The sequence below is a fragment of the Chlamydotis macqueenii genome, chromosome 4 (genome assembly GCF_036417535.1).
Source record: "Chlamydotis macqueenii isolate bChlMac1 chromosome 4, bChlMac1.mat, whole genome shotgun sequence".
In the NCBI taxonomy this organism is placed as follows: Eukaryota; Metazoa; Chordata; class Aves; order Otidiformes; family Otididae; genus Chlamydotis; species Chlamydotis macqueenii.
The window spans coordinates 6,534,302-6,606,390 of NC_141559.1; the positions used below are offsets into that span (position 1 = coordinate 6,534,302).

Below are 72,089 nucleotides of genomic sequence, written 5' to 3' on the forward strand. Positions count from 1 at the left end.
CTCCCTTAGCTTTACGGGAGCATTTACAAACTGTGGGCTCAACTGAAGTCCTGTAAAGCAGACTGAATCCTTTGAGAAATGTTCATCAGGAAGCCCTTCTCCTTCCCCTGTCATATAGGGCACAGGGGAGGGCCAAATCTGAGAAGACTAATGGGTGCTATTGGCAGCTATTTCACATTTCAGATTCAGGCTTTCTGTATACAGGAGATACCACTGAAATTTGAACTGAACGCAGCAGTGTCATGTTTCCCTTTCCCATTACAGATTTGGCTTTAATGGGCGTTAATAACCTTTAACATGGGGTTGGTTGCCAATCTGACTAGAACACAGAACTCTCTAACCTGTCCAAATGGGGCAGAAAAGTGCTGGGACTTGCCTGGACTTACACGCAGCAAGAAATTCTCTCTCATAGCAAAGCTGGGATTCAGGTTCGGCTTCAGTGTGAAAGGCAATATGCAGAACGCATCTCTTCACAACTTCTAAGTAAGCTGTGTTCTGTGGCTGGATAAACTCTTCACATAAACAGCCTTGGTGAATCCCATTGTCAGCCTATTACAGCAATACTAAAGAACAGCTTTCTATGGCATCCATCATTATATTTGGCTTGTACTTTTTAATTCCTGTTAGGCAATTACTAAAGACTGCAGCTCACTTCAGACTAGACTGCCAAATTACTGCAAGTGATGTTACAGCAATTCCAAGCCAGTGAGAGCTAACAGCTTATGACTATCTGCCTTCCTCCTCCGCACATCATTTCTTCGTATTTCAGCTGGAGGTGGCAAAAAGGGCGGTTGCTCTGTGAAATGCATATTAAAACTGAATGAAAGTCATAGCCAAGAAAGCTATTCAATGTCAGTTTGATAAAGAGAAGTAGCTCATCCTCATCCAGTTACACAAATTTCCGTATCATAATATTTGAGTGTATCACTCAAAGTGTGAAAGAGGAAATATAAACAGACTGATAGAGATCCTCATGCAGTTGTGATCCTATATAAACCCATTGTATAGGTTTATCTGTACAGATCCTCTGCTATGTATGTTCTTCTATAGAGATAGCAAAGCTGTTTTTAAAATCTTATGCGTGTCATTAATTCTTTTCTGCCTAAAGTCTGTTTGCTTCTGTTTTTAAATAGCTGTAAGAAAAAAAAAAAAACCCAAAACCCAAGATGCCCAAGCCCAGAAAAATGGCATGCAGTAGGATTCCCTCCTGCCCTCTCTGCTGCCTGGGGGGGTACCTCCAGGCTGGGCCCGCACCCTCCCACTCCCTCTGCTCCAGCGCTGCCTGGCGCAGGCTCCACGCCACATCGCTGCACCCTCCCCACTCCCTTCAGCAGAATGAGATGCCCAGCACAGAACTGCACTCGAGTCAGATCTAACCCTTGCTCCCGTGGCCAGTACAGATCACAAACCATGCTTAATTATTACAAACTAATGAGCTGGTTTTTTTGCTACGTCCAAATATATCACAGGTGATATCTGAGAGAAAATAGAAGAAACAAGGGAGAGGGATGGGAGGGGAGAAAAAAAAAAAAAGCATGAATAACAAAGGTATGCCTAGAATCGTTCTTTTTTTAAAAAAAAAACAACACAAAACAAAACCAAAAAAAAATAAACTTTGGTGGGTTTTTGTTGTATTTTATTTTTAAATTTGCAAGCTAGTATGCCCACAGAGTTAAATTAAAAATGGGACTTGAATTAAAAATAGACTTATTTGCAATTCATCTACCCAGATGTTAATTTAAATAATAATTAAAATCAAAGTGCTCCCCCTCAAGGACAGAATATCCCAGGGTAGGTAGGATTACATGAACAGTTTTCTGCAGAACAAAACAAGTATAACATATTCAACAAAACGCTGTCGGAAGTGCAATGTGAGCTATGTTCACAGATACCTGGATCTTCCCACGAGACTCCTGGGTAGGGGTTAGAAAACAAAAGGAGAAGTTGGTATCATCCTAATGACTTCTCAAATCGTATTACTACAGCACTGGGGAAACATCCCAACTTACAGAACTGAAACAGAAGGGCTGTTTACAGTCTTGCACCAGGTACAGGCTTTATGGATGTGGTTACAACAAAAGGAAATATTACTGCTGTGAAATCGTATTTGAGAGGAAAATATTGGAATCCTAAGTAGATGGTAAGGTCTAGAACAGATGAACTAAACAGGGAATTTTTATAATATGTATTGTTGAGAGCACTAAGCGTGGGAGAAAGTCAACATGTAAAGTCAATAGAAGAGGAACACAAACCTGTATTTCCATTTCCAAACCTGTAAATCCAAAAATGAGTATCTGAGCTTACAAATTTTAATGACAGTCCTTGTTAGAGCTGTGTAAATAAGCTTCACGTACTGAGACACCCAGCAGTCTCTGTTAGCATGGTCTCAGGCTGCTGGCATCTACGTGCCATTCCAGGGCTGCTTCTCAGGTGCTATGGCAGGCTCAGAGGCTGTCACTACTCATAGCCTTCCTGCTACAAACTTTTCTAAAAAGGAAAAGGTGGAGCAATGAAAGAATGGCAAAGAAATTACTTTAACATGATGCACACACGCAGCTTGAACTTAGTTCCTATTCCCACCAGTACCACAATTTTTATGATCCCACTGCTGCCATGTGTGCTTTTGGTCTGATGTTCCCTTTCTACATGTTGGGTTTCAAAAGCCTACGGTCTGGAGAGCTCTTACTCTGCTCAGGGAAACAGGACGTTGTGCCTTCGAGTATCAGTGCTCTGAGCCCGTGACACAGCAGCAAGCTGTCTGAATGTAGTGTCAATACTAGTCTACAAAGTATTTCATTATTTCTTTTCACTAGAGAAAATGCCCTCATCTGAATTCAAAAAGCCTCCGAGGTCCTGAGGGACCCATATTTACCCAGTCTGAAAATCATAGGTATTTTCTTGAAAGAGCAGAATAGCTACAGAGAGTAAACTCAATTCTCCCTCCAGTCCCCTATGACAGCTGGGAGTCTGAAGGAATTGCTAAACACGATTAAATGCCTTCAGACTTACAAATACAGAAGAGAAATAATCAGCTTCCCTGCAACACAATAACAGTAGGGAAAATAAGCTTGTTTATATTTATACCTTTCTTCTATATGTTATGCTGTTTATTTGTTCTTGGGACACATAGATTGTTATGTATGGATACATCAGTCATTTATTGCAACCACTGAATTCAGAGATTATGAAAACAATCCTGGAAAAGAATTTATGAATCCAGCTAGTCTGTTCCCCAGCTTCAGAGCAGGACCAGCTAAAATTTCTTATTTCTGCTGTATTCTAACCTATTTTTTAAAAAAAACTCCAGTCATGTAGAGCCCATGATCTTCCTGTCAATCACATATGACAGCCTGTTCTCCATCACCCTACTACCAGTAGGACTTTGACAGCCTAACTAAAAGCAGAGCTGGCTTTCTGTTGAAAACTGAGTGAGGTTTGCAGCCTATGATATGTGATTCAAGGAAACAAAATGCATTACAGAAGAAGATTAATAGAAAGTATCTGTTCAGTTTGTTTAAGTCAGAGAATTATGCTCCTTTTAAAGATCGTCACCGAGAGAAAAAAAAAAAAAAGTTGCTCTTTGTCCATTCCTGGCTGATACCATGGAGTCTCCAGAAGGAACTGAGATTACACATCAGTTTTGACAGCATCTGGGCAAGCACTAAAGGGAAAAGGTTTTAAGGACCAGAGCAGTGTAGGCTGGGAAAGAGACTGGAATCCAGCCAGCAGCACAAGCGGAGCCTAGGAAACAGAAGAGCATGCACAGAATCAGGTGTCTTAAGAGACAAAGAGATTTTTAGGGAGCCAAAGGGGACTCTGTGGGGTTTGTCAGCAAACAGGGCTCAGAACAACTGCAGAAGCAGCCACTGTGTTAGGACATAGGGCAGATGGCATTGCAACCCCTGCTTTCTTCTGTTTTACCTGCCATTGAACTTTTTTTTCTTTTTTTTTTTCTTTTAAAATATTAATGGTTCTTGTTTATATGCAAATAAATGCTGACTTCTAAATCTAAACACTTCCTTTCAATTGCCCTCATTAAGGAAAAGATCTAGATAAATCTACCCCAAAGGCTCAGGATCTCATCACACAGGCAGAAGTGCAGACCTAGAGCATATCCCAGTGTGCCAGCACTGTACCCAGCACAGTCAGTAGAAGCAATTATCACAGCAGAGCAGGGCCCAGTAAGTGAGAAAGCTGGGTTTTCACGAGAGAAGCAGAGATCTCTCGGCTCCCTCTGCAGAACCTTTCCACCCAGATCCTAAGTGTGCTGCACTTTGCTTTCCGAAGGCTGGAGGAAAACTTGCTGCATTTTCCTGTTGTTGTCAAAACAGATTGCAGCTCAGGGTTCAAGAGCCAGAATGAAAAACAAAACAAAAAAAAAATGCTACAAGTAGTTACAAAGGATAACATCTTGCAGTCCAGGTTTTTGGTTGTTTTTTTTTTTTTGGTTTTTTTTTTTTAATCATATGCAGAGCTTTTCTGAAGCTGACGTATTACATTCTGAATACTGCTATGTAACCAGAGCATCAAAGGTCACCTAATCCCCAGCCACCACCTGCCCTGGTCTCTAAGCAGGCTGCTAGAGGAACAGCAAACCAGCAGATTAAAAGATTTGTAGATCATGACAAAGTAACTGACAAACAGCGCTTTGGCCCTAGCAGGTAATTCCAGAGCAGACAGCTGTTTTGGATGGCACAGCAACAAGTTACCAAGAACATATTTATGCAAAGCCAGTTTAAACCTTTACAGGCAGAGAAGAGAGAGTGATGCAGATCGTAAAGCCACAAAGGGATCTGCATCCATAATGTGGTTGCTACTGTGCATGGAAATCTGTAATGGAACATCTTGATTACCATTACTGCTTTGCAAGCTCAATTAAAATCAAAGATTGATTAATGTACCTGTCTTGCTTTGCAGGCATGCCTTAATATGATGTTACAGGGTATAGCTTTACTGTCACGTTTTCATTTCAAGTGGGAGAGAAATCTCACCTCTTACTAAGATACATAGGCGCTTAGACATGACATCAAATCCATAAATATATTTTGAGTGCCTGCACATCTTTCCAGATGTGGACCTTTATTTTTTTTAGTATTCCCAAAGAGTGTAATACAATATAAAAGACTCCCTTCATTTCACTGCGCGTTAGACAGAGACGTAGGAGGTTTGGATTATGAGTCCTTTGTCTTCAATCTTATCAAACACTGCGTGCAACCTACTCTGCAACAGAGCTCCGTTCTGAAATACCTGCAAGACTCAAGTCTCTAGGTGCAGCGAAGAAGTCCTACAAAGGCAGGATATTAGAGAAATGGGAAAACCACATTCCCAAAACATGTAATTCAGTAGGGAATGATTGCTTCTATGTCCTTTTGAAAAAAAAAAATAATATTTTATAAAAACATTAGCTTAGAACACTTAAGAGTACTTCCTTATGATACTGATTAAAGTGCATGTAATTAGCCCATCAATTTCCAATTCCAATAGCCAGGCTATTAAAAGCCAGCTTTGTGAACTTGTATTTGAGTTTTCTCAGTTCTATTCTGTTTGTCTTTAACTTCAGCAAATTCTTAGTAAACAACTTGAGAGCAACCAAATCTTTTCTTCTAGGCCAGTAATTCATACACTATATAGAGAGAAGTCATGCTACTTAAATCTTTTTGCAATTAGAAAAGTTAGGAATTGTTTTGGGGTTTTTGTTGTTGTTGTTGTTTTTTTCCATGTAAGCCAGTGCAAAATGGAAACACTGCTTCTCACCAAAGCAGTTTTGCTACATTACACATCACAGCGGGTAATTAGAGCCACAGGGTAAGGCAAAAATGTTGCTTACTGTGCAAAGTGTCTGCAGCTTAACTCACGCCCAGGGATGAGTGATTTGCACAATCATTAGGATTGTGAATGTTGCTCTGGAGAAAATAGTTTGAGAAATCCTGGAAAGATATTTAAGCAATAACGCTGATGCCTATTTTTTCCACCTTGTAATTGTTTCTTGAAGGCATAAGAATTTATATACATGAGCCTGAAGTTTGGGCTCTAATTCCATGCTTCACTGCCAGTGCCTTTAAAGAACAATGAACACTCAAAATATTCCCCTGTTCAGATTTTCCACTAGGCTGGTATCTGAAGAGCCCCATTTTCATCCTATTTTGCAAAGTTTTATCCTTGGAGTGTTTTCAAGCAAGCAGTCTCCTAAGTGATCTTGTGACTCTGTTCTCATTAGACCATGAATCTCCACCACATTGGTGTTATTGGGAAAGGGACCTCAGCCAGGTTATGATCCCCAAAACATGTAGAGTGACGACAGTTCTCCTTCACAAACATCTAAATCATTTATTGAATTACAGAATGAGTTCAGGAGTGCTTTGATGAAAACTCTAGGGGCTAATTTTAAAAATCAGAGCTGTTCTCCTTTCTTTCTGTAGTGCTGGCAAACCACTCGTCTTCAAATATTGGATCACAAATTTCTAAAGTCTCAGGAAATATCCTCATTTTAACAAACAAAAACCCAAACTCTATGCACACACACAATTAATCCAGCCGCTATATAATTTATTGCGGTCTTATTTTAAACCATATGAAGAACAGACATGCATAGATCTGAGAGTCTCTACTTTTCACATTAGAAAAGTACAGGATAGAGCAAGCATAGAATCATAGAATGGTTAGGGTTGGAAGGGACCTTCAAAGGTCATCTAGTCCAACCCCCCTGCAAGGAGCAGGGACATCCCTGACTAGATCAGGTTGCTCAGAGCTTCGTCCAACCTGGCCTTGAATGTTTCCAGAATCTAAAATAGCAGGAGGATGTTGAAGTCATAGTACTTTCACACCATGTGAGACATGTCTGTCATGCCAGACACTTTGATGCAAGGGTAAAAAGCAGCTTTTTCCCTTCTTACACTCAGATTATTTTCAGAATATACACTGTCATCACCATACTTCTCACCACTTTCCCCTACTGTGCCGTTATTAGAATATTACTCATGCTTTTATATGGCATCCATAAAATTCTGACAGCCAAGAAAGCCAGATTTAATTTATTCCAGTAAAAAGTATGAACTACTTTTTCTTCTTTTAAACAGTTGTAAGCTCATATATAAAATTCTGAATTAGATCCCTGCACAGCAGCAGGAGGATATTGGAGAAATGGGACTGATTGATTCATTTTTCTTTAGTGTTAAGTTTTCCCCTGTTTCAAAATTCAGAATTACCTAGTCTGATTCTTTTAAACTTTTGTCAGAATTCATTCCACTTCAGAAAGCCTGGAGTCAAAAATGCCTTAAAGACAACTCAAAGCTATAATTTCAAGTGACTTGTGTAAAGACTGGTGCATCATAACCCAACCCAAAGGGGCCAGGATGAGAGCAAGAGAGACAGAGTGCGCAAATGCGAGCACAAAATGATACCTTACAGACCTCATCCCAGTTTTACAGCCTCATTTCCTACTTCTATTGTATGGATTTCTTTTTCCTTAATCAAATATATCTGCTTCTCATTTTTTAACCAAAACTGTTTTATTGTTTTCACTAGAAACAAGCAATTTTCTCATAGCATTTGCTCACAGCCAATGAAATGTTTTTCCATTTTTATTTGTAATAGCATAATGAAGAATCCAAAGTTAGAGTTTGCTCTCCTGCTCTTCAACTGTTTCTGCAGGCTTTTGTAATATTTAGTGGCTTTATCTCCTCCTCTGTCTTCCTTTTCCACTCTGTGCTTTTTATAATCTTATTCCCATTCTTTCATCCTTTAACCATTTCCACTTTTTCTAACCACTTTATCTTCCCACCTTTTTCAACTCCTGCTCTTTCCTCTCCTCTCCAGCAGAATTTCTTCCCACTTTCCTAAGGGAAACATGCTGCATCCAGAAGGGAGACAAGAGGAGGGTTACAGCTCCCTTCTGCCACTGACTTGAGCGCGCTTCAGTATCTCCTCTCCTACCTCAGTCTCGGCGTAAAGCTGCTCGTCACTACTCTTCACCCAGTGGAGAAAGGGTCAGGACTTCACGTTCACAAGTTGGCCGGCCACACAACTGCCAGGCTCTATCAGTCCCTGCTCCCACTCACTTCTGACTGCTGAAGCTGGGCCCCTGGATCCAGCTGTGTCCTAGTCCCATCAAGGCAAAAGGCTGTTCCTCTGCATTGGCTTCCTAGGAAAGAGTTCCAGGAAGAGAGGTGAAAAAGTGGCTATCATCACTTCTTTAATCTGAATGGCAGAACTGGTCAGTCTGCTCTGTCTCTAGCTGTTCAGTTCAGAGCAGCTTTGATACAGAAAAGCATCTGGTGGATTTTCTAGGTTTTACTTTGTCCATGTAAATAACAACATGTTCAAGAACACAAGAGAGCTTAAATTTCTGCTTACCTTCTGTGCAGGTAAAGGCGTGAGCAAAGCGTGGGAGGTCAGCTTGCGCAGGGGTGCTGCCAGCCGCAGTCACAGCCTGGCTGGCTTCACGGGCAGGAACAGGAGAGGAACATAGCCCCAAACCACGGTCCTCTGCCTTACACCATCATGGCTTTAGATATGGGTGCGATTCATGGTGGGCTTGACACAAAGGAGGCAGAAGAGCAGGGCAAAGGCTACAGAAACCATCAAGGAAAGCTGCAAGACTCATGAGAAGATGTCATGTCTTAGGGTGTCCACTGAGATCGTGCATTGTGGACATGCCTAAACTCGTAACAGGGACAATTTCTGAGCACTGTTTAACAGAAGACAGATATAATCATTGATTTTGGAGTAAAAGAGATTGAAAAGCAGAGATTAATACAAATGGGCACAAGCTGCAGCAAGAAAAACTCTGACTAGCCATAAGAAAAAAAAAAGTATTTACAGCAATAGCAGTTAAGCACTGGAACAGACTGTTCAGCAAAGCTGTAGGATATTCTTGGAGATATTCAAAACTCAGCTGCACAAGTCCCTGAACAACCTGGCCTAACTTTAAAGCTAGTCCTGGATTGAACTACATGACCTCCAAAGCTCCCTTTCAACGTAAATTTAATGCGAGATCAAAGACTCGCATTATAAAGCCTGTGTGCCTACAAATCTTTGTAGCTCTATACCCAGAGGTAGTTTTATTGTAATCCCTGTGGGAATGAGGCATAAACCACGCAAAACAATGTCATTTATTTGTCTACTGTTCCTTGTCACCTTCTCCCAAACCTGCAATAATTCTTGAAACAACTGAGCCAACATCAGATAGATTTGATAGATAGAGGTTTCAACACTAATTATATTTCTAAATGTTCCAAAATGTACACAAACACATCCACTGAGCAGTCACACAGCTGGAAGCAGCCAGAGCACAGGATGTCCATTGCCCTGCTAGGAGATGGAAGACAGCAGAGGTACCAGGAGAGCATGAAGAGGAACATCAGATATTGCAGAGGTAGTGGTGCAGCCATCAGGGACACGAAGAGCTAGAGTTTGTACTAGGGACAAGAGTAGAAGTTCACATGAAACTTGACTTCAGTCTACTGTAAAGAAAGAAAGAGTATATTAGATCTTTACGAATTAAGCCATGTGCCTACAGATAGGATGGACACCAAAGAGGAAAGCTACAAACTCTGCAGAGCAGAGTTTTGTTGAGATCCAAACAGAAAAAAAAAAAAAAAAGAAAAAAAGCAATGAATCCTCAACTGCTGCATGAAGACTTATTCACAGCAGTGAATAAATGGGCAAAGCAAGAGATTCTGTACGAGCTGGGAAGGTTAAATGCCATCTCCTCTCCACTGCGCAGACTGCAGCTGCAGCCGTTGCAAACACCAGGGGCAGCTGACTGCGTGCCAAACCTTGCTGCACCCCAAAATGCCATGGTGTATGTGGGGTACCCGCATAGCTGGGGCTCTGCCGTTAAGCATTCCACAACCTTCCTGTCTCTCTGCCTAAGGGCTTCATCCTGAATGAAAAACAGGCATAAAAGGACTGGCAGAGCAGGTTGGCTGCAACACTGAGGCAAGATGTAAGACAAAGAGGATAAGGGTGTACCTGAGAGCTGTTAAAGGAGTCAAAGAAAGGAAAAAAAAAAAAAAAAAAAAAAGAAAAGGCAGTGGATTTAGTCCATGCATATGTACTGCTTTGTCTCCTCACACGTCAGCTTCCCTTATATCTTCCTGTGTCTTGATAAATGCCTAATATTATATAAAACAGAAAAAAAAATCAGAAAGAGTCTTGCTGAGTAGAATAAGAAAAAACAAGAGCACTGCAATATACATACGATCTTTCAGCAGGACAGATCCTTTGTTATTACGAGGATGGTTACATCAGCACAAACTATATGCTAGGCCAGTATGCAGCTCTTGCTGATTTGCGGTGTGGTCCATAGTGCAGACAGGAATGATATTTTAAACAAGACATCTAAGATAAAATCATCAAGGTTCCTGCTCCTTGATGAGAAACTGATTCATTGAACAGGGCTCCACCATCCAAATCACTGAAAAGTAACTGAGAAGCAGATCATATGAGAGAAACAAGGAACACAGACAAGAAGCATGTACTGGGCCTTTCCTTTTAAAGCTCCAGAAATCTAAAGTGCTTCTGATGTTGTGTCTGACAAACAATACTTTACACAATATACTGGCAAAATGCAAAAGCTTTAGAAAGCTGTTAGCTCCAGTTAACCCGCAGGAACCCATTTTCTGCTCCTACATACAGCTTTCCACAATAAACAAGAAAGTATCATATAAACCAAATAGTGAGATCCATTTCACTGCTATTGAGGAGAGAAATGCTCTTGGGTTCAGGCTTTACAAACACAAATACATCTGCACAAAGAAGAAACTTAAAGTTTTTTCCCTCTGCTGCACAAAATTTTAACTACTTCAAGGTCACGTAAATGTGAAGGCTCTTTAAAACAGGGATTTGTCTGGCTTTCAACAAAACAGTGATTTCACTTTCGCTTGGAAGAGAGGGCTTCAAGTTTTGCATGTCAATCTTTTCTCCAAAAAACAACAGGCTCCAGTCCAAATTCAGGGGCCAAAGATTCAACGCTGCAAGATTTCCCGTGCACATCTCTCTTTGTGATTCCCTGCCACCAGTTAGCCAGCTCCCGTTCAGTGTGCCGTCACCTGCGAATCCCATACTGACCTTCCCCACGTGCAGGTGCATGGAAGTCTTGCAGATTTGAATACCATCCTCATCGCTTGGGTTTCTTTGGGAACTTTGCACAAACTCATCAGATCCATCAAGTGAATCAATAGATTTCACTGTTTAACACAGGAACTCATCCTTTGCGCAGAGCAAAGGCACAGCGGCAGACCTGGCTGTCAAACAAGACTTCAGATGTACCCATTGATCTGTTGTGACAGTGAGTACTCAGCACAGCACAACGCCATGGAGGTACCTGCAGGGAACAGCGCTCTTGAGTACCAAACAGCTCCAAGATTCAAATCAGCCTGCCTTCAGTGGTAAGACAACTCAAGCAATTTTACATGCATTTTCTCATAGCTTTTCTGTTTAATTATTCTATTTTCAGCCTTTTGTATTCTTAAATTGTGGCCTGGGGAATCAGCTGGCATTCAATAACTCTGCTAAAGATCATAAAGACATTTTGCATTTATGCTATTACCGCAAGCAACTTTTTACTGTGCAAAATCATTGCTTCAAGCCATCTCTTACAGAGATCACGGGCTCACTCTTCAATAAACGATAACAATTAACTCTGCATAACCTTACCATAAAATCAGGAGAAGAAACCTAATAATTGTCTGTTCAGATATATCCAAACTAATAAACTAATTAGCTCTGGTCTGCTGTGCAACTAATTCACCACAAATTCTGGTTGGGACTAATTTGAGCCAGTAACAAATATTTCTTAGCCTTTTGGTTTTATTTCCATGAGTCTTCCATTTGCCTCATCTAAATTCTGGAAAGAGAAAAACAACACCCCTCAACCTCCTCCTCCTCAAAAAAAAAAAAAAAAAAAGCATTTTCTGAAGGAATATAAATTAAGACAGACTAAAAAATTGCAAGGGGAAAAAAAAAGTTTTTTAAATTAACTTTTTTTTTTTAACATGATGAAGGAAAACATCAGTCCTTGCTTTCCAAGGGCTTTCATACTATATACTGTATTAATTCATGTAAATTTTTTCATAAAATCTAATTTAATCTTGCTTATCATGCATTGTACCAGCATGTTAGCATTTCATTTTCAGAGTTTCAGCTGTTTTTATATAACAATTTAGAAAAAGCAATACCTCCTAACATTTTTCTAGCACTTTTATTTCAAAACAATATCACATTTCCTTAATCTCCACTGAAGTCTCTCTCACATTTTTCTCTGTACTTATTTATTGAGCTGAGTTTTACAGAGGAGGCTAAATATCTGTCACCCATTCCATTATTTCTTTTTCAAAGTTCCAGAAGGTTCTAGAAGGTTGTAAGCTAAAACATGTGTCTCTTATGGTACCACCATGTATTTCACCAGAACTCAGAGATTACTAGAGTGGAAAACACACTATAATAACCAAAACAAAAATACAATTTTGATTAATTATTTTTTTCAGATTATTATGTGAATGCATGCATTAATTTTTTTCTATCCTCCACCCAGAAAATTTTTCACCTCTCCTTTCAAAATAAAGCAGCTGTCTTGTTTAATGACATTGGAAATACATTTTGAGAGTGTGACTGCCATAAAGTCATGTGAGATTGTTACGGTGCGTCCCTTTCCTTCTTGGCTTGCTTTCTCAGTTCTGCCCTGGGAAGGCAGAGCTCCTCCTCGACACTTTCCCCTTCCTGGCTACTCATTAGGCTGCCAAGGGTGCCCCCTTCCTCGCTCAGTTCCCTCTGCTGCTTAACAGAGTGAGGGATTGCTGCGTGTACCCTTCTCACATGGGTCAGATTTACCAGCACCGGGTCCTGAAGCTGCCTACTCCTCTCCTTGCAGCCATTTTGGGACATGTTGCAATGTATTCTGTGCTCGTACCTCATTCTTGTGGCTTCAGGATATGGTTGTTAGGCTGATTAACCTGGAGGCACCTGATCACAGAGCAGTCTCACTCTCCCCAATAACAGATGTGCCTGACACTCCTCAATACGTGACTGCCAATTCAATCCAAAAGTTAATGTTCCAGGTCTCCTCTTCTCTTTCACTGGTTACATGACTTCCCATCTCTTCTCTCATTTCCTTCCCTCTTTCTTCTCTGCAGGTGCTGGAAATAGTCATATATTTGAACAAGAAAATTGTGTTACTGCCTAAAATCTCTTTAAAATATAAATGGTGACTGCATATGAAAAGAAATTGAACTCAACCATCAGCCAGGAAAGGCCTTATTGATTATCTGCATTTATCTTCTCGAGAAAAGCCACCTTGGTATTCCATATAGTGATTTCCATGTTAATTAGCCTGAGAGACCCCAATCATAGTGAAGTCATGAGGAGCTGCAGCTGCTGCAGGCTAAATTTCTGCTCTCAGTTACTGTGAGGAAGTTGTTGTTGTAGGCAGAGCCACAGATTCTCACAGGTTTTAAAAGTCGTCATCATTTTTGAGATCATTTTGCCTGGCTGTTCAGTGCTCTGATGCCAATAACTAGGTGAGGCAGAAAGTACCATCCCCAAACTCTGGCTGGCAGCCTGCAGACCCCCCCCACCCACTGCAGCCGGGGTGCCACGGAGCCCCAGGGCAGGACACACTACAGCCCTGCTCCTCCAGTCTGGAGAAGGTGGAAGAAGAGCAGCAAATCTTTTAAATTTTGCAAGAAAATTGATGCCCATATGGTAACAGTATCTAATGAAATAGTAGTTCTAAGGCAGCTTGCAAAAAGGTTTTACTGAAATGGCCTACTCAAGCGTGTTGGAAATCACATGTTTATCCCACGTGATCCTTTCTCAGTAATCTTCATGTCATTAAAAGGTTGTATCATCTTGTTAGATGTGCTCTGTTGCAGTCCACACCTGAAAAATTACACCTGAACCTGTGTAATATGAAGTGTCTGTATAACACATACGGTACTCTGTTAACAGAGTCTGATTTCTATCAATGTGCCACCGAAATCTCCTGCATGATATTCTGCCAAGTTCGGAAGCCTGAATAACTTAAGGTGCCTGATTTCTTGTTGGAGCACCTCCACCTGTCTTCAGAGCTCACCATCAATATCAAAAACAAGAACTTTTCTCCTCTGCGCGGGCCGTGGTTCCGACTCCAATGATGCAGGTCGCTGTCAGAGACAGATAAAGAAAGTTCTCCTCTGCCTCTGGGCTGTTTTTCCACATTTAGCACAGAATGACTTGTACCAATCAGTAATTTTCCGAGGAATCTCTGTTCTTATGCTACTGCCCTATTTTCAAGACACTGTTGTGCTAGGAAAAACCTGACAGAAGACAGGGTGGGGCATTTCTGGCCATGCCCAAAGCCAGATATTAAGTATTTAAGAAGCTTAATTTTAGATTTTCAGGTTTTTTTTCCCTGCATTTGTCTAAGAATGACTAGCATTCTCTAACTTGACTATCTGTAACTGACAGGTCCTCTACAGTGACATTACGTTCTGAAAGTTGTCAGTGCATATTTAAAGCAATTATGACTACAGCAATTAAATTAAAAGTTCTGTTAATTATACACAATGTTACCAATAAAATGTTCTTTGTTGTCACTCCTTCTTTAAAGCGTACCTGTTCAAACAATCGTGTGTTTCTTCTTTGGAAACATAATCAATGCCAACCCTCGACTAGAAAAAGACAAAGCACACGTTTGGAGGAAAGGTTCAGGATGCAGGTAGCCACTCCTTCAGAGGCAAATACAGAAGATTAAAGAAGATTCTCCCATTTACGTCGTGTGCAAATGTGATACAATGCCAGCGATTGCCGGTGGATTTTCCACCCACAAACACAGGAGCGAATCAGCACAGGAACAGGCTGCAATTCAAACACGCAGTTATTACTCTTTCAAACCTACCAGGATGCCAGTCACTCCTTTATTTCACTAACTCTTAAAATCATTACCTACTTGGATTCAGAAATCCAAAGTCAGCCTGAGGTTTAGGTATGATCGTGTCCCATTTACATCAACTGTTTTTCTTCTTTCACTTCAAGTCACGATTTTCACACAAACATCCCCCAGAGTTGTAACGCTAATCCCCCGTATCAAATTGTTTCGATTTCTGAAGCAGCAAGATGACAGGACAGCCAGAGGACCCTGGCCAGAGCAACAAAAAATAATGAATTGTGCCTCTGCTGCTTAGGTGACCTACAGGCTCTTATTGCAGAAGGCTGTGTTAGGTTCTGTTTTGTAAATATTAAACCACAACAATAAACTAGTGCTTTTTGTAATGACTGAGAATTCAGAATGGATGTTATTCCTCCCTGTCCCCTTCCATGAGTTTCTGTAACATACATTCTGTTAGTGCAACTCTTGCTAGAAAAAGATGAGTAAAAAAGTAAGCTCGCTCAGTCTGATACCAAAAGCAATTTTTTTCAGGCCAATATGGTTCTGCAACATTTTCGTTATCTGAGGAGCAAGCAAGAATGAAAGGCAATCAAAAAATTGCTCCTAAAGTGCCATAAAGTCTTGATTTGTTCTAATCACCTGACTCTCAAGAAATTTGCCCACATTACAGCTTTGAGTGGTTGGGACTTAACACAATTTACCTCTAATCATGGCTCTCCCCCTGTATCAGCTTCGTCACGCTGCTTTCTCCAGGACTGACAGCACGTTTATGGAACCAAAACCACTTCTCCTCATCCGTCCCAGTTCTCCATGCAAGCCAGCAACAAATGACCACATCCCTCCTTGGAGCAAACAGACATCAGTGAAAGAGCAAAATGTCACCAGATCAGTGTTTCCCAGGAACTACAGGGTAGCATATCCTGAAAACCCTAATTGCTCTGATCTAAGGCCAAAGTCATGCATCTGGAATTTAGAGAGGGACAACCCTTTGCTATATATTGCTCTGCTCATTCAACTTCCCACTAACCGTGGAGCAAGCACTGACAGTACTGCAGTTTTATATACAAAACCTCACCGTCTTCCAGGAAATTTTAGGTGGAAGAGGGGTAATGTTAGGCATGCTCAAAGGTCCTTTTCTGAACAAACGCTAACTTTGAATCTGCAGACTTTTTACTTAGTTTACTTAGACTTTTCTATTATCAGAGGAGCAAAGAACAGAAGAATTTCCAAGCAGTAAATTAGCAAGGCACTAATTTTGCAGCTTGCCTCTTCCACCAAAGTGATGAAAGCCAGCTACGCTTGTACCCAGGGAATGCAAAAGTAGAGCTCCCACAGAAAATAACATCCAGACCTTTTCAAATGGAAAAATTGTAACAATTACAGCCCAGACAGTCTCTCTCTGTAGAGGCTGTCAGTCACTTACAGCTGCACTCAACCATGGAGTCCTCAGAGCCTCTGTACCAGAGGAGACTCATTGAAGTTCTAACTTTTTAATCCCCTATCTTTAACACATGTTGCAGCCCAACTACTCTTTCTTGTTGGGGAAAAGGACATCTGTTGAGCTTGATCACATCATACAGCAAAACCCATTGCTCCAGGGAACAGGGTTTGTACAGCAAAACCCCAATTTTAGGGAGCAGAACACTGCAACTGGAGGACAGTCACTGTCAGGAGCTTGTATTAGTCCAAAGAAACACTGGGCTCTGCAACACAATTATGTCTCTGTCCTTTCTAAGCACTTACTATTTCAGACTGAAAATGTAGACTGTATGTTCAAAAAGTAAACAAAAAAATCACACTTTGATATGGTCAAGTATAAACTTGACTGCATTAAACCCATCTGCTGCAATAACTTTAGGTGTTACCAGTACTATGACAAATACCCTAAAGCCAAACCAGTCAGTGCTGAACGAAGACGCTTCTGTCTGCGCAAATATTACACCTCTTACACTGCAAATCTCACATCTATCGGTTTAACATTCTCATTTTAAAAATAACAAGTTCCTTGCTCAGGAGGCTTTGAAAGCTCTATGCTGCTGACTATTTGACCTTTCCCTCGCTGTTAGTGGGGGATCTGAGCTGACAGACTCAAGGGAGTTCAAAAACCAAACTGTTCAATCGTCAGGCCTTCAAAACTAAGCGTGTCCTGGAGCAAGCAGCCTGTGGAGAAAGAAGGGAATGCAGCTGGAGAGGAACAGTTACAGATTTTAGTGTGTGCACAGTCAAAAAATAGACGTGGCTGTTCCTGTTGGCAGTTGTAAGTAGAATTAAGTGTGTTCATTTACATCCTACTGTGGTCATTACAGGCCAGCCCATTAAATGCTTCCACTAATTAACAGCCTCCTGACAAATGTAGCACTTTCTTGGGTAGAGAAAGTCTACAGGAATATTTTGCTTTATTACAAATATGACTTAGCAGGCAGCCATGGTGAAGCAAACTGCTAGTTAAGGAGTAAACGGAGGGGGCGGGGGGGGAACCCAAAACCTGCCACCTGGGTCAGAGGATGGGCCATTTAATCCAGTAACTGGTTGCCGGCAGCAACGGTCATGAAAGTGCATTTGAAACCGAACAAGTACAGGGCTTCCTGGTAGCTCCCAGGAAAAGCAGCTGGGAAACAGTGTGAGCCAGACACTGTATCTGGTTTAAAACCTACCAGTGGACTTGTCCGCGTGAACTTGTCTTTTTGTAAGCGTCATTTATAGTCATAGTCTCTATAGTTCACGTAACAAGTTCCATAATTTAATCATGTCACGTGAATTTTTCTTCCTTTAATTTTGTTTCTAGCTTACTACTTGGCAGTGCTGTTGGGGACCCCTGGCTCGTTATCTTTTGTTTATCTTGAACCACGCGTGCTGGGAGAGCTGTTTGGATCCCGCTCTGCAGGAGAAGAGCCTAGTAAGATAGACGAGAGACAAAGAGACTCAAATAAATACAGACTACGGATACATCAGCCTTGCATGAAGGTGACACAGGGGGTTCTGAGCCAAGGCAAAACATTATGTAAACAGGTTTGATAATTAAGCATTTTGACTGGTTGTTGTTTCCTCTAGCCAGAGGATGTCTTTGATGGATGTCAGTGTATTTCTACTCACTGTAAAAGGCATTACAAGGTAGCTGTTATGTTATATCCTTAAGATTAACAGATGTTTTATACCCAGCTGCATGGGAGAATCACTGCACGTGCTCTTTGTGAAGCAGCAAGTTAGATTACCTGAAGATAAGAGGATCCACAAAATGTTTTAAAATCTTAACATAAAGCGGGAGGAAAAGGGAGGGAAGGAAGGGGGAGTGAAAAAACCCAGCTTCATTTTTCTCTTCACAAATCACGTCAACTATGCCTATATCACAGCTACGGAAAATTTTGGCTGTGTCTAGTAAGGAACAACCTGAGAGAGTGTTTCAAGTAAGTCCACATATGGGTCTGCATATAATGCAAGCAACGCTACTGAGATGGTAAGTACAATAAAAGTGTAAGCCATGATTAAACGCTGGCTTACTGAGTTTGTTTGTTAGCAGCAGTGGATGGCAACAGTGTAAAGTCAGTTCTACATCTAAGCTGCTGTTGCTAAACATAATAAAAATGAATGTGCCTTTATTTTTTTAGTATTCGTACTCGCTTTGTAGTACCAGCAGAGCCAGGATCCATAAACTGTTAATTTCATCCATCCTTGTCATCAGAGAACTGTTTGCTGAAAGTAAATATAAGAAGTCAGAATGGCAAGCGCAGATAAAAAGGTGTGACACAATGAAGCTTTAGTGGCATCCACAGGATAACTTCACTGATTTAATATTTACGCATACAAAGACAAAGCAGTCAGCGTGAAAGAACATAAGATGGGTTGAATACTTGGTAATTAATATAGAGCAAGACTTCTAATGACATTTGCAATAGATTTCAGAGATACTACTGTGCCTTTAGGCCTAGAAGTAGGCAAAAAGTTGAAACTATTATCCTATTCCATGGATGAAATTCTATTAGCACATCATAGATCCTCTAGTGAATCTAGAGCATCTGCTAAGACACTGCAGAAACACCCGAGGATGTTTATTTTACTATTCCTTCTGGTTAGAGATAAATGTTTTTCCTCTGTACATCAAAAACCCTACAGAAGTTACGCTGGGGCATGGATCAGCAGCTCTGATCTAGCTAATTAGCAGCTAGATCTGACAGGAAAAAAAAGCAGGCATACAACTCCTCAGAGAATAGAAGCCCATCAGGAAGAAATGGCCAAAGCTTTCTTGTGGTAGCAGGCTAGATTAGTCTTTGTCTTACGGCATCCTTCTCTTTCCTGCTCCGAGAGTTTGTCATCGCATCATACAATTGCCATCTCTGTTACCACAACTGGTTGAAATTTAAAAAGTTTCATAACCTCATCTTTCCACTCATTTCCACTCCCTGAGAGCAATTTTCATGCTGATTACACAGTTACTCTCGAAGATATTAGATCCTCCATGGCCTTTCAGCTTCTCTGGACAGCGCAGTTACACTGGTGCTTGAAAAATATGAAAGAATGCCAAAGGCTCACTAAAACATGACAGCAATTCAGGGACTGGAAGTTAGAAATCTCTATATGAAATAATACTGCACAGCAAAGTCTGTTCCACTAAACTCAGAAGTTGTAAATATATGAATTTCACAAAAAAATAAAAGTTATTTTCTAACTTCTCATAACTGTGACTGGGGAGGAATAGTGGATATTGTGTATGTTCAGACTGTAGAGGGTAAATGTTCAACATTAAGAAAGATGTCATCTGCATAAACCCAGCTTCTATTTCTAATCAAGTATATCATTCATTATTCCCCACATCGGTGCTCTCATGTTTTATACTGAAAACAAAATTATATTAAAGGATTCTGAAAATAAAACAGCGAAAAATTGAATTGTCCGTCCTATGCTTTAGATTGAGGAAACCAGAGAAAGCAATCTGAAAAAAGTACAAAAAAAAACCCCTAAGCAAGTGGCTTGAGAATGAGAGAATCTTGAACACCGCCATCGTCTGCTTGAGATTACTTGGAACAACAGCACCATCCGCTGCCCGCATGGTGAGCGGCACAAGCACCACCCGGAGAAAACGACACTCGTGTCCCTTTGGGAAACGGGAACGGAACGAACTCCCTACATCCACGCACAGAGGAACCTGTGCTTTAACTGCAGACCCTGAAAAACTAGGAACAAGCCTTTTACCATTCGCTCTTCTCCCTGATTATAGCGGGAAATCTTTCTTAAAGTCACAACTAGAAAAACCTTGTGTGGTTTATTTGCTTTTTGAAGGAGGCAAGTGCGCTGCCAGGCAGGAAAGGAACTCTTGCTGGCTAGACAGGGGGGAGACCCAGGCACGCGGCACCCAGCCAGACACAAACATCGCAATTATTAATGCTTGGGATCCAACTTGGGCCTCAGCATGTGTTCCAATGGCTGCATTTTTGAAAATAATTAATGAATTGAAAATTGTGCAGAGAAGTCGGTCCGCACAGCAGCCTTCACGCAGTGCCACCAGCCGTGTCCCCGAACACAGGAAGGACACGCAGCCACTCCAGCAGGCACCAGCTCAGTCCTCACCATCTTCCAAGGCACCGCTCGCATGCACGCGGCCCACAGATGAGTACTCACAGGTTGTGACTGGAAGGCTCACAGCACTCCTAACGACGACAAGATGAGTGGCCCAGGGACCTCTCCATGAGGTTTCAACATTTCTACAGATGCTCTGTTGAGCAGGGACAAAAGAAACCATACGATTAAAAGCTTTACTGAGTCAGAGAGATGAAGCCTTTCATTTACAAGTCAAAAATGCAAAGTCAGTAGCAATGAACTACAGTTACTTGACAGGCAAGTTATCCACAAAGTGCTTTTTAGTCACATTCCACATAGCTGTTCCAGGCTCTGGATTCTTTTCAACAACATCATTTTTAACATACTCTTTTTGAAGATTGTTTTATTTAAAACTTGCAAGACACAGAAAGGATTCATTTCAATGGAGAAAGTTATATTACGGATGGGAGCAATCCAGAGCCACCTCAGCTCTCCTTGAATGCCAGACGGAGGAAGGTAAGAGCCTGCCTGTTCTGCCTGTCCTAGGCATTGGAGTGGGGATTTTACAGGAAGAGTAATTAATTTCTTTAAAGAACAGACTAATGTATAGATATGGGCACAGTGACAAAAAGGGGAAGAAAAAAAAAAAACAACAAAAAACCCAACACACCAAGAATTGAGCTCTGAAGAGATCCCATTTCTGAGGCACTTCATTATAGTTCTGACAGGACAAAACTCATCCTCTAAGTCAGCATCTCTATGAACAGCTTCAGGAAATAAACCAGCACCTGAATTAGTTGAGGACTGGTCTAATCTCATTTCTCCATATTCAGTCACTCTCCAGCAAGACTGAATCCAGTAAAAATGTTTGTACTCTGTCACTGGTCCAGCAGCCCCACCTCTCTCCAGCCCATTCCTCTTTGGAGGGTCAGGGGAAGGGGAAGAAAACATCAGCTGTGAATGCTATCAAGCTGCGTTTCTAAAGGATGCCAAAAATACCAACGCAGAACACAAAAGCTGTCATCCACTCTTCAGTGTACAGACCCACTCGCCAACACACTGGACATACTTTCCTGATCTATGACTTTTAGGTGTATTGTACTCTAAATCAAAAAAGAGAAAAGATAAGTTATTGTTTAGGCTTTTCACACACAGCATTGCTTTATTCACAAATTACTGCTTTCAAGAAAGATTTAAGTAAATGAATGCTCACAGCAATTCCAGCTGTCAGAGCAGCAATGGGATAAAGAAACAGTATGAACAGCACCACATCAGACGATCTAGTGACACATGCCCACAAAATCCTGTTTAAGTCTTAAACTTAATGCTATGCTTCAGCATAAGTCTGATTTTTCTATTTTAGTTTTAGATTTAAAGGTCTCAGCCAGAATGTTTAATCTAAATGTCTGGATTATCTATCAGGAAAATCAGCAGTTCAGTTTAGTTTAACAAGCATTTATCATGAATCCAAAATAAAACAAAATCATGTTTTTATATGCATCAACAAAAAATAGAAAAAATCCAACTGAATAAACAAGTAAATTCCAACTTTTTTTGTCCAATACACTGTATGTAATAGTGCTAAGAGAAAAAACTTTGTGATGAAAACAAATAGATAGAGAGTATCACATTTCTAGTAGTAAAACAGCATTTCCTAAACCACTTTTTTTGGAGGGGCACAGGGAAGGGGAGGAGGGAGAGGAGGCTCTTCAGGCAAAACCAACAATATTTGATTTCTTGAAGTTTATTTTAAAATAGATTCTTCATAGGTAAGAGGGTTGATTTTGCTAAGTCAAGAGCAAATTGTAACATTAGCAAAGAGATTGAGAGGACTTCTCAACACTTCAGAACTGTGCTAGAAATGAACCGAGCACAAGCTACAGAGCAGTAGTACTTCCAGCATCCACACTGAACAAAAGATAAAAAAAAAAACAAACCAAAAAACATGAGTTCATCCTCATAAATGTGACTGCAGAAGAGCCAGCACAGGTTTGGGGGGAAGAAAGTCTTGCCCCCTCCATCTACTCAATTTTTTTGAGACATCAGTAAGAATACAAACTAGGAAGACATCTGTCCCTAGGTAGATCTGATCCCACGCAGCCACTGGCAGAACTGCTCACCAGCAATTATTTTGTACATTATTTTACCTTGGCAAATACCACCTCACAAAAACTTTTACAAAAAAAAAAACAAAACAAAACCAAAAAAAACTTCTGTCATCACAAGATATTTCTAGTAAGCAGTGATGCTAAGCTTGTCGTGTGTGCAGCTGGCCATGTTATCCAAGATGACTAACTGCAAATTAACACTCCTCGCTAACACATTTTGTAAAGACTTGACAAAAAAGCAAAACTGTCAAATCCTGAAAATTAATCACAGGAAAGAGGATAAAAAAACAAAATCCAAACACATAATATAGTTTTTTCTTCTGCCAAACACCTAAAGATCTAAATAAAACTGTTATCGCTTGAATATTGTTACTGTTATATCACGTTATTAAGTAAATATTGCAAAACACTGTACTGTGCCACTCTTTGGTTTAATTTTTAAGTAGCTTCTCTACATCTGGGTTCTGTGCCCGCCTCCCTCACAGACAGGTGAAAGCGGAAGAGGGTACGTTACGATTAAGGCACGGTCATGAGATTCATGCAGTCCGATTTCAAGCACCACCTTTGACTTCATATTCAACCTAAATTTCTCAATTCAGGTCTGTACCTGCAGAAAGCAATTTGGAGAATCCCTTTGCCAACACTACGAATCCCAGGTGCAGTCTGTGACAGCAAACACCAATCCACAGCAACCCAGCCCGAGTTCCATCTCCCTTTCCACAAAATTTCTTCTCACCCTGCACGTTCCTGGCCCTTCCCTCCACCAGCAGTGGCCCTCACCAGATGCCTCGGTGATTTATTGAGGACATCAGGCTGTAGCTGTGCGGCTGGATTCTCCCAGCACAGGGCCCCAGATCAGTTCACCCAAAGGGTCAGAAGAGCTTCAGTGCCAGCACATAGCAGAGATGGGAACATGTAGCCTGAAGAAGAGGGCAGGGCAGGATTACAGCAGCACCATTTAGACCAGTTTAAACCACAGTGGAGATGCAAACCACACCCACAGCCGTCCTCACATACAGCAACGACATGGGGAATTCAGTAAACTGTCCAGGAAGAGCAGAGAAAAGATTTAACTGCCTCATTAAAAAAAAAAAAAAAAAAAATCAGTTGTGCTGGTTTTAAGTCCAAGTCTTAAATTTGGACAAAAAGAAGCAGGGAAGAGAAAGAGTGAGAGTGCATGAGCAGGAAAGACTGAGTGCCTGTGTGCGAAAGAATGGAAAACAATGAAGGTTTTAGAGCGGATTAGGCTTTAGTTAACATGTTTACTTACACAAAGAGCTTTCATATTTTACATTGAAAACCAAGTACTTATTAGCAAGAGATCCTGACAGTAGTAATTCAGCACTATAGTATTAAAAAATGAAAACTTTACATTTATTCAATATGAAAGTTTAAAAGTTTTTAATAATCTGTGATGAATCAATTTCAACAGAACTATGAGAAGCTGCCATTTCCACAGACAAGGTATGTGACTGACCAACAAGCTAAGTTTGGAACCATGGCATTCAGACCTTATAACGCATGAAACAGAAGTCTCTATTCTCCTTCTCACATGTCAATTTAATTTTCAGAGCCAGGGATAAATGTTAAACTGAAGCAGTGAATTTAAGGCAGCGCATATAACAGACTGGGCCTTCCCTTGCACAGTGCTTTCCTCCCTGCTCATCTGATCAGAAAGCGGCGCTGCAACCATCTTCTTTTCACCCAAGATCCCTGAAGCATGGGTCGCTGTCTTCCCATCTCTTCTTCACCTGCTTCCATCCCACGAATCTTCAACTGGTCGCATAAATGCAGCGTAGCTGCTCTGCTTTGGCGCTCTGCTAACAGCTCTCCTTCCTTCCCCCAGCTTTGGGGGAGAAGAAAATGGCAAAGCAGCACAAAACAACAGTGCAATGCCCAGCAAATACAAACAGTTTGGCATTCCAGCTGCACTGAACAGCAGCATCTCCACAGCACCCACCTACTAGACTGCACATCAAGATGTACAGCTGGAAAACATCGTATCTACTTAGAAGCCTGCGTAACAGTAGGAAAAACATACCGACAGTTTGAAGTAGTGGAATCATATGAAAGGAAATTGCCCATTAAAAACCACATACAACCGTGCTGAGAGGGAAAAAGTTTATTGGTCCTTCAGATTTTCAATGATTGCTTGCCTTATGTTCAGCAAATTCATTCAAATATTACATACAAAGGATATCTTTTCCTTCATTTGCAATGTTAGAGCTAGCTTAACATTCGGTAGAAATGTACGAAATAAAGGCAAAAAAAAAGAAATCTTAAAATTATTAGTGAAATACATAGTTATTTTTTTCCTATTTCAGCGAAACATTTGCAAAGAACTGGGTTCTGTGCTCAGTACCCATCTTCCATAAAGATGGCTCTAGCATACTCACAGAAGGCACTTGGAATTCCTGGAAGCTGGGGTGTCAGGAAGAGGGGGGACCCACTATCGCTTGGATAACAATACGCTCATTTTTAATAAGTGCAATACTAGTATAAATTCAAACAGCCTCAAAGCGTTAAGATACAAAAACTTAGCTAGACATGCTAACTGCAGGGCTGCAAAGCTGAAGTACAACAAATCCTTCGTGTCGCTGTCCCCATTAGTCATCATCTCCACCACAGAGGAGCAGGAGCGCTTTCCTGTAGTCCCCAGATGTATCTTTCTGTTAATATAACAGACCAGTCACCGTGAGTCATAACCACAGAAACGCGAAGAATAGCAGCAGCCAAGGAGGACTCCAACAGATTATACTTTTGTCCCGCCCACAGGAAATCCACTTGGATGACTCTCCACTCAGGAATGACGCAAGGAAATTCTCTGGCCCTTATGTTAGAGTTCTATTTACACAGACGGACTTTCAGAAACACAAAAAGCCTCCAAAAGCTGTACTAGAACCGAGCTACCCACTGCACATTAGAATGCATTCATCTGCAAGGGCGAAAGTGGAAAGAAAGGAGAAGCCCAAAGCAGCATCACAAGCAGCCACCTTTCAACGTGCAAAGTGAACCTGCCCTCACTTAGAAAGGCCCCAGCCCTGCTCCCTGAGGGACAGTGTCAAAAGCCACACCACCCAGTCTAATTAAGAGAGCATAACGTCAGGACTAGTAACAGAAAATTGTAAAAAGCAGCATTCAAATATTAAAAGTAAACCAAAATACTCCCCAAAAACTACTAGGGGAAAAAGAAACATTTTGGCTTCAACTTTGTGGCAACAGCTGGCTCTGGATTTCTTGCAGGCTCTTTCCCTCCCTCCTCCTTCCCATCCACTCAAAGGAGATTATGATTCAGAGCGATTCCACAGTGAAATGCTTTCCACTTTGAAATGGTGCAAAAGGTTCCACACCACAATCCAAGATTTAAACCTCAACCTCGTGATAATTCAGACTCCTAATCCTAGTGTTATTTCTCCGGAGCCAGCACCCTCTCTGAAGCACTGAAAATCAGAAGGAACCCAGAGAAGAAAAAGGAAATGAAGCAGGAGCTAAAAATGGTGTATGAGTAATTGTCATTTCAGAAAACCACATCTGCTCTCCTAGTGAGCACTGGAAAGAAACTGAGCTTTTCATAGGAAGCATCCCAACTTAAATAGGTGGTACTTCACAAAACTGCAGACCAGTCAGCACTGCTCTCTGAGTACACTGTGTTGTCCGTGCCCCCTTCCATAAAAACAAACAGTGGCAACAACGTCATCTCAACTACCCCCGTTTTCCCTGACAACAGAACCATAATTTTACCTGAATCATTTGATGCAATGATTTTGCAAAATTCTTTCTGAGTTCTTTTCTAATATCCAACAGATCAATTTCGCTTCTTGAAACCATTACTCTGATCAAGGTATCATCATCAGTGCCAGCTCCCTAAAGAGAGAAGTTTAATATCAAAACACAAGTTTGTTCTGGACAGATGCTGTAGCAAAACAAACACCAACAACCAGAGTGCAACACGAAAGCACCAAGTGCAACAAGTGGTGTCTCAAAAAACTCCAGCACTACATTTCTACTCCAAAGCAGAGAACATCTGGGATGGAATCACAAGACATTCACGCTGCAATGTGGAGAACAGGACGGACCATGCAAGGTGCTCTAATGCCTGGACTTCTGTGAAGTGCCGTATGGTCAGACCTCTTATTGCATGTTTCATCTCACAAGCGTCAACTGTCAACAGCCATATAAACTTAAAATAATCCGGTTCCAAGATGACACAGTAGCGTATCTGATCAGCACAATCAGAATCACATGCAAATCACCATTTCAGTGTAGTCTGAGACTGCAGAACTACGGTCCATTCAGGAACTGGGAACATAAATCCTAGCAGCGACTAATACAAAGCACGTAACAGCTTACAGCAAGACACAGGCAGAGCAACTCATTCCACAAATTACCCAGCTGTTCATCACAAAGGCAAACTTTACAAACCTTTTCCAACCACGCAAACACGCTCCGCTCTTTCATCCATCTTTATTGCTTTAAACATTTGCAGTTCCTGTGCTGGCGGGCTGTCCCAGACCAACATCCCGGCCCCTCCTGCCCAGACAAGCCCGACTCCACACAAGCTGAAGCAATAGGAATTCGCACGCCCTGACCTGCTAATGCATCTCAAGGAAGGACTGGCAGAGCCCTCACGATCGTCTTCAGCCTAACGTCCAGGGTCACTCAAGCCTTCGACTGGCTGCAATATTCTTGGGTTACATCTAAAAACGCCCTAAAGCTGCTCAAAAGTTAGGCCGTGAGTCCAGTAGTTTCCGAGTAGGATTTGACATTGGGATCTGGTAAAAGCCAGGCTCTGCCCCATCTAATCACTAAAGCAAATCCTGCGCGTTGTAGAACTGTGTCATGCCAAACAGATTAATCAGAAGTACAAAATCATGATCTTTCTTATCTGAAGTGCCTAATGATTTTTATTTATATCAAAAAAAATAATTGGGGATCTCACCAGCAGACATTAATCAGGTCCCTCATAATAGAAATGTAGAAGATTCTAAAACCTACAGGAAAAGGTTTTCTATTGCATTATTTAAAAATAACTAAAAAAAAAAAAAAAGATAAATAAGGAAAAAATAATCCTCCTCATACACCTTTGAGCATGCTAGTATAATATTTTGTATTTTCCATATGAACCTTATTTTACACTGATGTTTATAAAAGCAGTAAAGCAGCTTTTAAAAATTAAGCTATCGTTTCATCTCTTTGCACTAATTCTCATGCTGACACCTCAGCAGAACAGTGAATCTGGTGACACACGTACTTCAGTGTTTTTCAGCAAGGGGAAGAGAGGAATTCTTCAGGGAAGCTGATAATTTGCCTGAAAACAATAGACTACCTACTTCAGTTTTCATTAATATTAGCCACTGTGAGTTAAAAGTACAGGTTTCCCTGCTTATCTGTTCCGATCCAAGAGAAGGCGAAGCCAACAGGAACACAGCTGTGTCGCTGATGGGATTCCCCTGCAGAATCTTTTGTGGCCGTTTAAGCCTCTTTCCTTTTTCTGACGAGTTTCTTTTCCTTCTCAAAAAGGGATGGAAAAATCATCCAAATGTGTTTCAAAGCTAACTACACCTTCAGTCTGTAAATACTCATTGCCAAAACAAACAGCGCTAAATCTGCACAATCTGCAATTTAGTTTTTGGTCATCTTTACTTCCTCAGTACATCCACTACCTAAAGGCTGTGGGCTTTATTTAGCTGAAGGTGCCTGGTGGATCTAGCCAGATGTTTTCCAGCGTAACAAGACCAGATCTAAAAACAGCTGAGGACACTGATGTTTCCTGTAAAAGATTTATGGTCTGACAAACTTACGACAAACTCAAAGTAAAGTTTATTAATCATTTGTATCCTCTGCGTTCCCCAAACCTTTTACAGATGCTTAGGGATACAGTGTCCTGCTGGCATTTCCGGTGAAAGAAGAAATGAAGAACAAGTGAAAGGGAGAGGAACTGCAGCCAGGGGAGATGGAAAATGACGTACGGAAAACACGTACGTACCTTCATGGAATAATACAGAGTCTCGGCAAAATAGGCAGGCACGCTTCGGACGCATTTCACTGAAAAAAGGCAAAGAATTAAATTACTGATTGTTATTCAATACAGGAGAATCTCATGCTGTCCAAAGTGTGTGTTACTGGATTATTCTCTCCAATTAAGTGTACAGCTGCCAGCTAGTCCGCTCCCCTGCTACAACTCTTCAGGTTCTAGGAGTCAGAATGCACCATGTATTTCTAACAGAAAAGAGACTTTGCTAGTCAAATTCTACTCCCAGTTACAGATCTACTATGGCATTATCCTAAATGAGATGCCAGGAACACAAATGAAGGCAGAGTTTTGTCTCGCTTTCTGACAGAGGCGCACACGACCAAAAAGAATGCAGTTCACCCCCACCCTCTGCCCCACTTGCCCCCAACATCTCCCCATCTATTAAAGGAAGAATAAAGGCCTATTCTCTAAATACAAAAATAGATTAACTTTTAAAAGGAACCATGTTTTCATGCCACTTCCTAGAACAACTGCAGTTTAAGGAGGCGTGGGAGTAAATGAAGAAGGTCAGTTCTAGATCTGTTAAGACTTAATTACCAACTGCCAAAAGCAGCTTCTCCAGATCACCAGAGGTTTCGCGGTCGATGGTCTCTTCAATTTGAAAGCCGGAAATAGTCATGTATTTGTCAAACACTGCAAACAGAAAGCGTGCTTAGTCGCCTGTCTAGCCAGCGTTTCTCCCAGTATGCTCCTCAGCCCAGGTTAACGCCACCTGTATCTCATTATCCACCAGTTAAACGCTACTGTCCACTCATTCTCCCCTCTGTCCTATTTGAAATGACCCATTTCCTACCAGATTGCTACTGTACAACAAGTTCCTGTACCTGGGGAGGAACAACCTCATGCACCAGCACATGCTGGGGGGTCAACCAGCTGGAAAGCAGCTTTGCAGAACAGGAGCCGCGGGCCTGGTGGACACCAAGTTGAACGTGAGGCAGCCATGCGCCCTGGTGGCAAAGATACTGTGTCCAGTTCTGGGCTCCCCAGCAGAAAAGAGATATGGAGCAACTGAAGTGAGCCCAGTGAAGGGCCACTAAGATGATTAAGGGACTGGAGTATCTCTCCTCAACAGAAAGGCTGAGAGAGCTGGGACTGTTCAGCCTAGCGACTGTTCAGCCAGGGTGTAACTATCATTCAGCCTGAATCTAAGACCTTGTCTATACTGGGCTACTGCAACAAATTAACTTCACACAAACTGGCCTAGCGGCAGTCTGTTCAAGTCTGTGCTCATGAATATCGGTAAGACCTGAGTTTCCTACGAAATCATACATTGCCAACATGCTAGGTAAACGTCGGGTGCATCAAAACAAACTTTAGGATTACTTTAATGCAAATAATGGTAAAAAACTAAACAGTAAAATCACAAATCAAATTACCTTTGAAAATCCAAATGAATCCAAAGATTCAAAAAGGAAAACAAAAAAGACTGGAGAACCCAAGCAGAACATACTGGTCCTTATTTCCGATGGCCTAAGCAGCTCAGTAAAAGAGACTTACGAATCGGTAAGGAGCAGGGAAAAAAAAAATCATGGTCTCTTTATTAACAGCTAATAAAATATAAACCTATAAAAGGGTTGACCTTCTCAGGGCTGGTTCTCCATCAGATTATGATGACTCAGACTCTCAGCATCACTTCTACTGCCGCGTCATCTTTCAAAAGGGGGAAAAAAACAACCCACACCAAAAAAGCATCCAGAAATGAACACCCCAGCTGTTCCTCAGATCTATTGCACCACTTCCTTCAAGTAGGAGACCACCATTGCTCGAGGGGAACTGAATTACAGGAAACAAAAACAAATTTATTAAGAAGAGGGAAGAGGTGATTAAAGATTTCTGGGCTTGACAAATGCGGTACCAGAAACAACTTTTCTACCATCAGCTGGGTAACACTGAGACCGCGGACAGAAGTTTTCAAGCATACATGAACCGTACCACCTACCCCTCCTCAAATGGGAAATGCTTCGGGTTCCCAAGATGGTGATGAACTTTTCTTCATCTGTTCCCCACTTCAGCTCCCCAGCTCTAAACAAAACCTGTTGTAAATTCAAAAGATTAAAACAACAGCATTTGCTATGTGTCCACATACCCTCTCGAAAAGCTCTATTTGTCTCATGCTAAGTAGCATTAAACTTACTACCAAGCTATAGCTGGAGGGAAAAAAAATGAAATAAAGTTGCCAAGTAGTGAACTGACTTTAGAAAGAAATAAATGATAAATTCTGAAATCAACTGTGAAAGCATCTACGTGACTAATACTGCTTACGCCTCTAAAATTGACTGTGCGCATAGTCTCGTTCATAAGCCTCAAGTTTTCTGAAACTGTGATAATGCAGGAGATAAAATCCATTCCCAGTATTGCTTTTTGGGTTTTTTTTCCTTCCCCCTTTGTAAATCAGACTAGAAAAGCTTTATTACACGATGACTCATATCAACGGGAGAACCATGCTAACTTGGCCTAGGAGGACGTTTTCCAAACAGGAGGGGAAGATGGATTTAAAAGCTCTCGGAAACAGGACTCACAGGCTGCTGAATTCTTAGCCATATGAAACAGGATCATTAACAGATTTTAATCGTTTTAGCACATTTGTTGCTCTTCAGGCAAGTCTTTCTTCAATGCAGAAAATGGGCCATTAGCAGAATTTAGGAAAGTAAGGCACTTTTAAAAGTTGGAATAAGCAACAGGAGGGAGGAAAAAAAAAAAAAAAAATCAGAAAATGAAATCAGTTCTTTTTCCTGACACTCAGAAGCTTTCTTTCAGATTGTTGCTAAACACCATGTAAGAAGAAAAGTTTATACATATTGTAGTATATAGTATTTTTTCCTCCCTCTTCAGTGAGCAGAGGACAGGCAAACAGGTTGCCGCCGATATTCATGTAATCGAGTATTTCTTAGAAAAATCCCCACAACCACATCTTCTGCGCAGCAATGCTGTTGGTCACCTGTCTGTCCATACTGTAAAACCTGAATGGGATGTTACAAGTTTACTATTTCTGTTTGTCCCACAATCCTGTTGAACACATATTTGTGACTGCTGCATGCTCTTACTAATATTAACAGTACCAAGTACAAAAAAGTAGGAGGGAAAAAATTAAAAATTACCACCAAAATGTAAAAATTTATCTAATCCTTCCCTGAATATCATACTAATCAAGAAAAACACTGGGAAGCCAAAAATAGCCTTACATCTGCAGAGCCACATACCTCAATTCTGACCATCTGTACCTGGCAATAACGATTAGAAAATTCTCTGAATCGGTTCCAGCTATGTTAGATGTGGAATGTACAGGTATCAGCAGAGACAAATGCGACAGAACACTTCTCTGTTTGGGTCCCAGCTCAGGCCAAACGTACGTAACAAACCATTTAGAAAGCCATGACTTTTTTTACAGTTAGATATCATGCCTCCTAAATTTAGATGCTCATTAAAATAAATTAAAGAGTCCAAAAGGAATTTATCCACCTGCCAAGGCCTGCAGTGCATGGGTTTCTTCAATTATGTAAGCCCAGCTAAAGCCACGACTGACAGCATTTCATGAAACAGTCTAATTTGTGAGTCAAACACTTGTCTCGCTAAATTTCAAGCAATTAATTTTAATAGCAAAAGAACAATGCTTTCTGAATTTACATAACAAAGGACAGGCCTGTGCCAACAGACTACATTTTGCTGCTATCAGGAGAATGTTTTATTGATCTGGTGTTCTGCTTTTCCTCCCTGTCACCTTGAACAACCCATATATTTTCTTCCATCTCAACTGACAATTTACGGGAGGAAAATGTGTAGCCCAGTTATCTGAGATAACCCAGAAGAAACATACATTAAATGAGTTCTGTAATCAAATCGCTGAACTATTGACCATCACTACAATGAACAAAGCCAGCAGCATCCAGCAAGAGACTGCATCAAGGACACCAGTTCACTGCTGGTATTCCTTTTCCTGTCTAGAGCACAGGTTCAGCGATCAGTGGCAATGTCATGGAGAATACTTGCAAAGGGCAACACCTGAGTGCCTAGAAACTCTTCAGAGGCAGTTCTTAGATTGCCATTTGGTTACAGCAAAGCAGAATATTTGGTATATTTCCCCTTTTTAGCATTTCCCTCACCAAACAGCATTCACATTTCCCTACAACATGTGCATGACACATATGTGAGGACTGAATTCAGAGACAAGTTCAAGAAAGATGTTAAAGAACAAACTGTTAACAGCTCTGAGTTTTCCAGTAGTGAGTCTCTCAGCATCGCAAAGCGTCAGCAATCATAACTCTCTCTTCCAGAGATCTAATCACTGTTCCGTTCAGGCACCTCATTAAGTAATATGCAAAAGAGAGGCTTTACGCTGAAACATGACAGTGCCAAGATTCTTGATCCCGGTGCTTACAGCTTTGATATTTCTTTTCTCCAGAATGTATAAAAGCACAGGAAAATGTATTATGAAACAGACACAGAGAACTCTGACAATTTCTTTCTCACATTTGAGTTCAGGTGTATATTCTCTTTGCAATATAACTTGTAGAAATGCCCCAAACCTCAAGTCATTCACCCACCTGAGCATCCTGCTCAACAAGACCGTCATCAACTTTGCCGTCAGGATCCCTATTTGCCTAAAGAGAATTTTAAAAAGTTGTTAAACTGAAGAATCAAAAGTTCAATCAAAAAACAACTTATCTGTTATACTGAGCCTGTAAAAGTTACTGCGAGAAGTCAACTGCTAATGCATCTTATCCAAAATCATCTTATTTTTCCTTTCTGCTTGCATATGTCTTCATGAAATAAATATTCTCTCCTCATATTGCCTTCAAAACCCCACGTAGCAGGCATTCTGCTGTACTCATGAGATCACAGAAGTTTTTCAATTCAGTAATGCGGAAACGACCCACAAGAGAGCTCAAGACTGACCCTGCAAGTCAGGGGAAGTGACTCAGCTTCAGAAGCAATTCTGCCTATCACCAGGTCTATCTAGAATCCCAGCTGAGTAAGCAGAAAGTGACAAACGTACATCAGACAGGAAAACAGAGTTGAAAATCATACGCGTGTGCCTGCATACAGAGACACTGACCTGCAGTAGGACCACCAGCAGTCTCTGAAAATAGCCTGATGTTTCTCCTGTGATCTTATCCTCCAAGTTGGCCTCATACTCTGCAAGAGAGCAATACTCATTCACCACCTTACATACTTCCTCACCGTTTTCAGGAGAAAGCAAGGAAAAGCAAAAAAATTATATGACTCACAGCTTTGAGTTTATCAGAAACAGCTTCAACAACAAGGACATATTCTGCTTCCACTTATAACCTAACATTATTGTAAAAGAGGGTAAAAAATAGCATCTCACACCCAGTATCAGGAGTAGATTACTGAAAGTGTTTCTAAATAAAAGGTGACATGCAAAGATTCAGCTCTTTAAGAAACTAAAGAGCATACAGATCTGGAGGGTATGCTAAAATATGGCAGTCTCACAACTGTACAACAACTGTGAGCCCAGAAAAATCTAGCACTAATAAATTTTGGACATATCCAGCAGTTCACAGATTGACCTTATTTGAAAGATGAGCTAAAACCATACTAAGAGAACTGTTCTGAGACCCTAGAACTTTATTTTATACAGAACTTTACCTTTCAGATAAACTTGTTTAATATTCCGCACTTCCGCAGGTGTTCTGGAGGCAAGAATTTCAGTCAACACTTTCTCATTGGTTCCTGCTCCCTGCAGGGGTGCAAGGATAAGTCAGTCGATAGAACAACAAAAAGAAAACAGGAATTCCCTTCGATAATCAAAAGCAAGCATCAGCTTATACACTTGGACCAAGTAAAGAAAAATTATTTTCTTCTTTCTAGTATACTGTAGAAAGAATTTCTTCCCGTTCCAGCTTGACTGTTTTCAAAACCAAGCCAACACTTAATAAAGGCTCGCTACTGCAGGATTCAGGTGAGCCCTTCCATGTTCAAGCACACCCAGACATCCCGCCGTTCTTCACTGTTACAGGCAATGACATCAAGGTAAGTGAACGACCAGAGAAAGTCTCCAAGGTAGCTGTCGTTCATATAGAGTCTTTCATCAGGGGGTACACAGATAAACAGAGCCACCCAGCAATGATCCTTGAATTGTGCTATGTTAAACTCACCCTCTCTTCCACTGCAAACACATTTCACAACAGAATTGCGAACCCAGCTAGTTTAAGCTGCTGCACTCTAATTACAGCAGGCACAGACGCTCTTCACTTCTACAAGGACAAAATTTACAAAAGCCAAGCCAATATCTTGTTTCACAAGTCTCAGTCTGCTTTGCCTGTAAGAATAACGCAAAGCTCTCTGTGCTTCCAAAGGAGTCATTTCACAAAAGCCAGGCTGAAATACAAAGCTTTGTATTTCTTGCTTCAGCCTGTTACTTACAACCTCTCCTGCAAGGAAAATCCGCTAACTAACTGCATACAAAGATATCTAAAATACAAATCTGCCAGGTTACACGCAATAACTTTCAAAATACAGATTGTTTCAGGAACATGCCTACTCAACAAGTGAGGCAGGCACAGTTATATTAGCTTTTATCTAAGCAGCAGCAGTGAAAATTGACAGGATAATCTTAAGCACAGACTTAATGCTCTTAGCTGAGTTGTTATCTTGCAGTGATGTCTCTGCTATCGCATTTTCTTTACTGTTCTTACCCACCTCAGCTGAACTGCAACTAGTAGTGACATATTTTCCTGTGCAGACACACTCTCTGAAATCCTGTGATCTTGTGTTTAACATATTTTTTTTGTAAGTGACAAGAACAAAACCACTCTTGTTTCACTATCTCTATTTCCCCCCCCACACTCATCTGTTCTGTCATTTCCTTGTCGGTCTTCGACTCCTAAGTCAACAAGAGGAGCTCAGGAACACATTTTTTTCTTTTAGTCAACAAGGCCTTTATCAATTTCTTTGTCAGGTGCCATCTCCCCTTCCCCCACTGCATATAAAGACACTACAGAAAATTTCCAGGATTAAAGTTTCTGTTGTCTGAGCTACTGTTTGGTGGGTCATGAGTTCACGAGCGCTAGCTTGCACAGTTGACTAAAGCCTACACATTAACCAGCTGGTCATCGAGGACCTTGGGAGTTTACGTGGAAGTGTCACCCAACCAAGCACTACCTGACAGTAGTCAAGTTCAGAGTCCTCTATTTAGTCAACAGGTTCTGTGAATAACCCAGGGACATCCATTTCCTGAATTTCCATAGGCTGATGAGATCAGACAGGTGTAATTAAGGGGGGGGAACCAAAAAACCACAACACAACAAAATAGGACCACATAGAAGGAAACACAGCAAAATATCTACACATACAGATTGTAAATTGTTTGTTTACCTGGTCTTCCCTGAAAGACACTAAATGCTAAAGAGAAATTTTAGAAAGGTAACACAGAGGGCTATCAGCTCTTCCCCCTCTATTAGTGGAGGTAGCTTTTAGAACACGTTCAATAATGTAGGTAGTACCTGCTCGTAATTTTGGTCGACACCAGTTTACACAAGTACGCTAACTCATCAATTTTCAAGTTGCACAGTATCCATCAGGGACAAAACACTCTTTAGCTTAAATAACAGTCAAGAAGAGACATACAAATCACACTTCAACAAAATGCCTTGAACTGATTTGCAGCCTACGCACACAGCTGCACAGCTATGAAACCTAAGCTGCTCACAGCAGAAAAATCTAGTGCCCACTGGACCTCAGCGCTGCACTTTAGCAGCAAAAAGAATTCAAAAGCAACATAGAATCATAGAATGGTTAGCGTTGGAAGGGACCTTCAAAGGTCATCTAGTCCAACCCCCCTGCAAGGAGCAGGGACATCCCTGACTAGGTCAGGTTGCTCAGAGCCTCATCCAGCCTGGCCTTGAACGTTTCCAGGGATGGGGCATCCACCACCTTTCTGGGAAACCTGTTCCAGTGTTCTATAACTCGCATCGTAAAAATTTTTTTCCTAATTTCTAATCTAAATCTACCCCCCTCTATTTTAAAACCATTACCTCTCGTCCTATCGCAACAGGCCCTACTAAACAGCCTTTCCCCATCTTTCTTGTAGGCCCCCTTGAGGCACTGGAAGACCGCTATCGGGGCTCCCCGGAGCCTCCTCTTCTGCAGGCTGAACAGCCCCAACTCTCTCAGCCTGTCTTCATAAGAGAGGTGCTCCAGCCCTTTTATCATCTTCGTGGCCCTTCTCTGGACCTTGTCCAACTTCTCCATGTCCTTCTTATGCTGGGGGCTCCAGAACTGGACACAGTACTCCAGGTGGGGTCTCACCAGGGCAGAGTAGAGGGGGAGAATCACCTCCCTCGACCTGCTGGCCACACTCCTCTTGATGCAGCCCAGGATGCGGTTGGCCTTCTGGGCTGCAAGGGCGCATTGCCTGCTCATGTTAAGCTTCTCATCCACCAGCACTACCAGCACATCATCTCATTGTACTGAATCAGACGGAAGAAGTCTTACACTACATAGATATAAATCTGCATCTACAGCGACACTTTTCTCTTAAGATTACATAGTTTCTCATGAAAATAATTTCACATTAAAATTATACAGGTTAGATTTCTAAGCCAGGTCTAATGAATTATTAGGACGAATAAGAAACCAGACAATAACATGGCATTGGCTATAATAGTAGGTGTTAGCATAACATTCCTAATTTAAAAAAAAAAAAGTCTACTTCTATTTGCATTCGTCTTACTAACCAAAAGTTCATTCCAAAGAAAAAAAAACAATGAAAAGAGCAACAAACATTTCACGTAACGTATTCATTCCCTTCCCTCACTCTGCTCACCTTGATGGCATGCTTCAGCGCGTGAGCATCAAAAATGTACGTTGGTCTCATCAACGACACCATCAGCGTCTCAAATTTGCCGGTAAGTTCTGATTTCAGGTCATCGACAAGATCCTAACAGAACAAACAGCGCTGTAACAAACAAAGGCTAACCATTTTACATGGATGCAGGTGTGTCTGCAAGCTAGAAGACTGGAGAAACATCAAAAAGCACAAGGGACAGAGCTCTCTGTTTTAATTGCTACCTGAACCAAAACAAATGTAGCCAAATAAGGCAGAATAAAAGGATACATGCGAATTGAAAAACCTGAAACATTGTGGGTTTTTTTTTTTTCAATATAGAAATTCTTTAAACTCCAGTTGTTCACTGCACTTACTATTTGAAACGAAGGTTACCCAGCTAGAATATTAAGGGATACAACAACACTGGAAGAAAGAAACAAGCTGTCTTTCCTTTTAAGTCACTTACAGCTTTATCTACCAGTATATTTGGATTTATTCTCTTTGTCTCTTTTTTGTTTGTTGTATATTCCAACTTAGCCAGCAATTAAGGATATAGAAGGGTGGTGCAGAGGGAGAGACAGCAGCAAAAGTAGATTTTCTTCAAAAGAATCTTTTACAGAGAGCGTGATTAATGTGCCTCACACTTTTAAGTAATCATCACAGGCCACATTCAGCTCATTTCTAGAGCTATTTTTCTTCTTCTCACCCTGCCAAATAAGGTTTTAAAGGCAGATGCAATTTCTTGACGCTGAGCGTTGTTTCTGCTGGTAAGGATCTTCAGAATAGTTTCTTCATCAGTCCCTGAAATTAGGAAAAAAAATAGAGTTACAAGACACTCGAAAAAACAAACAGCAGTGGCACAAATTCTAAAGGCAATGAAAGATGCTACAATCTACTGACAAACACCAGAGGTATTTAAACAAAAAATGTCACCATACCCCAAGCTGAGCTGCCAGGTTTGGTGTTCTGCTGTTGCAAAAAATACAGCTGGAGAACCTGTGTGGTGTTCATTCTCCATCAGTGCTCTGTTCCAGACACTGCTCCCAGCACCTCAGGCATCAGCTATAACACTTAGCCACAGCCAGTGTTCTGCAGAGGAGCCTTGCCTTTGGGCTCACCAAGGGATTTACTTTAGAATAAACAATCTGCCAACTCTCAGCAAAACTCAGTTCAGTAACCCCAAACACCCCAGAGTACAGAAGTGTGGAGCTATTATCCATTTTATACGCAATAATTTGTCAGGTAGCCCTCACAGCGCAGCATCTTACCAACCCTACTGAATTTGCCGACAGCCTGAGATGTATCACATTTCCCTTCTTCTCTTCCTTCTGCCTCCTCCCACAGGCGGCTTCAAAAAAAGTAACCAATTAGGATTTGTTCTCCCAGGGAAGTTCTGGGGCAGAAAGCTACAGTGGGAGAGTGGGAGCTTACAGACCACTTGTTAGTCTATATTCATGCTGTGTGTTTGCATTGTTTGTTTACAGCGACATTCATGTGCTGCGCACTTTCAGACCGAGGGGGCTGGGGCACATTTTCCAAGCACAAAGCTCCTACTATACTGTCACAACTCTCCACAGTTGTTGCCTGTAAATCCAGTCCAGCTTACTGTGCAGTAAAACTCTGTGTACAGGGAAGACTGTGGAGTATCAATTTTTGGCAGGGAATGTGCAAGCTATCCTCTTTCTCGCTTATGCTAACCTAAAAATTAACACCCTTGAGAGCAGCAGAGTCAAAATCAGGACAAGCCCAGACTCCTGCAGTCCTGGGGCAGTCATTCCATGGCATGTAGGTGCACGCCCTACCCTCATCTGCTAATAGAAAAAACAAAACAAAACAAAAACAAAACAAAAAACCACCACCAAAAAACCCAACAAAACAGTCAGAAAGGATGTTTTTAAAGAAGAGAGAGCCCTTTCCTTTTTGTAAAATAATTTTTTCTTACCCATTCCCTTCATGGCCTTACGGAGAGCTTCTGCATCAGCTCTGGCATCAAAAGGAGAGAAGGCTGTCACAGTGCCTCTTGTGTACTAGGACGGGTGAAAAGGGTGGGAGGAAAAGGGAAAAAATCAATGAAATAGAATAGAGCATCTTTCCGTTCTCTACACATGAGCTTGGACTAAGTTTGAATCAGCAGTTCAGAAGACTGTAGCATTTTTCTTGCAACTGTCTGATTAAATAGCAGTCTCTGGGTATTGAAACACAGCTCTCCCTTAAAAGGCACTACAAGGGTTTTACTTAGCAGTACACCAGCTAAGTTAAGTATATTTACTTAATGGTAGCGTGCAGGATCGGTATTTACAATACTGGAGTCTGAACGCAGGAAAAAGACTACAAAATTAACATTTGTTAAAGTAATTTGGGAAATTAATCGCACAAATGATGTATACTAGAAAAGCCGCACAAAGATCCAAGACACATTTGAAAATAAGGGCTTCTTCTCAAGAAAAACCTACTGGAGCTGTCAACCAGTATCACACTGGTTTTCTTCCATCACGTTGCAATAAGACCTACTGAACTCCACAACAGCTTTCCATTTTTCATCATGTTTCTTTTGGCATAACCGACTTCTTACTCAAATGATTCAGCTACATTTCTCATCGTAGTTTACAGCTAAAAAGAAATAACAGTTCAAACATTAGGAGAAAAGATCAGCCCGTTCAAACACAAAAATAATTCCACTAGGTTTCCATAGAACACGGCTCTCTTCAGGGAGTTTCTCTTTGGGTCAAACACAAAAAGATACTCATCATCCTTATGAAAAAGTCTTGCCTTTATTTAAACAGGACAATTCAAGAATCTACATGTGTACAGTACAGTAGTCAATTTATAAACTAGAAGAGTCAAGAAATGGTCAGCCAAAAGGAGAAACAGTTGGGTTTTGGGAATAGGGAGGTTTTTCAAACAGCTGAAGAGGGAAATTTATTGTAAGCATCACTGTACAAAAGTAGTAAACAGTACAGGCAGGGCATTTTTCCACTCTCAAGAAAGAGCATGAAAGGAAGTGCCAAGACACCTACCGAGACCGGCACCAGATTATTTCACAGGCAGCAGAGCCATCTGGCCTCTGCAATACAGCCCTTCCCTCTAGTTAGCAATTTCAGCCACGCAGCGCTTCGGCTTCGAGTCAATGTACTCATCCAAGCCAGGTCAGCCAGAAGAGCACAGCGAGACAAGAGCTGGAGAGTGCTAACCAGACACTGCCCTGAAGCGCTGCTGCCTCTTGGGCCACCTCTATGTTGTTGCCATCAGAGACTCCCTACCTCTCCTGTTGCAGCATCAATGAGTTTGGTTTATCTTCGTGGTATTTCAGCAAATTAGAACACGAAGTATCACAGGGTTTAATAGCAACATCAAACTTCTTTCTGGTAGATTCATTCCAATATCCAGCATGCTTCCGAGGCATGACAATTCCCCCAAAGCATTCTACTTTTCCCATTACAAGCAAGTTTTTAGGCAATACTTCAAATTTAAACACAGCAATATGTACTTAGTGTCATTTTCCTAGCTAATTCCAAAGGCTATAATGAAAAAATCTCAATGCTTTGGGACTCAGTTTTATAAACCAAATTTAATTTGGTAAAACAGATAAAGACTGAAAAGCTTCTGTTCTCCTCCCCCTCTCTTATTATGACCCCAGCCAGCATAGGGTTATTTAAAATCGTACTTCCTGCTGTTTTACTTTGTATCACCTGAACGTAACTAATATTATAGAACTACCACAATTCTCCTTTGGACACGACTGATGGTCAACAGGTCTCAGAGGAAAGAGTTCTTGATCTTAAAGTTAAAGTTTTCCTTTGCTTATCTTGTTACAAGCAAGTGGAATTCCCCTTCACAATTCCTAAGTCTTGTGACAACAGCCTAACATTCCTCTGTGGCTGTTTTAGACAACGTATGTGTGAACACTAAACGCCAGATTAAAACTCTCTCTGTATTATCCTTCTCATTTTTGTTAACTAAGAAGAATCCTTCCATAACCCTGTTTTCTAAAGCACAGTGTGGAACGCCTCAACATACACTAAGCTTGATGAACAGTTCCTGAAATTCTTCTGGTGCAGCTGTAGTTTTAATGAGTTTTCTTGATATCTGGGCATTATTTGCATTCCAGAGCACAACCACAGCAGGTGCTGTAGTGTAAGAAAAGCTCGGATACAGCTTTGTGGGACCGAGTCCATCCTACAGCCCAACTGTTTTCAGAAGCCCCATGTAAGCAGATGGGACACTGTCAACAGTTGGCCCATCACTGGGAAAGTGTCGAGCCATCCCTAACTTTCACATCAGAAGCCTGCTCACCTGGCTTTTTAGAGCACTGCAGTCAGGATACAGCAGGAAATACTCAGGCACACCATGTTTAACAACCACAAATCCATCTAAAACATCCCACTGTCCAGAAGCACCATTAGTAGTTATTCCAGTCCCCGTTTCTCATTGGCAAATTCAATGGACAACGGCAGAAAGCACTGCAGCGATAACAAATTCAGTCCATGGAGGGAAGAGCTGTCTCCTTCCTAAACATGGCACCCTTTGGCCAGAGAAAGAGAGGGCAAGCAGCTGTTCTAAACCACCATCACTGCCTGAACCACTGAAGTCAACTTTCAGTCATGGAGAACCTGACATAGGAGCTACGAACCAGACATTTCTAACAAAACAACGGATCCATACAAAAGAGTTTCTGACAAAAGCCACTCACTTATCAGACAACTCAGCTACAGTGTCAACATTAAGTAGAGTTTAAACTTTATTGAAACAAACTGCTTCTTGCGGATGGATCACAGCATCACAACTGCTACGCCATCCTGACCTAACGGAAAACAGTGAAAGACAACTATTGAACATTTACATACAAACTTGATAACTTTTAGTAGGTGTAAATAAATTATCTTATTTTTAGTATCTCTAAGAACGTTCCTTGCCATTTATGCAAACAGATACACAGTAACACTACAGCCTCATAGGTCATTTTTATTTTGGTGAGTAAGTTCTCCCCCACCCCCCCAAAATGCAAAGCACACCAGTGGAAAGGAGAACGCAAATAATCTTTAAGATAAATCCTTTTGTAACCTGGAGTGATCCCTTACTAAATAGCAACACCCTACACTGGGCAGTAAAACAAAGCAGCACAGCATGCAAGATCTCAACAGAAAGAGTATCACAAGACCGTAACACTCAAAACCTACCCACAGTCTCTTATCTCTGCATTCCCCAGTACACCGACTGTTGCTACCAATCACGTGTAGTGCAAGCACAACCTGAGATTATACACTAGAAGTAAACAGCAGCTTCCATTCTCTCCAGACACCTACCAACGAGACCAATGAAGCCCCTAGATACACAAAACTAGCATGAAGAGAAAAGACAGAGGAAAAAACAAGAAAAAGAAAAGGACTTCAAAGCAAGATACGATCCTGCTTTAGAATTTATGCCCCTCCAAATGAGGAAATGCATGTTCTCCGTTTTTTTTTTTTTTTATTCTGCTCCGGGAAAAATTTGCAGAAGGACATGCAATCTCATCAGGTAAGATGCTTCTAACCAGCACTTCAGAGCTACATTAACTTCTCCCAAGAGAGAACGTTGGCTTCACAATTTGATGTCATGTGGCCACATATCCTGTAAACAGCATTATCTGCAGAAACAATAGCCACTTAATAAGGTTCCTTTTAACTTTTCCCACCAAGTGCACAAAAAGTTTCCCACTCACAGGATCTCACGTTTAGTCACTGTTAAATACAAAGCATTTACTACCAGGAAGGAGGGAGGAAAAAAAAGAAAAAAAGAAAAAAAAAAAGGACCATACTTGAACTGATTCAGACTGCTTCCCAGCTACCCTTGATCTGCACCCACTCCCACAGATGAAGAGCTGCCCCCTTTCATGATGCTGCTCTGCAGCAACAAAAATTTGCCACTGGAAAGCCCGGTGTCTAGTGCAGAAAAGGTGGCATCTGACTTTTTTAAAGCAGTCACCTGTTTTCAAGACGGCACAGGTAAATTGTGGACTGGTAAGAATGGAAATGGAGGATGTTTTCCGGCACACAGGTTGACAAACAGAGAAGACATGCTGTTTTCACAAGAGAGAAGAGCACCCAGAAGGTCACATGCTAGAACAAATGAAAGACTGCCTTCGGATTTCTTAGAGAAGAACAGACATCTTGCAGATAAAGCACAACACAGTGTTCACTGGTAAATCAAAAGCCTTTACAGCCACTGAAGGCCACATAGAGATGACAGTTCAAACTGTGCTTTAAAACTAACATCATATAAAAAAAATATAATTATTTCACGACATCCTTACCAAAATTTCTAGATCAGCAGGACGTAAATTACATTGCGAGTGGGTGAAAATACGATGCAAATGCACAGCCATAAAGATGCCTCTACAAAAGATCTCTCTAAGTTTAGCAATACTTCAGATTGTCCACTTAAATGGAAGGAGCAAGCTCTGGTCAGCAGACTGTATTCACATCTGCCCCACTAAATTTAAACTTCTGACAAAAAAAAAAACAGAATTACACAACATCTGCGTTGAACTCTGAGTCAGTATACCATGGAGATCCCAAAGAGGGAGAGGAGCAAGCAACAGTAACGCAAGAACCAGTGCAGGGACCTTTGCAAAAACACTCTAAGAACCTGTCCTCACAAGCAATCTCAAAGCCAAAGAGCTGCCCTGGACCTGATTCTGAAAAAGCGTGTGCACTCTGAAATGGGAGACAATCATCTGAAGCGCTACTGGCAGTCAGTTACGCTATTCCTGTGCTCCAGGTCACACGTGCACGTTGGCAGAACAGGAACTCCAGATACAGCAGCCACACCTTCACCGGCAGCAGGCAATCCTTTCCCGGCAGTTTAAAAATGGATACACAAAATGCTCCCAACTTTACATTCACAGAAAACTTTAGGAGTAGCAGACTAAAATAGACCAGTCCACAGCATGCAAGCAATAAATATTCTTGCTGCTTTCTTTCCAGGTTTCTGAATCAGCACACATTGGGTAGCACTTCTAAGGCAGCTAATTCATCAAGCAGGAAGAGATCGCACCACGCACATCTGTGCATTAACAAAGAGCACTACACACCCAGATGTGTGAGCAAAGGCAGATTGTTAGGGCAGCGGTGTCCCTCCAATGAAAGCAGATCAACACAGGTATGGAGAGACCAGTCTGCAGAGCATATTACGGTATGCTGTAGTTTTCCCACAAAATGAATGAAGCTTTTTGTCCTGGACATGGAACACACAACTTTGGAAAATAAAAAAATCTTCCCATAACTAAGAACAAACACTTCAGTGACTAAGACTCTAAAGATAACTTACCTTCTTCAAAGGTTTTATTCTTCAGTGATTTATCTAGACTAAATTGGACTTCAGTACACTGTGCTGTGCAGTTGAACTCTGAAACTTTACTTTTACGCATAACTAACTACTGTCAATTGGTGCTCAACATTTCATGATTGATAGCCATTTTCATTTCTCACTGCTACTTCATGGCTCAACAAAATTTAGAACAGACACTTGCCACAAGGCAAGTTTTTATTGTTTTATATTGTTTTTATTTTTGCAAAATGAATTACAGGCTACAAAGCTTTAACACTCCCAGTCTTTTGTGGCTACGTAATCACAGAGGCAGAGAATACTACTGAAGCAGAAAGCAGCCCTCTGAACATGAAAATTGGAGGACAAAGCCCACCTAGTAGAAGACTTCATCATTCCAATGACTTGAACCTACCACTATCCACCACAGTTCGTAACCCAGCACCAAGTGTTACCTCAGGTAGCAGAAAATTCTGCTATGTGAAGACAATAGTAACTGGTTTGCACTAGAGAAGAAAAATATTCCTTTTCAAAGATCAAGAATTAAAGTCTGTGTCTCTGTGGAATAGACAAGAGAACTAATCATTCCACTCATTAAGTCCAAATAATGAAACTACTACTACATTTCTGTGCAATCACCCTGACTCTTTGTGATGGCTTTCACATCCTACAGCAGTATAAAATCCATTAAACTCTTATTTTACTTTCCAGACGAGATGCATTTGGTGCAACTATACAAAGAAACACTGGAATCTGCCCTATTTTCCAAGCCTTGATCCAGGCTTAAATGAAACAGCAGTGACAGAAGGGCTGCAAAGGAAAAAAAAAATAGCAGACAAAGTACTGTGCGATAGTTGCAAGGCTTCCAGAAAAACTAACTTAGGTAGGGGAAAGTTGGGGATGGGAGTACTGAGCCTCCACGGGGCACAGCCACGGTGGTTTGGTTTTTTTTTTTCCTCCTTCTTCCTCCAGTGGAAGCAGCCTCCACCCAGGCACAATATAAACACACAGTACTGAAAACTTGGCTAAATTAGTGGAAACTGGAGAAAAAAAAAAAAAAAGAAAAGTTGCGCCTGACGTGCCCCTCACATGATGAACTGCTGTCCCTCGCCCCGTCCCCCTCCCTCCGCGTCTCCCCAGCCTCGGGGATGGGTTCATTTAAGGAAGATTGAAAATAAATCAGTAAAATAAAGGAGTAAAAGTAAGGAGAGAGACAAGATGAGGATGTCCCGGGGCCGGGCAGGGGCGAGCCCGCCGCCCGCCTCACCTTCGCCATGGCTGGGATCCGCCGGGCCGGGGCCAAGTCCGAGTCTGCGAAGAGAGAGAAGCGACAGTGAGCGTCCGGCCCGGGCCTTCTCCCCTCCCCGCACCCCTCTCTGCGGGGCAGCGCCCTCACCGCAATCCGCTCCGCCGAGCCGCCGCCGCCCAGAGCTGCCGGGAGCAGTGAGGAAGCAAGCAGAGAGAGGGAGGGAGGGAGGCCTCAGCCGGGGGCCGGGCCAGGCCCCACCCCGGGCCCGCCTGGAGGGAAGGGCGGCGGTTTCGCCTCGCCAGGGCCACGGGGGCTCTGAGGGCGTTTGGGCAGCCCGGCTGGGGAGGGCAGGGGCCGGCCGCTGAGGGGGCACTGCCCGCAGGCCTGAGGGCGTCTGGCCCCCAGGAGTAAACGGGGAAGAAGCAAGGAGAAAATCTTGTAAAGCCAAATAAAGCTGATGTTGGACCGGAGTGCAAGGGCTGTAGCTCTAGACCATCAGCACAGTAAGCATTTTGGGTGATGATAACCTTCTCAGCATCTTACAGCGGGACCCTTCCACTGACCCAGAAAATACATCCAGTTTGGGAGAGCAACCAGGATGCAGCTCGCACGACTATTCAGCAAACATTTTTCGTCTAAAGCTGAAGACTTGCTCCCTCAGCCATGCAAACGCAATCCAGCTGTGTGTCAGATGAAAGGAGGAAAAGAGATGCAACACAAATGGAATTTAGCATCTTTGCCAAAATAAAACATGAACATCACCTCACTACAGGAGCATTTTAACATGTAACGCTCGCTTCTGCCTTAAAGTTACTTGTGTTCACCGCAGAAAACACCAGCAGAAATGCAGATCGTGATGTAAATTTAAATATTTTGTCCATCATTTCTTGTTGCCCCAGAAGTGCACATACAAAAACGGCAAAAACAAGAGATCCACCCAGCTGGCTTCCTTTGCAGGACTGAGGATCAAATGGTTTGCCAAAATGTCCTGATTTAAATTATTAAAGTCTAATTTGAATCTAATCCACTGAAGTGCCATTCCACACATACTTAAAAGACGCATGCAGCGAGTAGTGAGCTGCTCATAATACAGATGTGGAAACGCACGCATGGATTAGATGTGGAATAACAATATTTAAGAAAACATGGGTTATGAAATGGTTTTTAAATTAGTTGTTGACATTCAGATGGGTTGTTTTTAGTTTAAGCACAACCTTCTTTAGACACACACACCTCTTCCTGCAAAAGTAAGTCTTTTTCTCCTTACATGTTATATCCAGAGCAGATACAGGCCATGCTGCGATCATGTTTCAAGCTTTACCATCTAGAAAGTGCACACATGCACACACAAAGAAATGCAGTAGAATCTAACTCTGTCCTCTTTAACACGCTCCGCAATTCTGTCAATCAGATTGAACACAGCGGTAAGTGCCACCAAACAACACCAGTGTGAGCACAGCCAAATGGAATTCAAACCTCATTGGTGACTCACATGTGTGATAAGGAAAGTTATTGAGTAACATGAAATTTTAAAAAAGGCTCTATCAGTATCATGTGAACAATTAATAAGGTGCCTAGAAACTAGAAGAGCTCTAGTCCTCGTCACTTTGAAATATGTTAATGAATCTCTCTAATACAGCAAAGGGCATACACAGATTGGTATATTACCTTTACTAATACAAACGTATCCATGAAACTTCACAAATAAAACAAATCTTTGAATAATTTAGAAAAAGGTGTATATTTGTCTAATAAATTATTTAGCAGTTAGCACCTGACCACCTGGAATGCAACTGCACTGCCTCAGAAAGACAGCAGTCCTCCCTCTCCTCCCCAGTGCTGCAGCAAGCCCCAATACGGGCTTTGAATTCCTGGCTTCCTATAACACTGACTATGGCTTAAAGCAGGCACTGTGACATACAGTATCTGCTAGCCTAACGAAAATGTTTCAAACGTTGTGTGTATAACAGCACATTAAGGGGCGGGGCAAGGGGGGAGCTTGTTTTCTTCCTACCTCTTCTCATGCCTTCTGACTCACAAGGATGGAGTTTTCTGGATTATAGAATTTTTGTTGCCTATGCTTATTTAGTATCCTTACTAATCTATAGCAACTCTCAAATTTAAGGAAATTATCACACAGATGTTTTAAATTCCATTTTCCCCTTTAAATTTTGTGTTGGAGGTTGTGGATTTGTAATCAAATTAATACATGCCTTTTATTCTGCACTAAGCTTACACTTTGCTTCTCATTTTTAGCAGAGAAAGTCTACCTTCTGTCACTTCAAGGTATTTGAAATGGTTTTTCACCCCTCTTCTACCTTTGAGCAGCTTACGTACAATAGCTTGTTGTTCTAATCTATGTGCACGGTCTTACCTGCAGCCAAACATGAGGTAATGCTCAGTCAATCGCAGGTAACCTCTGGGTTTCTAATCGATGAAGGACAGGGAAAAGAATCTTGGATGTGACAACACAGAATATCTTCCTGCTCTGGAGGGAGTCTGAAATACATGATTCAAAATGAATTACAACGGTAGGAAAAGTTAAAATAGATGAGAAGAGAACAATGATCTTGCCAACAGATTAAGTTAGGAATAAAATCTGCTCTAGTCCATCTAGTATGTCATCAATATTTGTTTAAGCAAGCAAATATTTGCATAACTTCATGAAGCAAGGAGGCCTTGGGGGGCAGGGGGAAATGTTAGGGTAAAGCCATGGGAAAGATTTGCCAGTCCATTTGGCAAGAGCAGATTTTTGGAAAATAAACAAACAAACAAGCAAGCAAATAAATAAATCTCCTGATCAGAATTTCGTCCTTTGCATCGATTTGAATGCAAAGGGAAGAGACAGAAATAGCTATACCAGCAAATCCAGAACGAGCCTGGAGACATGAATATATAACCAGAGGGAAATGTGTATTGCACTGACTGCCTTCAGTGGGAACAGCTCAAATTGGGCTAAAACAGTTACAGATGGTGACTCATAAGCATCTGATGCAGGACCTTCATGGTCACCATGGGCAAGCATTTAACCTGACAGAGACTCTAGTATTCAACAGTGTTCACTCACAAGCCACAAATAAGCTGTCTAGATTTAGTATCATTCTTTTTTCTCTGTTTTTTTTTTTTTTTTTTTAAATGAAGCCAAATTTTCACTCAAGGGAAAAAAAAAAAAAAACAAACCACACATTAGGTGAAAGTAGTCTTTCCCCCTTCCAAACCTCTCCCTGCCCTTTGCATCTTCAAACACTAGCAGAATCATACCAGGATGTAACAGTGTGCTTCCCAGTGCTGCTGCTGGCACTGCACTTCCAATCCTTTAATGCAGAGCTGCAAACACCTGGAACAATAAAAGCAATAAAATATGATGAGGAACAGAGTGGCAGTGCCTTAATAATGTACTTAGCTCTGGCACACATTGAGACTTTCCAGGCAGGGCCCTGTCAGTTCCCCATCTGCTTCAAGGCACAGGTCTTGTCCATACAGAGTGAAATTCTGGGGTTAGTGTCACAGCTTACCACTTCCCTGATCAAAGCTCTTGAAAAAGGAAGCTTAAAAGCTGCACATTAATCCAAAACTGCATCATGATTTAAAAAAAAAAATAAAAAAAAAAAAAAAAAAAGAGATGATCTATCCACATCAGGGCTTGCTTGCTGTGCGTTTCTCGACGAGGTGAGGACCTGGGAGGCACGTGACCAGCCTGAAACCCTACTTCATGGGACTGCACAGCATCTCGCTGCAGAGGAGGTGACAGGAGAGAAGAAAGGAAGACTATCACGGGGACCCATCTTCATTTGTCAAACACTTCTCTGCTTTTGGGAGAACACAGGTTTTGTCATCTCCCAAAGAAGTGCTCCAAAAGCCACCCTCTGCTCTTCAATGTTATTGCTCTGTATGTTGTTTTCCTTTAAAAAAAAAAAAAAATTCCAAAACCTCAGTATAACCTGCACGTCTTGACCTAGGTTCAAGAGCCTGTAGGCAGGACTGCACGTTAAACAGGACAAAACTAGTATACACATGCTACTCAAAGAAGCATGATCTCAGTAAACCTTCTCACTTCTGTATGAAATTCAGATACCCAAGTAAGTCTAGGCATATTTATTTAAAATAAATGTGCAAGCCAATTTTCCTCGAGCGCTAACCACATTATAAAGGCTAAAATTGCCATCACACCACAGTTACACAACGGAGTCATTACAGTTGTAGAAGGGAGACAAAGATTGCATACAAGAATCATCAGATATGTGAAATAATTAACTCGATATGGGGTTTCTAATAAGGGGCTGGAAAAGTTTTGAAGTCTGGTTGCAGCACTAAAATACATCTGGCATGTTTTTTCGGAAACAACGTAAAAGTCTTAGAGCATGAAAAGTTAGCACAAAAGCAGTTCATTTCGAAAGCACAACCTTTGGCCGTTGCTGTCAAAAGCAGGCTGCTGGATCACAGAAAGACCAATAATTTATTATTTTTAAAAAATAAATAAATAGAAAGATGGATGGTTTGCTGTATCAAGACAGTCTTCCAGTGGGTGTCCTCATCTCCTGCCCAAAAGCACCATACATCATTTTGCTACCAATAATATTTCCAAGCTGCTATATGACACTACATAGTTACCTTTAAGGGCATCACAGAAGAAAAAAGAGCAAGTCCCATATTAAAGGAAAGTTTGTTTCTGCTACGTGTCCGATGGTTGCTGAAAAGGGAAAGGTCCTTCAATTTATCTAACAGAGCTGGAGCACGGTAATCACATTAGAGCCCTTTTCATATGATATAGAAAGGCCAAGGACAGTTAGTGTCCTAGTTAATATATTTTCTCTTAAAAAAAAACCTCGCTGCAAAATACATTAAAAGCCTCTGGTAGAGGCACTGAAGTGCAGTAGGCTTACCCAGAGAGATTTTCAGGCTTGGGAAATTTCATGGAGCAGACAGTTTCCTTATGAAATTATAAGTGAAAATCAATCTTAAATGCTTTTCCACACTTTAGTGCCTCCTTGGAAGTGAAACAGTCAAAACTGCTTGATGAACCACAACTCAGAGGCAACAGCAAGGGAGGTAAAATAGAAGAATAATTTCAAGTTCATTGCTTTGATTATTGCTGACAGAGAAGAAATCGGTTCTGTTCAGACTGGGTGCCAGTGGATGGCAATTTCTCAGTGCCTCGTTTCCCTCCACTGGTACACAAGGACAGCAAACAGTTCAGCTGTTCGCACAAATGAAGAGAGCTTTGTGCTGCACTCTAGCACCTGGGGTGGAAGGTATGAGGCGAACACGAAGCAGAAACGCTGTTAAAATAAGGGAGAAGAGGGGAGGGCGATACTGGTTTACAGGCAGGCTTAAAAGTTAAGGTTTTAGTATTGATAGAAAGTTTATAAAATTCTTTCCATGCTGCATGTGCCAATATCAGGGGGCTGCTGAAGGACAGGCTAAGAGTACAAAGTAGAAGATGACTTAATCATTTTTATTTAAGCACTTTGAGACTTGCTTTCGAGACTAAATATTGGCTTATATTGCAGCAAAGTCAAGTTCCTGTAAGCGATTCATTACTTCTAATTCACAACCCATTACAGAGCAGTGCTCTGTCAGATTCTTGATTTCTCTTGGGACATCAGTACAATGTGAAAAGGTTAATAGAGCTAAGAGCCTTCATACCAGTTACAGCAACAGGCAGCTGAATTCATGTTACTGGAAAAATATCTCATTTTCTTTTAGTCAGAGGAGGTGCAGGTTTCTTTGTCTTCAAAGAAAGACATCGCAAGGATGTATGTCATCAATGCAACAATCTCAATTCAAGCAAAGATAAATCACTTGAGCCAGATTGCAGCACTTGTCTCAGACCCTGGATGCTAATCTTGATTACTAGGAGAGTTCTGCAGCATGACGCAAGGCAGGGCTTGATCTCCAGGCTGCCTAATTCTTCCAAAGAAACAGAATTTCCATCCCAGATGACCAGATCCCAGATGACCTCCTCCTCTGGGTCAAAGGGAGAGAAAAGCGCTTAGGTTATATTTCTGTATTTCCAGCTGTTCTGCACTACAAGGTATCTTGAACAGATCACTTCAGCTTTGTGCTCTACACACTTCCACACAGTGACAGTGTATGAGGGGACAGCCCATCAATAACAGCAGAACACTTGTTTTGTCCCCCATCCAGGAACTCGAAGCATTGTGTGAAGAATTTAAGAGCCATCGCAAACCTTCGAGATAGCAATAAGTAACTACCAAGAGTAACCAATGCAAGTTAAGGTATTTCCCTTAACTGGTTAGGCCATTAGCTCTACTTAATGAAGAGGAACAGAGAGAAAAATAATTCAGTTCTGTTAGCTTAATGGAAATTTGAAAAATCTGAGGGAATAATATAAAAATCATCCATGAGTTGTCGTCTCCTTCTCTGTAGGGAAGAAAAATAAGAATCAATTTAGGTGAAATGCTCTGGCATAATGTCACTAAACAAGTTTAGCCTTTGCATTTATTATTCCCAGATATTTCTAACTGAGGTTCTGTAACAAGACCTCTTTCTCATCATTAGCATCCCCACAAGAGTCTTGAGATACAGGAACACCATTATCTTCATTTTCAAATGGCGATTAAAGGTAAGCTGAGGCTCAGCGGTTCCCCCAAGATCACAGCTGGTGACAGGTAACTGAGCCCAGGTTTCAAGTCACAAGCTACCGACTTTGCGCTGCTCTGTTCTTTCTCTCTTTACTTTGCCAAAAGGCCTCAGTGTCACTGAAAACTGCCTCCTTGGTTTACGTATTCGCTGATGAAGAAGAAAAGAATCCATAAATTATTCTAGAGGTGCCAGGATACGAAGCACCCTCCTGCATCTGCACTCTGCATGGCTGTTCTCACCTGAAACAGCACAAGCCTGGACTCCCGTAAGTTTGAGCAGAATCAGGCCCACTAACTTTTAGTTTGATTATAAGGAAATAAGTCTGGAGGTAAAACAAAACAAAAAAAAAAAGGCTACATGCACTTGTTTTCTCTTCAGCCTTTCATTAAGTTTTTAAAACATATTGATCTCAATCTTCCAAGCCACTATTCATCAAAACCCTGAGTGTGGTGCAGTTGCAGACTGTGTGCAGCCAACACCACCACCCAGATAACCCAACAGTTTTATCAGGAGGCACCCGTGTCTTACAGAACTTTAATAATTTGTCTGGAACTTTACTTACTTCCGTTCTTTCTTTCCATAACTTTTCATATAATTGGTGGGAGAGAGGAAAAGGGGAGAAATTCCTGCCCTGATCTCTCCAACACTTTTAAAACCCTCAGGCCTTGTAGTGCCACTGGCAGAGGCCACCTCTGCAGCAGCAGGCTGTGAGCGGGGGAAAAGGCAGCGCATTCACGTCTGTGCGATGGCACTACGCAAATCAGCACGTTTCAGCTTTGCATCCAAACTACCAAACATGAGCAGATGCATTTTATTCTTTTAATACCTAACTTATTTGCTTCCTTATTTGCGGAAGACAGCTGCAGACAGAAATTACCTTCTTTCCTTCAGCCAAAATAAATAAATATTTATGGCTAATTAGGACTTCCATTTCTCAGTCGTGAGCATTCACCTGGCTGAGCTGCTGCAATAAGGGGCAACGCAGCGAGGCTGAGCTGATCAAGGCGAGCAGCCGCATGTCCCAGAAATGGGTAGTCACCGCTGTGCCTCTAACCACAGGAGGAAACCAGTAAACACACAAACTTCATAGCAACACCAGCCTCCATCTGCACAGCCATTAAGGGCAAGAGACAGCCCTCCTGCCCCACACTGTGACTGTGTGGGTCAGAGCTGCAGAGACAGCTTCAGCACTCGCTACAAGGGGTCTAGGGACAAACTTCCAGGGGCTTACGACAAGATGATGAGGAAACAGTCCGACGGGATCTACAGCCCAGAAACCCACACTGGTTGTGCCTGCCTAGTTTTGGAGCCATAGTGAATATAATCTACATGAAGGCAGTGGTGAATGTCACCATCTGAACATGCACTGGTGGTATTTCAGGGTATCATTCATCTACTACCGCACGGAGGCACAAACCCTCTGCTCAGACCTGCACAGAGATGTGACACAGAGCACAATTCATGCATAGCTTTGCCTCAACACTATTTTTAAATCAAACGAACCCACAAAAAAGTACTTTATGCCAAATACCTCCCACTATTAGTAGCTACAGAGCCAAGGGCTTGGGTTTTGTACAAGCATTTCATTATGACGTATATCCCAGTGCAGCAGCGCTGCTATATAGCAATTCAAAACCAAGTTGTCACAAGTGATTCTGCTGAGTACAGTGACAGAGAAGGATGTCTGCATTTGGTCAGACCCGCATTCCCAGTCTTAGACACTGTAAGAATTTTAGTTAAGCCATGTTAAACCACTCTCACTGGTAATTTTTTCAAGAATAGCTACAGTAATAGTCAAAGGGGAAGTGAAAACATGAATAATGTAAATGCTGACTTGCTGAAATCCCTCCCCATATTTCAAACACAAAATAATACCAGTGATTTTGAAAACAGCATAAACCCTTTAGAAAACGGGACATCTAGTGGGACTGTGCAGGAATTGCAGCAGGAGGAGAAACGATGTCTCCTCAAATCCTCTTCCATGAAAACCATGACAAAGTAGAGGAATAACAGTGATGGCACATAGGAGTCCTCCAAAATCCTGTGTCGTAGTTCAGCCCCAATCAGGACCAGACTCCCACTCCCCCCACCCTCCGAGAGAATAGGGGGAGAATTGGTAAACAAAAGAAAAGCAGAAAAAAAAAAACCCAAAAACACGTGGGTTGAGATTGAACAAAAAGTAAATTTAACAGCAATAACAAAAGAAAACAAAACAGTGATGGAATACAAATACAGTATAATGCCTTACAACAAATCTCCACACCTAGTTTCTTCCAAGTAGCAGGAGGCTCCCTTCAGCACCCTCCTCACTTATATACTGAGCATGATGTCAGATGGGATGGAATAGCCCTTTGGCTAATTTGGGTAAATTAACCCCAGCTGTTAGCTAATTAGTTAATTATCCCAGCCATAGGGGCTACCAACTTCAGTTCTCCACCCAGCTCAAGTGAATATTAACTCTATCCTAGCCAGAACCAGGACATCCTGACACATGGTAAAATTTTACTCCAGGAGTTCATGCAGCAATCTCCCTTCCTAAATAATTAAAAAAAAATACCAAGTGATCAGGCAGGTATTCTTGACGAGCTTCCTTTTATCATACACCTGCTCTTTGCTTTCCCTTGAGAACAGTCAAAAGATTTAGATGATGCCATCCCGCTGCATCTGAATTACAGATTCACACCTCAGAACACCATGGTTTTGCCATTCTTTGCAATAAATTAAAGCAGAGAGCTCTGGTCTTGGGAAAAAAAAAAAAAAAAAAAAAAAAAAAGCTTTATTTACCTGCACTATCCCCTACACATCCTGGTATTTGATCCCAGAATATTTTTGTGTACTCAGCATTCCCAGCAGCTGCAGGCAGATCCTCTGCTAGCTCGGCTCTTTTCAGTATGAAACCGTGAGCAGGCTTCTGTAAGTAAAATTCTCCATGCTGACAGATATTCTCACGCCAAGAGTTTGTCTGTAACACAGGAAAGCTAATTCCTGAGCTTGAAGTGGGTCCAATAGATGCAGCAGGGTCAATGGAGAAAAAAAATAAAAAGCCCTGAAGTTTTCAATTTTTTTTTTTGTCATCAGTCTTTAATAAGACTTTGTATTTACATTTTTATTATATGTTACACATTGAGGACATGGATTTCACACCCGAAAAACTGCATACTAGCAAATCCTACCATAGCGATGAGCAAATAAAGAGAAGACGGTAAAGCCTGTAGATCAGTCAGGTTACTTCGGTACAGACTGCAACCAAAACCATCCCAATTCATAAAAGCATTTCGTTTCTCCCTCTGCACTAGCACTGAGTAGAGTTTCAGTACTTTCTAGGATTCAAATAACCTCCTTTAAAGGAAAGCTGAAAGGGGAAAAATTTTCACAACAGCGAGCTGTCTCTACACCTGATTCAGATTTCAGTCAAGCAAACCATTTTTAATTTGATATTCGTAAAAGACATCAAGCAAAATGACTTTCAGTGGTGAATGAGAAATCCAGTCATGCATTGGCTATGCTCAAAGGGCTGGACTAAACTGGAGATACCACATTTCACAGAAAAAAGAATATATATATATTGAAGTATTTCTACAGAAGCTCCCAGACAATATTTCATTTTTCAGAGCTGCAGGCTTAGACAAGCAAACAGGTTGGTTTGTTACACATCTTCTCACATCAAACAGCTCTGCTCTGTCACAAGCATTTGTTGATGCTTGAGGTCTTATACTTTCTAAAACGCTGTCACCTTCGGGTTTTCCATGGACCCTACTGTTACTTTCAGTGCTGGTGGCAGAAAGGGGAGGTTGAAAAGGAAATCTGGGGGCTTAGTGCTACCAGTAAAAGCCATCAACTTGCTACGGAAGTGGGGGACTTGTGTGGGTTCCTTAAGCAAGTTTCCTCAATGCATCACCCAGTAATCAGCCACCCACGTGGCAAAACAAAACAAGCCCGCGTCATAGTAAACACTTGTTTCCCTGTAAGCAGTTTCACCTGCCTTTCACACAGCAACAGGACACAAGGAAAAAAAATGCTGTTTTCCCTGAGCTGAAGGCCAAACTGCAAGCTTTGTTTACCTAGCATTATAACACTTTCTGGCAGTTTTTTGGGTTTCTGACCAGGTTTTAAGCAGAAGATAAGAGTGCACACAGGCATAGCTCTGGGCTCATTGCGATTTGGCTCCAGGGACCCAAAATTTTCACTTCAGCCACCAAGGGGCTTGAGGCAGATGGGTCACCTCAGCCCACACTCAGGTTTTGGGAGGCATGTGAGCTTCCCATTGGTGATTCCCTGTAGAGGCTTGCATTGTATTCCTGCCAGTAACTCTGACTGTTTGTATGCTCAGAGCCAGTTTATGCCTCAGTTTCCCCATCTGATGGATTAGTGTAGCAGTGTTTTGCCAAACACAGCAGCCAGGAGAGGACAAACAGTGCACACACAGACCAGGTGCAGCACATTTCCCTCCCAGCTTTTTTACCAGTGTACAAGGTGATTGAATTCAACTGAGTTTGAATGAGTTACATGAATACAGGGCTGGTGTAGAGCCATGATGAATCATTTTTCCTCCATGCTTATTGTTTGCACAATAATGTATTGCAGACCTTTAATTCCTTAAACATCCGTAATTTTCTGATAGCTGAAGAGTCTCCAGGGATTTCACATTCGAATCAGGGCAACAGACACAGACAGGTCAGCTAAAGCAGACTTCAGTAAATCACAGTTACAAAATGTGAAGACTTCTATTTTAACCAAACCGTGCATTTTCTTATGGCTTATATCACTTCAACTAGGGACAAATTACCATAAATCACTCTTAGTGAGATAATTTCATTAGGGGCTTCTGGAAAGACCATAAAGACATACTCCCTTTCTTCCCCAGTCTTACAGTAAAAGAGGGCACCTCACCCTAAGGCAAGACACACCTGCCTCCAGCAAGAGACTGCTAAGCTGTGCTTGCAGACAGAAAAACCTCTGTGCAGACACCAAAACCCCTACACAAGTGCTGGGGAATGTGTTAACAGGCCCTTCCATCTCTCCCCATGTGCTGGCTTGGGTCCCCCTACTAGATAGAGGAGTGTTGAGGGCCTCCCTTCCCATGCCTGGTATGAGGTGGCCAACTCCTCTTTGAGGGTCTGGAGGTGAAAATGAAGGCAACAAGGCTCCTGCACAGCCCCAGGGTCTGTCTCACGCCCAGATTTAGCAAAGGAAAACATGAGATATCTCATTACCTAACGCTTTGTAAAAATCTCACTATTTTCCTGTAAGTTATTTGGCTGAAGAAAACAAAAAAAAAAAACCCACAGACACATTTCCCTTCCCTCTGTAGAGGACTGCATCATACAGGGCCTCTGCTCTTTCCTACACATGAGAAACCAAGTATAGCAAAATACATATATATGCCATCTGCTCTTCTTGGATCTCCTCCACCCTGGGCCCCTCCATTTCCCTGCATCCTTACCTGCTCCTATTGACAGACACCCACTGAGGCACTCCAGAGGGCATCACTACCACCCAAATGAGCAAGCAAAACCTGGAACACCCCTCTCCAGCCCTCACCTCTCTCCAGGAAACCCACCTAGGTGCCTGTAACACTCTTCTTAACCACTCCGTTCCCACCCTCCCCGCAAGTAAACAAGCCAACTCCCCTCTCTACAGGCAACACCTGTATTTCATCCTGCTCCCCTCCACCTCCTGTCAACCCCTCACTCCCCACACGGCTCCCACTGGCTGGCAGCATCCTGCCAGGCTCACAGAAGCAGCCCTGGGCTATCCCAGAGTCAGCAAGCCAGCAATATTGTCATAATGTGAAGGTCTGAGCTGGGTTTTGGGAGGCTTTTATAAATTTCGGGATGGGAATATTGAGTTTTCATCCCATGTCTGATGTTACATGGCATTCAGGTCATGTAGAAAGGACCGGTTTGAGTAGATCAATCACCCCAGAGAGAACAAAAGAGGAAAAGTATACGCCAATGATCCTTTCTCGCCAAGCAGAGTAGCTAAACTTGTCTTCAGCAATCAATCAAGACTCCAGCAAAACCTGTTCTACCAAAGACAGATGATCTTTTGCAAAGAACAGATACCTCTGAAAACTTCATTACCATTCGCGAAAACAAAGAGCTGCCTCTTGACAGACTCCTTAACGCAGCATAAATTTTAATAAGGTGTGCACAAACGACCAGCTACAGTGCAGCTCACAGACTCTGCTGAGCTTCAGGAAAAGAATTCTCTACGGCTCCTTTTCACCTTCTGCCCTGGTATTGCTGAAAATCTCTCCTGCTAATCACACACAGGAGAAGCAGCAGCATCTGTGTGCAGGCTCTGGGTCTGGTTTTCAGTTTACATCCATCATTTTCTTTCTAATAATTACTTGTCTCACATCAGTTGCTACAGAATTCGCTTAGACAATCCAAATTGCTTTTTTGAATCATTAACTGGGTACCCAAAACACTATTTAAAGGGGACAGTATTAGGGTCAGAAGCAATGGATAAATTTTTCTACAGGAATGTGGTAGGATAAGGAGATAAGGAAAGAAACTCTTAGATCATTCTGTGCTTCTTAGGTCAATATACAGATATTGCAGCCATGGAATTAATTTTTAGCTTTATATTTGTGCGGTTTTTTTTTATCTTGGTGTATTGTGTGTTATGGATCACTTTGTGCAAAAGTTTTGATATGACTGACATGCTTTTACATTTTCTACAAATATTAGTGCTATACCAATTGTAAAATCAGGACTTGTACTATATTATCAGGCACGTTTATCACTAAATTCTGATATCTTGATACACTGGTAAACAGCTCACAGTAACATTAATCTGTGTGAAGGATACCCAGGCATGTGAAGGCTCACTTCATTTGGAAGGAGAGCACAATAAAACTTAAGTTCAAAATTAATTTGCTGTTATCATCTTTTAACAACCTTTCCGGTTCATATTCTGTCTCCTGACTGCGCTATTGAACATGAAATCAAAGGCAGGCAGCTGAGTACTTTTTACTCCACATCCATTTATCTTAAACAGAGCATCCCTCGCCGGCAGGTGCTTGTGAGCACCCCACTGCAGCGGTCTGGAGAGAGAGGTTTTGTTAGGAGGTATTTCACTAACTGCTCTAGAAAACATAAGCACAGGGAAAATAATAGTAACAGCAAGGGAAGCAGGGTTTAACGCTCAGCAGGAGATGCATGCTAGCACACACCAGCTCCCAGGTGTTAAATAGCTGTGAGTACACCTTCGTGATCACAGCAGACTCGCAGTTATTTCAGCATTTAAAGATATTGAAAACATTATGTTGAATCGTCTTGGAAGAACAGAAGTGCCATTTACTAACATAGAGATTAAGTAAAGCCTTGTGTACAAGGACTGGAATGAAAAGTAATTTGTTTTTCTCTATCATCTGGTACCTTCAGCAAGCAGGGACTCAGTCTTTTTGCAGAGTGCTGCTTCTGTCAAGACAGGTTCAGGAAAAAAAAAAGTACAAAATTAATTTCAAAAAATCACCTATGAAGACAGAAATAATAAACTAAGCAGGCTGAGGACATACATTTTATCCTAGATTATTAGAAAAAAAATATCCAGAAAAAGCAGAATATCATTTCAAGACAATTGCTATTGACATGCTCTGTTCTGAAGAAGTTTATTTTTCTGAAATAAAAAATAAAGTACATGCATTTTCAGGCAGCAGTCACCTGAAGCATATGTTGCTGAATTTCACTAAAAGTGACACTGAAAATACATAACAGTCAGATTTGTGAGGCGTTCCTTAAACAATTCCTCCAATATCTGTCTAGGTCTCTCACAGAACTAAATCATACTTCAATCTTTGTAACAACATCAAGTAACACATTCCTCATTTTCTAAACCTTTCAGTCATTACCATGAAAGAAGCTAAGATATCAATCTAACAAAAAAAAAAAAATCTTCTGTAAGCCCAAATCAGATGGACCATCATATTCTGTAGTTAAAGCTTTGTGCATTCAGATCGTTTCCAGCTATCTGAAAAAAGGATCAAATCTTTTCCGCACAAGGACTGCGATGCAACCACAAGACCTTGACTGACCTTCATCCCTTTCAAACTTCTTCCTTGTATCATGGGATCTACAGAGCTTTTGAAATGGAAAAGGATTTGTATCCACCCACCTGAGTCCAGGAGCTGGGACTCTCAAGCCAGCATCAAGTCTTCCGAGCATTGAACGCGTTGTGCCAACATACCTGAATAGAAAACCTGTTTGACTGAAGTCCCACCAAGGCACCTCAAAGCAGATCTTAAATGACTTCCAGAGTTTTGATAGCCCTCCATGGAGGCAGATTTAGAAGGTAAAATTTGAGAGATCCAACAACATTTGAAGAGAAGGAAAATAATAGCTTCTTGGGAATGCCGAGAAATTAAAGCTACTGAGCAGGTCTTGCACAGCTGTGGCTGTGAGTAGAGCTATGCCACATGTCACTGTGAAAATACTCATACCAGATTCATCCTTACCCCTTCCTGGGACAGGATACCTATGCCTATGCAGTTCAGCAACACACAGGACACTTTTGTTGCTTTGCAAACTCAGGATTAATTTACTACTAATGATCACACCTTGTATTTCTCTCGCCCTGCAGTTTATTTGTTTACATCTTCCCAAGATGATTCATCTGGCTAATCTTTTAGAGCCTTCTGCTTACTTCGGCACTGATTAAACAAAATGATGCATGTCTTCTGTTGTGAAGCTGGACACTGCGAATTTAGAAACTTCCCAGAAAGGCTCTGGACAGGGGGACAGGCACTCTTTGTGCAAGAGGTGGCCTGCCCTCCTCTCTGAGCAAAAGGACAAGGGGCTATTAGCAGCATGAATCTTCATTTGGAAAAATAATCAGATACAACATCAGCACAGAAGAGCTTGACCTCCATTCACCTTTCTGCCCTGTGACCATACCACCAGAGGGAAAGGTGCTGTCTCCACAGCTGCGCCCTAAAATCCGCATCAAGAAATGGAAATTCATTTGAATGGTGCAGATGTTTGATGCCACTTGTGTGTGTGATGCCAAACAACTCCCCTGCTTGTCCTTCCAAATGATGCTGCAGGTGACAGCATTGAAATACAGAGATTACTTACAAAGAGTGTTCATCCTACTTTCATGGGAAGTTTGAGATATTTATTCCTACGCTGCAGGTATTTGTGAAAACAGGAGATTTGGGATGCAGTACTACTTCCAAAACAAAACAAAGCAAATTGCTGCTAGTCCTCCAACTTCTAAATGTTTAACTGAGTAACCACCCCGAATTTTTCTATTGCACTGTATTGGTGTGCATACATGTCAGAGGAAAATAGTCTATTAATTTCCATTTTCCAAATAAAGGTAACTCAGCCTGTGCCCTGTTAGTCATGCTTGTACAGAGTCATTACAAAAATCAGATTATCTCTATTCCATGCAATACAGTAAGTATGAAGTGCTTCTGCAAATCAAGTTATTACAAGTGCCCCAACCATTCACATGATTTGAAATACTTCAGGGCTACTTATCTGGAAAGTCAGCTGGATATAAAGGTAAATCTCTTTGTGCTCATGCAGAATATGCTTTACAGTTTTATGACTGCTTATATTAATCAAGCAAAACCATTAGCCACTCTCCTTTCTAATCACTGATGTGAAGCCAAAGCTATTCCCACTATTTTCACAAAGGAAGAACAAGAAAACTGTAGAGATACGAGGTTGACTGGTCACAGGCAGGAAAACCTACACAGTACTGTTTTGTTATCCTTTTCCCGTGACTTTGAAAAAGCCCACCAAGAGTGCAGAAGGGCACCCGGGGCACCCAGCACTAGGAAGCATGGCACAACTAAAGAGAATTGAGGCTCTGGTCCTCATCCGTGCAGCCGCTCTGGGAGAACTTGATAGAAAGAGTTTCCTTCAACAAAGCTGAATTTGTCCTTGTCAGCCTGTGCACTGAAATCCTCTCGGTGCAGGAGCACACTGAGCATGGGGGAGCACTGCTGTTCCTGCCTGCATGGCCCAGTTACAGCCCCAGAGTGATGACGGGGTCCATAATGATGCAAATAAGAGACTGACATAAAGCACAGAGCGTGCAACAACTTCAAAAGCTTGCAATGCAAAGCCAAGGCCAGCCAGATTGAAGGAAAGCCAGAGTAATGCCAACATCCTCTGGAAGAGGGCCTCTCCCACTTCCTTTTAACGTTACACCTGCACTCTCAACAGGTTCTTACCCCCATGCCAACTTACTCAGCAGGGAGCAGAAGGAGAGGGCTCAGATTCACCCCAGCAAGGGCTGCGAGCCGGAATATCGTGAGGGCACCGCTGCCTCTAACAGTGGCCTCATCCTCACAGCACGCTGCCTTGCAACAGAGAAACGCACAGCAAGTGTGAATAAGGCAGACCACATACCGAGAGGCACTTGTTTGAATTAGTGGCATTCTGCCCTGTAAAATACGCCCCACGGTAACGCTGGAGACCCAGCTGCCTGCTCTTCTGCAACCAGACAGCCCTCAGCAGCTGCCGTCTAATGTGACCTGAAGAACCCTCAAACCCCAGGCATTTAAACCAGAACAGCTCTATAGCACTTCTAAAATATTTTCCTTTTGTCAAACTTACTGCACAGCTGTTAGCACCTGTCCCTAACTTCTCCATGCATCCTTCCTGTAAGGACAAATCTGTGTCCACCCTTTGCGATGGTGCAGAAACTCACTGGAGAGCTTTATCTCCTTGCCATACATCAGTGCAAGCTGGTTCACTTCAGTGTCTGCCAGTTGCCACCCTGATGGCTCAGTCACCTCAAGCCTAACGTAGTGCATTACCAAGTAGTTTGCTTTTGCCCCACAGACCCACCAGGTACCTATGTGCCATTCCAGCCATCAAAAGTCATTGCTAAATCCTCCTTTTATACATTTTTGTACTGATGGTACAAGAGAGCCATCAAAAATGATGCTGTGAGAGGGCAACCAAAGTTCTGCCTCAAGCACAAGTTTCCTAAAGGCCCAGGGGCTGAGCTGCTTCCTCCGTGCCCTGTGATGCCTAGCACCATGCCGCAGGGCTCCCTGGCCACACTCTGGGGACACTGGCCCCCAGCAGCACCTGGGGAACAGCAGCTGCTGTGCTGGGACCAAAGTGGTCCCTGGGGACATCAGGGATGGGGAGAGGTCAGCCATGGGATGTTGCCAGCTCTGTCCCCACCTACGGGCAGTGAAGCCTACTTGGCATTTTAGTCATATAAGGGAATAACTCCTGTGGAATAAAAGGAGGAAAACTGGGTTAGATGTAGTCAAAGTAAAAAAAAAAAAAAAAAAAAAAGTAATTTAAAAAGGTGAGTGTCTTCTGCGTTGGAGAATGCTACATTTAAAAATGCTCTAATCGGGTCAAATTCAGATCTCCATATGCCAAAGTAAAGCCAACACAATCTCTTCCGCAAAGAAGGCCCGAGGGGAGTTTTATAATACTTTCTTAAAGAGTAACAGCTGGAGGGCGAGCTCACCTTCAAATTTCCCCGGAATTCGGCGTTACAAACGCAGCCGCTCCAGAGAGCGCGGGGGACCGGAGGGCGGCAGGGTGGGTGGAGAGGGCGGATGAGCAGCCCCGGAGCGGGGCCGGTCGGTGCCCTCCCGGGAAACCGGGGGCGAACCGCCCCCCTACCCCTCCCTGCCCCTCGCCGCCGGGAGAAGCGGCGGGCTCACCCGGGGCGGCGGCGGGCGGCTCACGGCTCCCGGCACCCACTCCAGGGCTGCCGCGGCGGTAGTCGGCGGCGGGGGACGGCGGGGGCTCCGGGGCCGCTGCCCGCCGAGCCCCGCAGCTCCCGGAGGAGCAGGCAGAGCAGCAGCAGCAACAGCAGCAGGAGCAGGAGGAAGAGCGCCAGGTAGAGCAGCAGGTTGAGCTCCCACTCCATGCCGTCCGCGGCTCGGCTCCTCGCCCGATACCGGTGCTGATGCCGATGCCGGGCCGCTCCAGTCGCCGCCCGGAGCCTCCTCCCCTGCGGCCGGGCTCCCGCGGAGCCAGTCCTGCCTTCAGCCCCCGCCTCTGCGGTATCTCCTTGCCCGGGGCAGCAGCGGCGGGTCGGTGGGTGTGGAGGGCACCGTGGTCACCCCACGCCCGTGACTTCTGGGACAGTAGTCCGAGCTGGAGCGTGTTGGCCGCGTTCCTTGGGCACGTGTCCCCTCTTAGGGCAACGATGCTCCAAGACCACCCCAAAAGAAGGTGGCTGGGGTGACTGGCTCTGAAACTGAGCCTCCTGTCCAGACTGCGGTGCCCACATAGTAGTGTATGCGCAGGCAGTATCTGCGCTCTCTGCCTCCCCGCCCCTCGTTTCACACACGTCCACCAACTCGGCAGTATCAGAAAATGTCTCTCTCCTTGAAGACATTTGTGAACCATCCCCTTTGCCAGGAGCAAAACCACCTGTGAGGTATTGCCATAGGAACAGAAAAGTTACTCAGATTTTTGGCTACTTGACTCAGATTTTGGTGAATGATACAATTGTGATGGACCTGCCATGACTTTTGCTTTGAGGGCAATGAAAAAACACACTTTAACAATACCAGGTGCCCTTTGCCCCTTGCCCGTATGATTCGTCTTGCTCAAGTCACATCCTCAATGCCTCTGCAGATTTATAAGCATCAGAACTGAAATTTCACAGAGTGAACACAAGTGCTGCTGCATATACTGCAGATTTTGTCAGGGCCATAGAAAGGGTGTTACTTCCTGAAGAAATACATCCAAAACCTGCATAAATTCACTTCATAAAGCCTCCCAAATTCTTAACTTAAGTATAGCATCACAGCAAGTTTGAGCTAAGGAGATAACTGCATATTGAGTTACCACTTTACACCAAATCCTCTGTCCTTATTGGACCTCTAGAGTAATACTTCATAATAATGCTCAATAAACAATTTGAAGCAATTTGGGAAAATGATCATTCACCTTTTCTTGAAGTAGCAAAACTTCATGCTGACATCTTCATCAATACTGTACAAAACATTATCTGGTGGAAGAAGGAAAGGCCAGCATCCATCACTCTCCAGTGCTCTGACATCCCAGCTCTGTATTCTCTCAGGCACAACAATTAGCACTTCCCTATTGCACTTGAATTATTAGTGAGGAATCGAACTACTCAAAACAGAGTTTTCTTACCAGCATTTCTTTGCAAGGAATTAAAAGTTAGGATCTTTGTGAAATATGGCAAGATTAACACTTGCAGTTGATACACACAGAATATCGATCAGAAGTTCCACGAGAGACAGTCTGCTCTTGTGCAAGAGCACAGAACAATGCCAACAGAATTACTCAGAAGAGGCATACGCATACATTTTCCACAATGTATCTCCTGATTCAAAAGAAATATTTTAGTATCAAGATTTATTAGTCTCAAAAGAGGTCATCCATCTAGAATAACAAAAAGATCTGCTTGGAAAAGATTATGACTTTCAGCATTGCAAGTAAGCAGGCGGTCAAGATCAATTTCTGGTTTGTAGCAGATCCTTGGAAGCTGAATAAACAGGAAAAATAATTGAAAAGAGATGTTCTATTTAATGGTTTAACTCCATCATTTATTATTTATCCCACTTATCCTGAGGCTGACACCACCTTTCCTGTAATTGCATCAAGAGATGCTGTTCTAACATAGTTACAGCTGGCGATGCTGCGTGTGCAGTCAGATCTTCCTCGCCTGTTTGTAACCAAACCTACGTATTCATTCTGTTACAGCTCTGAGTCACAATGGCTCTTTGGAGAATCTGGGATTGGGGATGATACGGGTTTACTAGAGCTGTAAAGCTAGGCGCATTCAATTCATAAGCAGCAGAAGTCCAGATCATGTTATCCAAGCCCTGTGTAGATACTTCTTCCACCAGTATACCAGCAGCAGTGTGATCTGGCATTCGAGACTAATAGAGCTGTGGATTGTGAGAAGGGTGGCACAACATTGAACTGAATTACTTAAAATAATCCAGGTTCCAAAAGAGAAAATTATTCCTCAGTTTTATTAAATGTGCTATTATCTCTTACAGATCAGATGTGACCGATAAGCTTGTCAGTACTCTGGATTTCCTCTGCGTTGTAGGAGTATCAGTATGTTGGATCAGTAAACATTTTCTACCTTCTTTTCCAATAGAAAAAAAAAATTGGTATTTACTTCAGTTTCACACTCCTGAGTTCGTGTATCAAGCCACTGCTTTTTTTTTTTCACAATTTTATTTTTGCCTACTCTACATGAAAGCAACCCATAGCTTATGCTTTAACATAAACATTTGTTATTTTTTTAATCTGAAGATGCTTCTAAGAGGTTTGAAAATCTTAAACAACACTAAAATCTTAATCCAGACATCATTTTTGTACATTCAGAGCCTTCAACTGTAGCTGTTACAAGTTTGACTTAACATGACACTTAACTCAGCAACTGTTCTCACCTGAACCAGTAACAATCATGAATACAGTTTGTCTGGAGACAAAAATTGCAGGATGTGGAGACAGCAGACCTCTCCATATTTAGCTGTTGTGCTGAGACTCAAAGATGCATATTAATTAATTGCACTCACCCAGTGGCAGGACAGCACTTTGGCCATTTCAGTACCTCTTCTAAAGACTACAGAGTGAAACAAGCACCAGCAGCAGGAAAAAAAAAAAGAAAGGATGTGATTTCTTTTCCCCCAGCTTTGTTGTTTGTCTAGAATCCAGCCTTGCAAATACTTCCCACTTTCCCAAAACGATTGCTGAGAGCTGGGGAGTGCTGAACGCAGCACTGCCTCCAGGATCAGAACTTTTGGCAGGACTCTTTGGTGCACAAAACTTCTTTCATAAGAATAATAAACCCCAGGAGATTATGTGAAGGCTAAGTATGGGTGGAAACAGCAAGAATATTTTAGGGTATGCTCAGAAATCTAGCCCAGGAAAGATAATCAAACATCCAGAGAGTAGATGAAGCCGAAGTTATTACCAACTTGCTTTATGCTGGTATTTGGATGATCTGCTGCCAGTTCCAGGTCCCTTTTTTAGAATAAAATAACTTTAGTACATACATTAGGCAACTACTTTCCTAAATTTTAGCCATGCAAGCTGTGACACCTTTCTTCTAGTAAGTAAGGGACAAATGTGCTTACAGCTGTGCTTCAAATAAAGAAGTGCTTCTCTGGCTCAGGGCCAGAATGCCCCACACCTCAGTGCACCGAGCTGCTACGCAGGCTGTACTGCTCACGCTTTATTTCTGCTGGCTCCATTGCTTGCATGAATACAATCCTCCCACCCGTGTGGAACTGTATCTGTTTCAAAGCCTCAGAGGCTCTCATCAAAACAAATTGTAAATTATATTATTACATCTACGTGGAACTTTTCTTCCCACATGATGCTATAAACTGAAATACTGTACACGTCACGCTGTGCATACATGTGTAAACGTGTACACTGGAGAGCGGGACTTGCAGCTAACCAGCAAAGGCACATTACAGTTAAGGCTGCCATGAAAACAGAAGATCAAATTTTTATTTATTTTTATTAGGCCATAAAATGTGGTTGCTGGAAGTTTCCTGTCAAGACACTGAGATTCTGATGCAGTTTGTTTTTTTCTTCAGTCCTCAAATGTGATTTTCCCTCATGGCTCAGTTTGGTAAGATAATCCAATTCAAGCATTTCAGCCTACAGAGCATTCATCTCAAATGAAGAAAGGCTTCTGTGAGGGCACAATAGATCATCAGGCTCTTCTTTCTGACAATTCCTGCTTTAGCCTAAGTGCCTGTGATTTATTCACTCATTTATTCACTCTGCAGTGTAAAACATTCATTCCTTTTCTTTCTGGTTTCGAACACCCAGAATATTTCTGTTACTTGATTGCAATTGTAACTCTGCCTTTCACCGTACAGAAATGTAGTGATTTCTCAACTTCTATTTCATTAACCTATTATATTGACCTTATTTTCCACGTAGCCTGCTTTGGATTTCCAGTGCTGTGATTTTATGTCTCCTTAATTTCCGCACAAAATTCCTAGCCCATCTGCACGCAACAAAATCTGCAAAGTAGACTTGGTGTAAAGAAGATGGCTTGAATCAAAGGAGACAGCTGACTTCCAGGTCCCCCCCCCACCAACTCGGTTCCCCTGGAATCACATCCAGCCCCTCCTGAAGTTCACAACAGAATCATGGAATTGTTTATGTTGGAAAAGACCTTTAAGATCATCAAGTCCAACCATTAACCTAGCACTACCAAGTCCACCACTAAACCATGTCCCTGTGCCCATCAGAAGCACAAATCCACCATACCTGCCTCCCCAGCATTAAAGGTGTAATTAGCACTTCTGGAAATGTTTCTGACAGAACATGTATCAGTGCAAGAAAACCTAATGCAAATGACTGACAACACCGTTGAACGTTCTGGTTTAGTGTCAAAAATGTGACTCCTTTGAAAATACAATTTAATCAAAGCCATTACAAAACTTCTTTTGCAAAAAAGACATTGCTGTGATTTGCTAAGCAACAAGACTGCAACTCCCCACCAGCCCAAACACCCAGTCGCTCGCTCCTGTCAAGACAAGCAATGCCAAAGGGCACGTTGCCACCAGCCTCACAGACTGAGGCACATGATGGATCACTGGGACAGGAATTTTTCCCTCTCTAGCCCCAAGCACAAATCTCAGCATGTGCCCATGTTGACATTTTTTGTAACTGATGGAGAATAACATAGTTTAGAAGGCTCCTACAAGCAATACAAACCCTTCCAAGGTTGTTGATAGTTTCATGAAAAATTGTTTCATTTTGAAATGAAAATGACTGCCATGCTTCACAAAACTAGTTTTCATTTTGACTGCTCTGTTGAGCAACCACTTACAGTAAAAATTCCACTGTCTATATAGCTTGCAAGATTAGTACATTTTAACTTATATGAATGACTTGTTGAGTGATGTCTATTTTCAGATTTCAACTCTCTTTCTCAAGGGCTAGGCAATATAGACTTTTTTTAAGAGTATCAAAATGATTTTAAGTATTACCATTCTCTTGTAAAGCCTGCAAATGAAAACATAACAAAGCTATGCTAGTCAATGACAACCAAGTAAAATGGATTAATTTATCATTACTGAAACAAGCAAAATGCCAACTACATAACACAGTGAAAGCTAAGCTACTCAGGGAAGCCCTTCTCTGATCAATATCTTACTCAGGCGCAGAATGCCCCGTTTAAGTGAGAAATTCAACCCCGTCACCTCTTCTGTAGAAGCTATCAGAAATAAGCTAAGCTGAAAAATGCTCAAATTCAATTGCTTGGCCACTATGATGGAACTGAATACAAATACTAACGTTCCAGTTTTCTCACCCGGAGCACAAATTCCAGTGATTCCAAATAGTAAGCAATTAGGCTATGAGTTTATGTTGTTTTTACATCAATGCAAATAAGAAGAAACTACCCTAAAATACTTGTGAGTTAAAGATGTGAAAACAAAGGTCCGGTTTTCAGAGTTTATTTCTTCTGAAAAAAAAGGCAGATGGTCTCACTCACCTTTTAAGATAATTGCTTTTTTATTCATGATAGTGATTGCCAACATTACGCTTATCCACTTATCCAGTGAGTTGTGCTTTTTCCCTCTAAAGAAAACCAGAGAAAAAGGTGGAAATAAAGAGTAAGGTGAGTTGGATTTAATGTGTGTTACTCCAACAGAGGTGGAGACTATTCATTGAAGAGAAGTGCTTGTATCAATGTTCCTAGCATTGTAATCAAGCAAGATAAAACTGAGAAAGACTTCGCTGGTTGCCAGTTTAGCCTTAGGATACCTGTATGGTTGTGGTGGTTTAGCCCGGATCACCACACAGTTTCTTATTCACCCTGCCCCTACCTAGTGGGACAGGGGAGAGAAATTGGGAAGAAAGGAAAACTCGTGGGTTGAGATAAAAACAGTTTACTAAAAATACTAAAAACTACAAAGCTAACAGGATATAAGGATATTAATATATACAAAATATACAAAATGAACAATGTACAACTTCTCACCACCCAATGTCCGAATGACCGACGCAGCCCGTCCCGAGCAGTGATCACAGGAACAACACCGAGCAGCCAGCAAAGCGGGAGAGCAAGCTAGCAAGGTAGAGGGAACGATGCCAGCAAGCAAGAGAGAAGAAAAGAATGCCAAGGGTGCCCGAACGGATACCCGACAAGAAAAGGAATAACTGAAAATGATGCCCCCTCCCATGGGCAACCCCCACTTATATACTGAGCATGATGTTTATGGCATGGAATACTCTCTTTGGCCAGTTTGGATCAATTATTCTGTCTGTCTTTCGCCCAGCTTCCCGCATCTGCACGTTAACGAGACTTGGAAATCCAGACAGTGTCCTTGGTCTCATTAACAACAACTCGTATCATCAGAATGTTTTTATCAACATTCTTCACACACAAAATCCAAAACACACCGGCTACTGAGAAGAAAATTAACTCCATCCCTGCTGAAACCAGGACAATGGTCTTTGCTTGCTAGCTAATAAATGTTTGTTTTTTCAATGCCAAAAAAAAAAAAAAAAAAAAAAAGGTAATGTTTTCAGTGTCTTACTGCAAGATGACAAAAGGGCACAGCAAGGCACCACGTCTCACCACCTTTCCTATGAAACGTTCCACTGAGAGATTTTCTCCTGCTTGTAAGCTGTCAGCTTTCCAAACCGAACCAAGATTCTGCCGTTCAAACAGGGATCTCTCCACGTTGCCTGTCATCACGGCTAATAACCTGGCTGCCTGCCAGATCAGGTGTCTGGCGAAACGCATGCAACCTCACTGATTTTGTGGGTTTATTGGATAGCTTTTAATCCAAATTTAGAAGCAAACAGCAGCAAGGAAATAAACTAGTTCATTTCTATTCAGCCACTTGAGCTGTGCACGTCAGATAAAATACTTAATGCTGCTCCTACCGCTAACATCGGTACCTTGGAATACACATAGGACTCTGCCTCTGAGGAATGAGATGTCTAATTTAAGTAAAGCACAACAACTTCGCAGCATTGGACTAACAGCTTAAGTTCCTCACAGGATACTTTAACCACCTCAATATCTACTGAAAAGGCAACATAGCAGAACTGTGTTTTCCAAGCAAATTCTGTTCATTGAGATGTAAAAAGATTCCAGATCTCTTTTTATATTCTAAAATGACAGAAATATTTCACAATCCTGCTTCCCTGCAAATACTGTGACTTACAAAATGAATGAAAATGGGCTCCCAATGAGTATAGGGACAACTACAAAATGACAGCACACAAAAGATGTAAGAAAAAAGTATTCAAAATGGTAATTTATGGCTTTAGCTTGGGTTTACTTGAATATATAAACAATTGTAATACTTCTTCAATGCAACTGAACTGTCTGAAATTTGTAGTGAGTTTCTGTGAAAGCAACATAAAGACTTCAGTACAAGAAATTAAATGTATCTGTGATAAGAAAGGATTTACAGTAACATAATGGGCAAAAAGTTTAAATTAGACATTCAAAATGCAAAGCTTATGGTTACAACCCACTTCTCTCAGAAGTCTGCATTTTTTGCCAAAATATTTCCACAAGTGTTTCCCAAGCTTTATTTTGCACATTATGTCTGTCTGCTAATAATAAATGCAACAACTCAAAATATACTTGTTTTCTGTGATTTAGAAACAGTTTAACAGTTTACCCAACTG

The 72,089-nt window shown here is 41.9% G+C and overlaps 1 protein-coding gene across 1 annotated transcript; it reads right to left on the reverse strand.

Annotated features, from left to right (window-relative positions):
* Positions 1-24,613: 24,613 nt before the first annotated feature.
* On the reverse strand, positions 24,614-46,102 carry ANXA5 (annexin A5). Its single transcript, XM_086747417.1, has 13 exons — positions 46,027-46,102; positions 45,898-45,941; positions 39,271-39,355; positions 38,035-38,129; positions 37,326-37,439; positions 34,148-34,238; positions 33,594-33,673; positions 33,082-33,138; positions 30,480-30,573; positions 29,078-29,173; positions 28,493-28,551; positions 26,248-26,370; positions 24,614-25,175 (listed from the first exon to the last, which is right to left on the reverse strand). Exons 2-13 carry the CDS (start codon positions 45,904-45,906, stop codon positions 25,113-25,115), a joined length of 966 nt encoding a protein of 321 aa, XP_086603543.1. The 5' UTR covers positions 45,907-45,941; positions 46,027-46,102; the 3' UTR covers positions 24,614-25,112.
* Positions 46,103-72,089: the final 25,987 nt, after the last annotated feature.

What these genes read in the sequence shown, in the direction of transcription:
- ANXA5 (XM_086747417.1), bottom strand. An exon ending in CGCTGAAGCATGCCATCAAG is followed by an intron (nt 34,239 to 37,325) that starts GTGAGCAGAGTG and finishes GCACCCCTGCAG; the next exon opens with GGAGCAGGAACCAATGAGAA. An exon ending in CATTTCCCATTTGAGGAGGG is followed by an intron (nt 29,174 to 30,479) that starts GTAGGTGGTACG and finishes TTCTGTTTGCAG; the next exon opens with TGTTTGACAAATACATGACT.